This window comes from Quercus robur, chromosome 11 (assembly GCF_932294415.1).
Source record: "Quercus robur chromosome 11, dhQueRobu3.1, whole genome shotgun sequence".
In the NCBI taxonomy this organism is placed as follows: domain Eukaryota; kingdom Viridiplantae; phylum Streptophyta; class Magnoliopsida; order Fagales; family Fagaceae; genus Quercus; species Quercus robur.
The window spans coordinates 26,509,037-26,581,125 of NC_065544.1; the positions used below are offsets into that span (position 1 = coordinate 26,509,037).

A 72,089-nucleotide genomic window follows, 5' to 3' on the forward strand; every position below is an offset into this window, starting at 1 on the left:
CAAAGGCTTAAGGCAATTAGTAATCACCTAACTTACAATCTTATATAATAGCTACACATCGACATACGTAGCTAATAATAGCTAGGTACACTCTATATATATATATATATATATATATATATATATAAGAAAAGAAAGAAGAACACATTACTACAAAAGTTTGGGCTACAATGTATAAACGCATGCCAGTGTGTGTGGAGAAAATGCATTAGTTAGTTGAAATGCATCCAAATAAGTAACATTAGTTTTTATAGTTTATGCAGTATAATTAGTAATAATTTTAGTAATTTTTATTTTTTCTATTTTTTCTTTGATAAAAATTTTATTTTTTCTATTAACTAATATTTATGATTATATTAGTTAAAATTTGAAGTCTTTTTTCTACTTGAGGGCCCTAGGCCCTAGGCGATTGCTTAATTCGCATAGTGGTTGAGCTGGTCTTAATTGACAAAGGAAGAAGAAGGTGACAAATCATGAATTTTTCTTTCTAAATAAAATTTGTCGTGAAAGAAAAAACAAATTGTGTAACTAAACACTCAGTTAGTATGGTAACAACTTACACCCATACGTAGGTCTTATGTTCATTTTAAAAAAATTTATAAAATATATATATATATATATATATATATATATTTGGGGACTAGTCACATCTTATTTATATAAAATTTAATGGGAAAGATCTTACAAATTTCCACCTCATCAATATTTTTATTTTTTAAATTATAAAAAATAATTCCTATTGGGACTATTCATGGAATACTTGGAATTCCAATTAGAAAAGTTTTACTTTTCGCATATTTATGACTTCCTTTGTTAGTCACATTTTAATTGTTAGAGTTATTTGAAACCAATTAGAAGTTAGAACTGTTATTTCTTATAAATAAAACAAAAGGCGATACTAAATATGTTCTTAAATATTAACTTCAAGTATTTTTTTATTTATTTATAGATATACTCTTAAATATTAACTTCAAGTATTCAAGTTATACTTGGAATTTACTTTTTTTTAATTGATGACCTAATGTATGTACTACTCCATATATATAACCACAACACCAAAGCCCCTCTCTAGCATTTTTGCTGCCTCAAGCCTCCATCTACTTTGTAAGGTTGAATTTAATCAACCATCTTATTGGTTTTATTCCGTGCCAAATTTGTTTGTATTTCAGCATTTAGTAACCCTGTATTTAGGTGGGTTTGTTGTAAGGGTAGTGAGTGAGATAGAGTGTTGAATGCTCAAGAGTGTGCAAGAAAACAGAAACTCGCGGCTTGATCTCGAGGGTGACTCGCGGCTGCAAGCCGTCAGATGCAGCACACGTGCCAAGTATGCCAGAAGGTGAACAGTCATGCTAGCTGGAGCACTACATGGCAAAATAGGACAACTGGTCATACGGTTATCTCGCGACTGGATCTCACGACTCAGTCAAGTCGCGAGCCACCCCTGTTTTGAAAAACCTGACGTTTCACATTCTCTTCTCACTCCAGTATAAATACCCCTTATACCCACAAATGAAAGAGAGCTTCCAGAGAGAATTTTGAGAGAGAAACTCTAGAGTAAAACAAGATTGATTTATCTACAATCTATATATTAGAGTCTCTTCAAATTCCTCAACTCTTTTCCTCTCCATTGTCAAATCCTTGAGAGGCATTTTTACCAAAACCTTGTTCTCACCATATTCATTACTGTGAGAGGGCTGTTTGGTGTTCTGGGAAGCAGTTAGGAAGGAACCAATTTATATTGGTTGATGCTATGGTCAAGTAGCGGAATCCGAGAAGTTAGAAAAGAAAAAGATTCGGCGCAACCTCGTTAGAGCAAGAAGCTTGGAGGGCATAGGTACACTGGGTAGATTAGGCTTGGAGGGTCTATTACTGTCCATGTATCCCAACTACATTTTCTAGTGGATTGTTTACCGCTTGGAGGGCAGCAGAGAGGTTTTACGCTGAGGGTTTCAATTTCCTCTTCGATAACATATCGCGTGTTGTCCTTGTATTTGCATCTTCCTTCCCTTTTATCTTTGCCTTTTATTATTTGCTGTGGGTTGTGATTTTTATTTGGCTTAGATAGTTTTCCAATTCTATATTGTAGCTTTTGTTCATTTTTCGCACACTAGTTGTTTGACATAAAACTTGAATTGATTAATTTGTGAATTGGGAGTCTAAACGTTCAAGGGTGTTTTTACACTATTTGAACTTTCATACTTCAAAGATTCACTCAACTGCAACAACATATATATAAACAAGTACAAAGGTTAGAATAGCATGATTAACTTTCTTTCTTTCAAATACTCTTTATGCCTTAAATCATATTGTCGTTCACTGTTTGCTTATAATGATTGATTCTTTTAAATCAACTGTTATTTTCTTCTTCAAATACCTTTAGGTTTTCCTTTAGTTTGTTTGGTAGTCTATTTTCCAACTTAATTTGTATTTTAATTTTCATCAAAGATGTTTAACTATTAGTTGGTCTTCTAATATTTGATACCTCACTTTCAAGATCTCACAAATTTCCACATCACCAATATTTTTTTTTCTTTTCTCTTTTATTAAAAAAAAAAAAAAAGACTTATTTCTACTGTTGTGTGTGGCTATTAATTTGGTCATAATGTCGACCAAATCCTATTAGGACTCAAGATAATTGCCAACTTAAGGTATCCAGCTATCAAAGTTATACTTCGACAATTGTGGTGCAAGCAGATATGGCAGAAAGTTGTTTTTTACGTTTTTGTTTCATTTTTCTTTTGGGCTCTGTTTTTATTTATTTATTTTTTTCCCATGACATGGCTCTATACCAACATAATATTGTAGAAATCAGGATCAAAAGTCTTACGTAACTAAAACGCATACAATGGCTACTTTTTACAAAACAAGAGTTTCATCGTACATCATGGACTCCTAATAACCTGAACCAACTAAATCACAAGAGAAACCTTTATTTTGGGTATTGGGTATTTTGTCATCTAATTTTTTCAGTCCAAGTAAGAAATAGAAAACCTAGGTATAAATAGTTGATTTGTTATTTGTTATTTCATACTTCTAAATTGCTTCTGTAACAGACATGTAAGGTTTTCATCTCTAATGCTTTTGTTAAGCATGGTTTTATATTTAATTTATAAAATATATTATATCAGGTAGTATTGCACTATTTTTTTTAACTTGCGTTAAAAGAAAATATATGGGAAAGGTTTTAGTCGTCACAAGTAAGAAAAGATCTGAGTAATTGGATGTGTTGGTCCGAATAAGTGATTTGGGTTTGGAAAGATTGAATCTTGAGGGCAAAGAGTGGCTGAAAGATATCTTTGACTTGCAAGATTTTTAATTGTCTAGCAGTAGGTGAATGAAAGGCAAGGTTATTTGGAGTGTGGATTTTGGTAGATAAGGCTAGAAAAACATGTAGATGTAAGGTTTAATTATGGAATAATAAGTGAGAAACATAAGATTATCATCTAAAAATTGTGCTTAAGATTGCAAAATATAAAGTAATGTATAGATTCTATGAAGTTAGATATGCATCTATTATGCTCCTTTTTACAAGGAAATATATGAACTTAATGAAATTTTACATGATTATTATTATTATAATATGGATTGCGGCAACATGGTTGAGACTCTTCTATGCAAATTGGAAACGCATTTTGCTAGCCTACTTTTCTTTTCTTCTCGTTCCAAATGGATAAAAAGCAAGAATTAGCTAAAGTGATTACTATGCAAAATATGGTATCTTAGTAACCACAAAAGGTTATAAGATTTTTTTTTTTTTTTTTTTTTTGGGGGGGAAAAGAAGGTTTATGAATTTTAAATACACATCCATAACAAAACCAGTTGTTATTTTGTTTGGTAAGGAAAAATATTTTTTTCCTAAAAAAATACAAATATATATTCAGGTACGAACACATCAATAAAGTCATAATTCCAATTACATCGGCAAAACATTACCCCAATTTTTTTTTTTTTATATTTTTTTTATGAACATCATCCCAAAATTATATTTTGTAATCTCAAAAGCTTTTATCCTTTTAACCATGTTTGAGACCCCTAATGAAGTTCTAAATTTAATTTCCTATAAATCATAAATACAAGCCTTAGATGACATTGTCCTTTTTTTGACATAACCATACACTAGGCATGTCCCCTGGGTGCGTAGGGGTTGCCACCCTTCCCTCTAGCACATTTTTACTTTGAAAAAAAAAAAAAACACCAGACATGCACCTACTTTGGAGAAAGGGGAGCCTTAATTTAAGAGAGGTTACAAATTTCAAACCATAATAAGTTAATGCTTTGAGCTTTATAGTTGAGGTGCATCTACATGAGTCTCATCACAAGATTACAATGGATAACTTATAAACAACTATCTTGGCAAGGATTATTAATTAAGTCAAAATTTAGGATAAAATTTAACTCCAAATCAGTTTGAAGCTATTTTCTCCAACTCATAACTACGTAGTGATTTATAAAACTATTCATATATATTATTAAAACAAGTCACATAACCCAGATAACAAAGCAACTTTTTCACCCACTGCCACTAAATCAATACCCTCCATCCCCCAAAAAAATATTATAATGGTTCTTGTAATTGCATCAAGGATCGTTACATCAGGTGCTAAAACAACATATCTCTAAACTTGATTCATCTTGCTTATTTAATGTGTATTAATAATAACCATCTAAGTAAGCTGACTCAAGCTAATTCAAGCTTTACTCAACCTTTGAGTTTGAAATATGAGTTCAAGCTTCTCTCGTAAAAGTAGGTCAAGTGGAGCCAAACTAAGTCAAATTTTAATATGTTCATGAATTCGCACTTAAGCCAAAATTAATCATAATTATTTTTCAAATTGGTTGAACTTAGAAGTGCATAAACTGTTTTGACTTGTTTTTTTTAATAGAGCAAGTTGTCATTACTGTTTTTCTTTTTTGGGAATTCTTTTTTTTTGTTTAATTGAAGAGACTGTAGAGAGGAACAAAAGTGGCTCAAATGTAAGTTGTAACCTTCCTTAATCAATAAATAAAGTTGTGGGAGAGAGAATTCCTCAAATGCAACCTTCCTTAGAGAGTATATGTATGTGTTAAATATGGAAAGATATGGGCAAATATTGCTTTCTAAGTTTCTCTATCCAATAATAAAGCTAAACGCCAATGGCAAATGCCTCCCCCAAAATGGAAGAAAGGCGCCCTCGGTTTACGTAAACACGTGTTACTGATCCATAGGATAAGAGGCGCGTTCACACTATGCTTTATTTCTTTTTACATACGCCCAAGAATCCAGGGCCCTTAAAAGTACGAGGAATCCCACTACACCCAAAACTTTCTCGACTGTAATGAGTTTAACAGTCGCTCTCCTTGCTTGACATTTGTCCACTGCAAGCTGTCTCCATCTCTCCAATGCCAGTGAATGGCGAGTACTACTGTTTAAGGTACTCGCATTAGTGTGTGTAACAACTATTGTCCGATCTGTACCGAGAAAAAACCTTAACGGTTTTGGGTTGAACAGTGAAACCACTTACCAGACAAGGAGTAATTGTTTCCTTAAATAAAAGGTTTTACTTGATTTCTTAAAGTTACCACTTTCAGGTTTCCATATAAAGAATGATATTTGCATCACATATCACATCGATAGCACATCGCAGGCGAATTTGAGCTTCTCTCTCAGTCTCTCTCTCTCTCTCTCTCTCTCTCTCTCTCTCTCCTCCATTTAAGATCAAATTAAGTAAGCTTTTTTCTACTTCTAGTTCTAGTTTCTTTTTTGGGTTTGATCTTTCATATTCTTGTCGCTGTGTTTTGTTGTTGTTATTCCTTTCTTGTATGGAAATTTTGGGTTTGACCTTGATTTTTGTTGGGTGGTTTCAAAATTTCTAGCCGATTGGGGTATCATTTTGATCATATTTTGACCTATTTGTAAACCCTATACAGATATCCAGTGATCTAGGTGAGTGAGAAACGCTTTGATTGAAGAATATGGGGAGAGGAAAAATAGTGATCCGAAGAATTGACAATTCCACCAGCAGGCAAGTGACTTTTTCAAAACGAAGAAATGGGTTGCTTAAGAAGGCCAGGGAGCTCTCGATCCTTTGTGATGCAGAAGTTGGAGTCGTTATTTTCTCCAGCACCAGCAAGCTCTACGAATATGCCAGTACAAGGTTGGAATCCCTTTCTTTCTATTTCTTTTTTGGCTGAGAATCCCTTTATTTCTATCTCACTTGCTCTAAATAAATAAAGTTCCACGTGTCTTTATGAATGGTTCATGTGGAGTATGCATGTGATTGAAGTTTAATTATGTATATGTTTCTTGTATTCCATCTCTTTCTTTTCTTTTTCTCTTTGCTTTTAAGCAAATAATAATATTTCTAATCAAAATAGTTTCATTTAGATTTACATTGGAATACATCTATTTACAGTTGATGATCATATATAGGATAATGACAAATGATTACGCTAACATGAAATTATCCTTTGCCTCTTGAAGGTCCTTGAATATTGATCATGCATTTCTTCTATGCTAGTTATTCCATAAAATCTTTGGTCTTGTTTCAAAAAAGAAAGTAAATGTTTGAATTTTTATGATACTTAATTTGTTCAAGTTCATTGATGAGTCATCTTAGAGTTAGATTTAAGATGTACTGTAACTTAGTGTATATTGGAATTTAATTAGAAAGTAAATGTTCAACTAAGTTTAGCTGGTTGAGCCTTAACTTTTCTAAGGAGTTAATTAATTTGAAGTGTCCACCCTTTCGGTTTTGGTGTTAGATTATGCTCGATTACTCATTGATTTAAAGTCACAAATTGTTAAATATGAAGAACTAAATGCAGATTGTGGTGAAGATGGTGGATGTATTTGGTTCTGTGAAGTTTTAATTTTCTAACAAGATTTAAAAGAAAATTTGCGAAAAGAAGAAATTTTCTTTCAATATAGTCAAGTGTCTTATTGATTCAAATGCAGATAACAATTAATTCCATGCAATATGCTCTCTCTTTTGTATTAATTAACACATTGCTATTAAATTGGTAAAGGAAGAATTTTCAGTGCTCACCATAGAATTCTTCAAACAAAAAACTGATAAAACAGTTAGCTTTCTACATTCTTGGCCAAGTGATAGAAGAGGACTTAAATGCTACAATTTCTCTTTGAATCCTTTCCATTACTCTCTCAATGAAAGTTTTGGTCAGACCATTACTCATTGCCATCAATATCACATCAATTTATATTGGTCTTTTATCTCATAATTATTGCCATTGTCCAAAACAATCACCATCACTATTAATTTTGAAGCACCAACACAATAAGAATTGCCGACACACTTCCCTCCTTCAGTATCAGCTCTCACCTACTCTATCATCTGATGATCAATTGTCTTTGCCAACATATGCCTACCAAAGCTTGTCATCAATATCATCAGCACTACTTCCACCTCTGAATCATCATCTCACTATTATCAAACTTCTCTTAAACTTCGTTATCCTAGTATAAACAGGAATTAATCTTAGTTTTCTTCTCTCTTGTTCCAAAAATTCATAATGAGTTAAATCAATGGACATCCACAATAGTTTTTAGATATTAGAAAAGCTCCCCATATTACTTTTTATTTTATTTTATAAAGAAATAGCTTGAGCTGCTTTAAAATCTTGCTCTAACGCATAGTTGTTGTCACTACACCTACCACAATTGTCCAACCATTGTTTTCATAACTTCCCATATCAATCCATCACCTCATTCCAATCTCTGAAATACAATTATATATCTATATCATCATCGACGCTGTTACCTGTCACAATTCACCACATGTAGCTCCATAGTACTCTAGTTCAATTGGAATCGATGATGATGAATGAATGAATCATTAAACAGTAATAGTCATTCCTTTCGTTTAATACCTATTCTTTTGAATTTTTCAGGTAGATTCCAATTTTATCATCATACTCGCCTGTGTACTTAAGAAGATTTTACATGTTTCATTAATGCATACGTAAACTGTTTTTGGTTAAGAAAGGTGTTATATAGTCACACAATATGGTACGGTTTTAGACTGAAAAAATTGTTTATATATTGTTAATGAAATGATAGATTATACCATACGTGTGTCAAATCAATTGACATAAATCAAAATTTATAATTAATACATTAGAAAAAGAAATTTTCATTTTTTTTATTTCATTACTTATTTATCTAACATTTAGATATAAAAGGTATATGAATTATGTGGTGCCTTCATATGCTATTAGCCTTTCTATAATATGGCTACGTAAAGAGAAAAGTTATTACTTTCGCAAAAATGGGGGTGGAAAATGGAAAAAATGGACATGTTATTTTTGTGGTGAAAAATAAGAGAACGTAAAAGAATTGAAGTAAAACACCACACATACATATAGGATGCGAGAAATGAAATAATCCCAAATTCTTTCTGTATGAAGCCATTATTCCTGAAATGTAATGATCTCCTCGGAGTTGCTAAATTAATTTAGTTGCATTTGTTCAAAAATAGTGTTATTTTTTAAAGAATGCATAATCATGAAAATTCCGTATGCATGGTTGATAGTTAATTTCAGGCCAAAATTTAAATTATACTCTTTAAGTTTGAGAAAATGATCATTTTCTTCTCTAAATTTTTTTTTAGTTGCTGTGTTATAGTCCTTAATTTTGATATTTATGTCAAGTTAATCTTTCCGTCAATTTTCATATATAAAACTGCTATTAAGTACAATAAAACAATGCCGCATCACGTATGTGAAGGGTGATAGTTTTATAGATGACAATGGATACCCTATTGCCATTTAAGGGAATGTATATACACACACACAAAATGGCAATTCAAAGTTAGTAAATACCTACTTATACATAAAGAAAAAGCACAAACTAAGAGTTTAGTGAGAGAAGAGAGAGATAGTTTCACGATTATGGATGCTAAGAGCATCCGCCTTGGGCTTGTTATATGCCAAATGTAAGGCACATTTGGCATACAAGCCCAAAAAACACCAGCAATGGGAAGGCCATATGCTAAAATGCTAAAATAATTTTGACATATAGCTACAGTACCATCTTAAATGTAAGATGGTACTGTAGCTGAATGGTATAAAAAAAAATATTTTTTAATACTTTTTAACCGGGACTTTCTCTCTCCTCTTTCATTATTTCTCTTCTTTTCTCTCTCTTCATCCTCTCGTTCTGCTCTCTCCTCTTCAAACCCGAAACCCATACAATTTCAATACTTCCTTCCTCTCTATCTCAGATCAGTTTGTTTCCATCAAAAAAAAAAAAAATCTCAGATCAGTTTGCTATGGATTCCGATGGGTTTGTTATGGATTCCTTCCTCACTCTTTCTCTCATCTCACATCTCTCTTTCTCGTTCAAGGCTTGCACTATAGCTGGGTTTGGTTCGTGGTCACAGCATGGAGATCGGTGGATTGGTGTGTCGGTGAATCATGGGTCAGGTGGTGGCGTGGGTTTGGATCGGTGGAGATTGGTGGGTTGCCAATGTCGCCGATGATGGGTCGCTTAAGATCGCTGATGATGGGCTAGATGTGGTGTGATGTTGGCGGCGTTGGTGGCGGTGTTGATCTAGTGGCGCCGTGGGTCAAATGGTTTCTCCGATCTGGGTTTTGTGCTTTCGCCGATCTGGGTTTTGTGCTTTTGCCGATCTGGGTTTTGTGTGGGTTTTGTGTGTGTTTTGCAGTGAGGCATGGATTGATTTTTATCTTTTGGGCTCAGATGGGTTGGATGTGGCAGTGATCTGGTGGTTTTTTTTTTTCGTTAATTTGGGTTTTTGGTTCCGGTGGGATTTTGGTGGGCAGTGGGCATGGTGGCGTGGTAGGCATAGTGGTGGTGGTGTGGTGATAGTCGGAAATAGTTGGAAATAAATTGAAAAAAAAAATTGGTAGGTTCGTGAAACAGTTGGAAATAAATTGAAATTGAAAAGAAATTGAAAAGAAAAAAAAACTGGCAGACCATTGGAAATGCAAGCAGGAATAGTTGATTTTGAAAACAAAAAAGGTGACGGTTGGAAAAGTAATAATAAAAAAAGATTAAAAAAATAATATTTTAATAAGATGGTAAAATAATAGAATTTTGGGATGGTGGGTGTATTGTAAAATGGTATGGTATAATTGATAAAGTAGCTTTTTGGGATGGTAAAATAAGATGAGATTTAAGATCCGGATGTGGATGCTCTAAGAACTTGGCTCTAACCCCCAAGACCAAAGGTTTATCAAAAGAAATCATAATTTGCAAGGCTTGAAATTGACCAAAAGACAGCCATTAGACAAAACTCAATAGTGAGTAAGGCTCTTCTCAGACTTGAAAGAAATCTCATAGGTGAGTGGGTTTTATGGTAGAGACTAGGTTTGAATTAGGGTTGTCCACGAATTAAGTTTGTGCCTAACCTGGACTCAACCCGACCACTTCAAGTGGGAAAAATCATGATCTGTAACTGACCTGAATGGAGCTTCAAATCGGCGAAATTGGGCAATATTGGTTTTGAGTGATTATTGGTCGATTTCGGGTTAGCTACAAGGATCGAAATCTTGCTAGATTTTGGTCGAAATCTTGTCGAATCTCATCAGATGTGGCTAGATCTATCAAGATTTGGCTGATATTCCTCCAATCTGGCCAAGATCTGGTTGGATCTTCTGAGATCTCCTTATATCGAAGGAGTTTGAGTTTTGGCTTACCTGATTTTTGGCTGAAACTCACGATCTTTGACAGAGAGAGAACAAGTCATCGAGTGGGTCAGGTTTGTTGGTTTCTTAGACAGCCAAACTGCAACTCAAACCGATAGTATTGGGTCTTGGTGCCAGCGACCCATGTCCGACTGAACCACCACTTGGATCGGGCAGGTATCGGGTCAGAGAGCTTCGAGTTCAGGCGGGTGGTGGACAAGCCTAGTTTGAATTATGGATGCCATTTGACTACCAAGTTCAGATGGTTTTATAAGCTTGATGGGTGCTTAGTCAAAGTGGTTTTAAGCTTTGATGGAGGATGAGATGTTGCTTATTATGGGTCATTGTTGATGATCTTAGATTGGAGCTTGAAGCTTTTAGGGGTTGTCCTTCCGATTGAGTTGTGCCTTTTTTTTATAGCAGTTGTAGGTGCTCATTCATTGCCATGGTATACACTTTTCTAGATTTGATTTTACTTGCTTGGGATAGCAAGCTCTCAATCAGTCCTTGCAGAGGTAAGTTTTATGCTCTAGGCCATTTGCTCGGCTTCCCTTGGATTTTAAGGTCTTTTATGGTATGGGTCTTGAAACTCATTAAAAAAAAAAAAATTTTAAAATTTTTTTATTTATTTATTATAAAAAAATAAAATAAAATAAAAAACACCACGAAGCTGAACACAACCTTTAACAATTAAAGGGTGTAATTTGGATTTTTGACATTAATCTCTTTCTATGAAATATCTTCTCTACAAAGGGTGTGATTTATATATAGGATACAATTATTATTATATCAAATTTTCCCATAACAGTACTTTTGCACTCCTTAACTATTTTCATATTCTTCTTTCTTGTCCTTCCCTCCATTGTAAGTAAACCACATATTGATCAAAATTGACTTTTAACGAAATAATTTTTTTTCTAACTTTCTATTCCATTGCTTAATTTGATTAGTGCCATTTCTACGGTTGTATCAATTTGGTATTAGACCTTGTTGAAAAATTTAGACCTCGGTTGATAGGATTAACAAGTTTTAAATCCAAGTTATTAATTAGATTTATTATGAATAAACCTTGTTAAAACAGACAAACATCAATATCATGTTAATATCATGCACAGCGGAATAGTAAATAAGACAATATATGATGACGTAGGAAAACTAATGAAACAAACTAGTTTCACAGTAAAAAACCTGGGGGAAAACCTTCCGGAAAAGAAATTCACTATAATAAAGAAAAGTTTCAGATCTAGTACAAAACTTTTCTCCATAAACTCTACAATCTCCGTAGATGAACTTACAGCAGAAACCTTCTACCGCTTCAGAACCTCTGAACTCTTCAATATATGAACGCCACCCTTTTGCATGGATCTCAGTACGTAACTAACTTAAGCAACTTGAAGATATTGTTGGCTGCAAAGTTCTTTACTTCATCAACAATGAAGATCAAAAAGTACTTGGTTACAAAACCCTAAAGCGTAAAAAATATAGTAACTTCTTACAGAGAGAGTAAGGCACTAGGTCACTTTCTGCATGTGTTCTCCATGTGTTCTGCATGTATAACGGCCTTTAAAATAAGCCATATATATGTTTAGGATTGTGAGAAAAATGTCTAGGGTTGTGAGAAAAGAAACCCTACACACACATGTTGGCTAAGGCCAAAAATCAAATTTGGAAATTCTGATTTCATAGACCTCAACAGATTCAACTTCTATCGAGCTTCGTTCTTAAATCTCGATAGATACTGTTTCTGTCGAGGTATTTGTCAAGTTTTAATTTACAACTTTTCTTCACTTGTTTCTTGATCCAATCTTCATGGCTTTAATACTTGGTTTGAACAACATGTTTCTTGAAGTACTAAACTTATCCTAGATTTACCCAATTATAAGTGCATTTTGTCAAAGGATTAGCCAATTACATAAAATATGTCCTTAACAATCTTCCCCTTTGAAAATCTATGACAAAACCACAACAAAACAAATAATCATGAGAGAAGTCTTAAATCACTTAACTCATAACCACTTGTTGTATTACAAAATAAATTTATCCCTACTACAAACTCTTGAAAAACTTTGCAAAAAAAGAGTTCATGACGAGATAAACTTTCACAACCTGTCTTTTTGAAATACTTAAACAAAACTCATCAAGGCATCATGTGTGAAACAGAAATAAAGATTGTGTACATAAAGAAACATGTGTATAAAGATAGAAAATAAACAACACATGTGAAGATAGGTGAAGAAAGCATACATCATATATATATATATATATATATCAAAGATAAGCACAATGTATGTAAAAATTGTCACAAGACTAGTGTACAAAAAGCTAAAAGAAGCTACTAAAACAACAAGGAGGTAAACACTCCCCCTAACAAGATGAGACACAACTTCCCCTTACAAAGGCATGTATTTCTCCCCCTAACATGTCAAATCTTAAAAAGAAACCACATTTTCTCCCTCTTTTTGTCATGATTGACAAAGGGTACAAGAAGCTATAAAAACATGTGAAAAACAATGCATGCCAGAGGGTCTCGATAGATCGAGAAGCTGTCAAGCTGCTATCAAACAGAAGCCAACCTCAATGGATTGAGAATCTATCAAGGATATGTCGAGTAGACAGAAAGCAATAGATTTTAACTTGATGGATCGACCTATCTGTCAAGAAACTATCAAGGTCAACCCAAAAATCTTGATAAAAGAGGTATCTGTCCAGATTCTGTTGAGAAGCTATTAAGGATGTAGAAAAGAAGTTTTTCATGAGAGAAAAACGCATAAGATGAGAAAGCAACAATATGGCTACTTAATCATAGATCCAATCAACATATTAAGCTCTCAAAACATCTCTCAACATATATGCAAAGCATTCATAGATCTAAAACACACTAAAAAAATCTAACCAATTTTATATTTCAAAACAAGTTAAGACAGTTTTGCAAATATATATTAACACATGTATCTCTTGTGATGGCCAAATCACATTGTACTTGCACATGTATCAAGAGTAGCAAAGAATTTTCTTGTTGTGTGTGAAAACATAGTAAGAGTGCATAAGCATCTCATATTATGAAGATTTGAGACTAGAGAGAATCAAATACACTCGCACACAATTATAACTGTTTAATGAGGATTTTCACCTTCAAGGTACATCCTATAACTCCCACATCTCTTAGAAACACGCTTGCAACCATATTAAAATCATTTTGATCTTTTTGCTTTTATTCTTTGCATATATTTCTATTTGAGCATAGCACGCATAGGCATATAAGAGAGAGAGGGAAGAAAATACCCAATTATGTAAGTTTAAACATCCCAATTTTGCTATGTTGAAGCATACAGATGTTATACGTGATTGGCAGGCTTTAGTAGTGAGATAGTTATTTATGCATTTCTCTTAGAATTTTCTAGTCCTTCCCATTAAAAAGAGTGATATGAGTATGAGATATAAAAGACAAACTTAATCGTACTCATTACAACCATGAGCCACAAAACTTACTTGCTTAGTTGTACATTGAGATGCTTATCTAAGCTACAAAAGATACAAAGTTTAGAAACTTTGTTTCAATGGCCATCAAAGGTACATAAGTACTAACATATACAAACACACATTGTTTTATAATTTTTTCTGATTTTTCTCTTTTTATTTGAAAAACAAACAAAATAAAGACTAAACAACCAAACAAAAACAGATAAATAAAATGAAAGCATGAACGAAAGATGCAGATGCATGAAAGTATGATTCCAAAAGCAAATAAGAAATCAAGTAAGAAAGTCCTACTTTAGATAGAAAGAATTAAAGTAAAAGACAACATAAAAGACAATTAAGTCTTAGGCTCTTTTCTCACCCACACTGTGCGAGTCTTTGGCCATAAAGATGAAAAAACACATGTCCTAGTATGTCTACTAAAGGACATAGAAGAATTAGAATTCTCCTGAAATTGAGTTAAAAAGTTTAAGACTTTTAATAACTCTCCAAAAAAAGGTATAGTTCTTTGAGAAGAAACCTGTGACCGTTTGGACACTTGCTTTTGAGAATACAACTTGAAGTAATTAGGACGAATGTGTCCAAAAACACTACAATTGTGACAAACGTGAGCAATTTTAGGACTACTAGACTTCCTAGAGTGAGGACTAACAAAGGATTTAGAATTAGACAAATCAATTATGGATTTCATACCTTTATCACCTTTCTCAGATTGGGGCACAAAAATAGTCTTTGATCTAGAAGCCGTGGAAAAGGAGGGTTCGGAGGAAACAACATATCCTTAGCTAGTCTTTTCAGAACTAGGCTTTTGAGCACTCAATACCTTATCAAGCTTTGTAGTAAACATCCTTTCTATTTGAGTTCTAGCTTGACTAAGCTCAACCTCGAGATTCTTGATCTTCTCTTCTAATGAGGTGTTCTTCATAACAAGAGTCTCAACTAACCTTGTAATCTCATCTAGTTTGACTAACAATTTAGCTTTTTCAGTTTTTACCTCATTAAGCTCTTTTTTACAAAGATGAGAAGTCTTTTCAGATTTTATAAATTCAATACATAGCTTATCATCGGCTTCCTGAAAAGTCAACTTCTTGGGTACTTTATCATCAGAAGAATCCTCACTATCACTAGCACTCTCCACAATCATCTTATCGGTTATGGCAACAAATGCCATAAAGTGACCACATTCATCCACATATTCATTAGAAGAGTCATTCTCAATATCACTCAAGGTAGCAACCAACCCTTTACCTTTTGAATTCTTGGTCTTTTCCTTCATATGATAGTTTGGGTACTCTATCCTCATATGACCAAAACCTTTGCACTCATGGCATTAGATGAGGGGTTTCTCACTCTTACCCTTCCTAAAGGATTTAGATTTCCTAAGAGCTTTGTCCTTATCCCTTTTCCTATATTGAAGAAGCTTGATAATCTCATTAGCTATGAAGGTTAAATCCTCATCCTCATCCTCATCTTCATCTTCATCTTTGCTTTCATCTTCATCTTTAGAGTCATCAATCTCTTCCTCTATACCCTTAAGAGCCAAGTTTCTACTTTTCCACATTTTCCCATTAAACCTAATCCTATCTCATAGGTTTGAAGGTTCCCTACAAGCTCAATCAAAAGAATTTAATCAATGTCCTTCACTTCTTCAATGGCAATGATCTTGTCATGGAATCTTTCAGGTAAGGACCTAAGGATTTTCCTAACAATTTTGGATTCTGCTATAAATTCTCCAAGGTTGAAGGCGGAATTCACAATATCATTGAGTTTAGCATAGAACTCATCAAAGGTTTCATCCTTATTTTTTCAAAACTACTAGTGAGTTTTTGAAGTTTCACAGTCTTTACTGCCTTGGTACCTTTATAGGTGGTCTCAAGAATGGTCCATGCTTCCTTGGCAACTTTCGTTGATGATATTTTCTTGAATTCCTCACTGGTTACCCCACAAAACAAAGCATTCAAGGCCCTACTGTTGAAATTTGCCGCTTTGATTATTGCTTCATCCCAATCCACTAGTGCTTCATTTGGCTTAATCCAACCAATTTCAACAGCTTGCCATACATTTTCACTTAGAGCCTACAAAAAAAAATTTCATACGAACTTTCTAGTATGCATAATTAGTACCATCAAATAAAGGAGGAATCAAAAGAGATTACCCACGATCCATGACAACGGGGGTCAAGGATCACATCAGGAAATTAATCTAATCAGAGTGTACTCGCTCTGATACCACTTGTTGGGAAATTTAGACACCAATTGATAGAATTAACAAGTTTTAAACCCAATAAGCCTTGTTAAAACAAACAAACATCAATATCATGTCAATATCATCCACAGTGGAATAGTAAATAAGATAAGATATGATGACTTAAGAAAACCAATGAAATAAACTAGTTTCACAATAAAAAATCTAGGGGAAAATCTTCATGAAAAGAAATTCACTATAGTAAAGAGAAGTTTTAGATCTAATACAAAACCTTTATCCCTAGAGTCTACAATCCACGTAGATGAACTTATAGCAGAAACTTTCTACCGCTTCAAAACATCTGAACTCTTTATTATATAAACGCCATCATTTTGCACGAATCCCAGTATATGACTAACTTCAGCAACTTGAAGTTAGTCAATCAACTTCGATATCAATCAACTTCCACCCACAAAACACTATTATTGGCACATTTTAGACTAGATCCATCCATAAACCCATCAGTTCGATATCAATCAACTTCCACTCACAAACCCATTGGATCTCATAACAATCTGAGCCCATGTTGAACAAAATGCCACTGTGCTTACCAGCGTCAATCACAAACAAACATTGATAGACGAAGATGACGACAATGACTAATTTGAGGCAGTGGTTGAAATCTCTCACCCTTTAAGGCTTTTACGAGAGAGAGAGAGAGAGAGAGAGAGAGAGAGAGAGAGAGAGAGAGAGAGAGAGAGAGAGAGAGATGTTTGAGACTCAGTCGAATCGAGTAGAGATAGGAGGTGACATGAGCTATGAATGGTGGCTCAAGGTGGAGCCTAGGCTAAATCAGCCATGGATGGTTTTGACTCAATAGGGGAGAGAGAGAGAGAGAGAGAGAGAGAGAGACTATGTGAATTGGTCCAAAAAGAAGTTAGTGTGGCTGATGAGGAGCCACTAGTGGAGGCGAGTGGCAGTGGTGGTACTTGAGCATTTCAGCCATGATAGCTAAGGTGTGTGAAGAAAGAAAGGAGAGAAACTAGTGTAAGAGAAACATTAGGTTGCTTTTCTATTTTTGTAAAATGTTTTCTAAAAAAAAATTGGTAAAACATTTTACTAGTTTTTGCAAAGAGTCTTCCTATTAATAGAACTCATTTTCATGTTTGCCCAGGATTTTACAATTAAAAAAATACTTGAAAATGCTGAAAATGTTTTATGGAAAACATTTTACAATGACACAAAGTGTGAAAGTCTATATAGCAATTAGGAAGTTAATAAAACGACTTTTATTGCTTATATGGACCTATTAAGGTCAAAACTTATTATAAGACTAAACTTGTAGGATGTAGTTTAAATTTACTTGCAAGACAAGTAACCTAATCCTACTACGCTTAGAATTGATTTAGTGTATGGTTGTTTTTTGATAAATACCTTATGTTGTCCATTATTACAAATAAAATCCAATTAAGTACTTCTATATTCTTACATGATACGAGAGCCACCTCTCCAAGTGTCACAGGGTCAATTTTTCTCTTTAAATTTTCTGCATGTGATGGCACTAAGTCCACTGACTTAGTCTCAGCCAACACTCTACACTCACACAGTGCAGGAACACTTAGAACAGTTTTATCAAGGGAATGCGCACACACATAGCACACATAGTATTTACAGGGCACCAACCCCAACCTTTATTACTCAATATCAAGTACAAAGGAAGCCTGGAGAATACACATGAAATTCTCTAAGCAAATAATACACACTCTGCTGTTGATAGCCCTAACAGCCTAGGATAAATATATAGAATAAACTGTCACAGTAGTTACTACCAAGTAACTGCCTCTTGTCCAGGACTTGCTGCCACATGTAGTTTGACTAAGGACACCTTCACTTGATGCTGTCTTGGCCTACCTTCCATGTTTCCAACCCCTACACAATATGTTTGAACATCCACAAAGCCAGGAAATGTTTGGTAACTGCCGATAACTACTGCTGCACACTCTGCACATGCCAGCCCATTACTCAGCACATCATCATAGGGCTTCTGCCCATGTTCCAGCAGCCCACACATAATAGTTTTACCATGTTTTAGAAGCCTTGGCCCTCTGCCCAAGCCCTTTTCATCAGCATCACAGCCCACATAACATGTCCATCAGCAGCACACCAAGTAACTGCCATCAGCCCACTCATACAAGTCCATGCATTTAGCCAACACCAACCAGCCCAATGTCTTGCACAACATATCATCATCACAGCAGCCCAGCACTGCCTTGCACCCAAGCCACCAAGCCCACATACAAAGTAACCCCTAACCAAGCCATCATGCCATGCATTACCACGTAGGGTCAGCACCACCTGCTGCTGCCCATCATCAACAATCTGTCTTTGCCCACCATGGCCCTCCTCTGCCATGGTATTGGGGTATCATGTGGAGTAAGGTGCCTCTACATGCTGCCCCTCATCATGCTCATCAATCTGAATCCAGCAGGGAGACCGGGCTTGTCCCCCTCAAAGAGCAACTAGGAGCTTCACTAGATAGGCATGAGGAGCCATTAGTGTCTTGAGAAAACATTGAGCCATGTGACTGGCCTGATGTTACCCAAGCACTCCAATTCCTCATACCATCATCAACAACTTGTAAAGCTCCTAACAAACCACCCCCACCAGAAGAAGCCGACGTCCACTTCGGGAGGGTATCCTCAAATGCCTTCACCTCTTTCTCAAACTGCCACTGTGTAGATGCTTTCTCCCAACTTGCCTCTGATTCAGCCACCCCCTTCCACTTCATTAAGTAGTAAGTTATCATATTTCCTCCCTTTCGATAACCTGTCACCTTCTTATCAAGGATTTTGTCCACTTCTTTATCAAAATAAACCATGACAGTAGGTAGGGCACGCCTTCCCTCATTCCTTGCAGGCTCTTCTGCATCACCATGATAAGGCTTCAAGAAGCTAACATGTATTGTTGGGTGAATCTGCAACCTTTCTGGCAACTTCAATTTGTAAGCCACAGCACCAACTCTTTTTACTATCTCTAATGGACCATCATACTTAGGAATTAAACCTCTGTGAATTTGCTCGCTTTGAAACTTCCTCCATATCTGTGGTGTCATTTTTAGCAGCACCTTATCCCCCACTTGGAACTCAAGCGGCCTTCTTCTTTTATCAACATACTTCTTCATTCTCTTATGTGCTTTCAACAAGCTGTCTTGTGCCTCCTGCATCAGCTCTTGCTTGTTAATAGCAAATCTGTACACTGCAGGACATTTGCCCCCTGAACGCTATTTGGCAATCTCATGAGGTGTGAGAGGCCGCTGCCCCATTGCCAACTCAAAGGGACTCATCCCAGTTGATGAAGACTTATGTAGATTGTAGGCAAACTGTGCCGAATCTAATAAGTCTAGCCAATTCTTTTGGCTGGCAGTCACATAGTGCCTCAAATACTTCTTCAACACAGCATTAATTCTTTCTGTTCGCCCATCTGTTTGTGGGTGATTAGCAGTAGAAAACTTCAACTCAAAACCCATCAAACCAAACAGAACAGTCCAAAATCGACTAGTAAATCTAGAGTCTCAACCAAACAGAACAGTCCAAAATCGACTAGTAAATCTAGAGTCTCAATCACTTACAATATCTTCAGGCAACCCAAAGTATTCCACCACATTTTTATAGAACAAATCAGCAGCTACCTCTGCTGTACATGTACTCGGTGCAGCCATAAGAACAGCATACTTTGAGAATCTATCAACCACCACAAATACTGAACTCATCCCCTTAGATTTTGGCAAACCAATAATAAAATCCATTGAAATCGAAACCCATGGACTTTTTGGTATAGGAAGAGGTTGTAGCAAACCTGCTTCCTTTTGAGTTAATCCCTTGTCTTGTTGGCAAACTAGACAAGATTTCACATATAACTTAATATCTAACTCCATTTTAGGCCAAAAGTAAGAACGGGACAATAAGGCATACATCTTATCCTTACCTGGATGTCCTGACCACTGTGGATCATGAGTTTCTTTTAGTAACTCCCTTCAGATCTTCCCACTTAATACAAACAGCTTGCCACCCTTGGCATATAGCAACCCATCCTCCAGCTAATAACGCCTCACAAGGCTTGCAGTCACATCCTGCACCAGCTTCTGATAGGTAGCATCAAGCTTCGCACTCTCCCTGATCCTATCCACAAAATCTGACTCCACTCTAGTTAAGGCAGCCACATACTCTTGCACTTGTTTACGACTAAGTGCATCTGCTACTTCATTGTGCTTGCCTGGTTTGTGCTCCCACACAAAATCATATTCTTGCAGTAACTCTTGCCACCTAGCTTGCTTGAGTGACAGCTTCTTTTGTGTGTTAAAGAAGGTATTAGCCACATTGTCTGTTTTCACCACGAACTTTGGCCCTAGCAGATACACACGCCATGCCAACAAACAATGTACTACTGCAATCATTTCTTTTTCATGAGCTGAACACTTCTGCTCTGCTTCATTTAACTTCCTGCTCTCATAGGCAACAGGATGTTTTTCTTGCACTAGAACACCACGAATTATTTTGTCAGAAGCATAAGTATGGACTTCAAAGGGTAACCCAAAATCTGGCAGACGTAGCACAGGCTCACTCGATACAGCAACCTTCAACTTGTCAAAAGCTTCTTGACATGCATCTGTCCACACCCATTTCTTGTCCTTTTTCAGCAAATCTGTAAGAGGAGCAACCTTCTTGGAATATCCTTAGATAAACTTCCTGTAGTAGTTAGCCAAACCAAAGAAGAATCTCAATTCCGTCACTTTACTTGGTGGAGGCCAATCAAGGATAGCCTGCACCTTCCCCTCATCCATCATCACCATACCTTTGCTGACTCTATGCCCTAGAAACATAATCTCTTGCTGGGCAAACTCACACTTCTCTTTCTTAACAAACAACTGATGTTCCCTCAATTTGGACAGCACCTTCCTACGGTGTTCCAAGTGATCCTCCAAGGATTCACTATAAATCACTATGTCATCTAGATAAATCACAACAAAGCGATTTACATACTCATAAAAGACATCATTCATCAAATTATAGAATGTAGCAAGGGCATTCGTTAAACCAAAAGGCATAACTAAAAACTCATAAGAACCATATCGGGCCACACAAGTAGTCTTAGGCTCATCCCCTTCAGCAATCCTCACTCGCCAATATCCTGATCTCAAGTCCAGCTTTGTGAAGTAAACAGCCTTGCTCAATCTGTCAAAGAGGTCTTGAATCAAAGGGACTAGATACTTTTCTTCACAATCACTTTGTTCAAGGCTCTATAATCCACACACATCCGCAATGAGCCATCATGCTTCTTCTGGAACAGCACTGGAGCACCATAAGGAGCCTTGGAGGGCTGAATGCAGTTTGAATCAAGCAATTCTGTCAACTGCTTCCTCATCTCAGCCAACTCCATTGGGGATATTCTATATGGAGCCTTCGAAGTAGGCTTTGATCCAGGAATCAATTCGATTTAATGATCAACAGCACGCCTTGGTGGAAGGGTCTTAGGCAATTTTGGAGACATCACATCAACAAACTCCCCCCAGCAGTCCAGCCACAGCATCTGGAACTTCAACATACTTGTCCTGTTTCATCTCAACCAATGCAGCCAAGTAAGTCATCTCACCCTTCTTCAGCCCATGCTCAACCTGCATGGCTGAAACCATTGGTCCTTTCCCCTTGTTAGTCTTACTATTTCCTGCCCCACGCCTCATAGGAACATAGCATAGCTGCTTCTCATCAAGGATTAACAATACTCCAATGAAAGGCAGCAAGGCAGCCTTTGCAGCCACCAGAAATTCATCACCCAGAATTACATCAAAATCATCTAATTCCATGACTAGGAAATTCACCTTTCCTATCCATTCGCCCACCTTAAACTTCACTCCATATGCAATTCCCAACAAAGGTTTTGCCTCTGAGTTTACTGCCTTGATCTTGCTTGGGCTCTTGCTCACTTTCAGACCAAGACTTTGGACCATCCAATCAGCAACAAAATTGTGGGTAGCACCAGAATCAAGCATACCCTTAGCCCCATTCTCGTTCATCTCCACCTGAACATAAGACAAACCCTTAGAAGTGCCTCCTGCACGTAGTGCATTCAGCAATTGCAAAGGGTTCACTCTGTTGGGAACTTCTTCATCAGACTGCCTACTACCATCTTCAGCAATTATGGCATTAAGCTTCTCACACTTTAGACAGTCTCTTGCACGATGAGGGCCATTGCAAATGAAGCAGCCAGCGTTAAACTTAGGCTGTTCTTTGCTTGGTTGAGAGGTAGAACTCTCTCCCTTGTTCTTGTTACCCCACGTTTTCTTCTGCTTATCCTTCTTCTTGCCATCCTTTTTCTGCTTGTCTTTGCCTTTGTCCTTGGACTTACGTTTCTCCTCATCCCCATTGGGCTTACTGAACTTATAGTCCACTGAGGCATCTGCAGCAGACATAGCAGTAGGCAGATCACGCACTGCCTGCCTTTTTAACTCCATCTGTGCCCAAGGCTGCAAGCCAGACATAAAATTGAACAGTTTGTCCTCCTCTAACATGTTCTTGATATCTAGCATAAAAAAACTAAACTTCTTGATATATTCTCTCACTGTACCAGTCTATTTCAATTTCTTCAAGGCGTCTCTTGCAACCCAGGCAGTGTTGGTAGGCAAGAACTGGTCCTTCAATTCCTTCTTTAAGGCTTCCCACGAGTCACTTTTCCCTCTACCAGCATCTGCATCATCTTCCACACGGGTTCTCCACCATAACTTGGCATCCCCTGAAAGATACATGCTAGTAATCATAACCATCTCTTGGCTAGGCACCCTAGCAGCCTTAAAATACTGCTCCATATCCCATAGGAAATTCTCCAAATCCTTGGCATTCTTGGACCATTAAAGGGCTTCGGTTCAGGCACCTTCACTTTGGTGGCCAGTTCCCCCTCCTTAGGCAAGCCACTTATTACTCTCTTCAACAGAGCAATCTCTGTTTCAAGTTGGCGTTGGGTCTCTCTTGTTGCCTGGTTTTGGGCGTCCATTGCAGTAGCCAACTCTTTAACACGATTTAACACCAATTCCCTCTGTTCTGCAAGATCATTCCTCACTACAGCAGTTTCTGCAGAGACAGCACCCAGTCTGTCACACACAAATAGTTGTTCCCCATCTGCAGGAACTCCAAGTATGGTCTCCACGACTGTTAATCTCGCCTTCATGTCCGAAGACATCGCAACTTAGGACAAACCTGGCTCTGATACCAATTGTCACAAGGTCAATTTTTCTCTTTAAATTTTCTACCTGTGATGGCACTAAGCCCACTAACTTAGTCTTAGCCAACACTCCACACTCACACAATGCAGGAACACTTAGAACAGTTTTATCAAGGGAATGCGCACACACACAGTACACATAGTATTTACAGGGCACCAACCCCAGCCTTTATTACTCAATATCAAGTATAAAGGAAGCCTAGATAATACACACGAAATTCTCTAAGCAAATAATACACACTCTGCTGTTGACAGCCCCAACAGTCTAGGATAAATATACAGAATAAACTGTCATAGCAGTTACTACCATGTAACTGTCCCTTGTCCAGGACTTGCTGCCACATGTGGTCTAACTTAGGACACCTTCACCTGATACTGTCTTGGCCTACCTTCCACGTTTCCAACCCCTACACAGCATGTCTGAACATCCACAAAGCCAGGAAACGTTTGGTAACTGCCGATAACTGCTGCTGCACACTCTGCACATGCCAGCCCATTACTCAGCACATCATCATGGGGCTTCTGCCCATGTTCCAGCAGCCCACACATAATAGTTTTACCACGTTTTAGAAGCCTTGGCCCTCTGCCCAAGCCCTTCTCATCAACATCACAACCCACATAACATGTCCATCAGCAGCACACCAAGTAACTGCCATCAGCCCACTCATACAAGTCCATGCATTTAGCCAGCACCAACCAACACAATGTCTTACATAGCATATCATCATCACAACAGCCCAGCACTACCTTGCACCCAAGTCGCCAAGCCCACATATAAAAAAACCACTAACCAAGCCATCATGCCATGCACTACCACGTAGGGTCAGCACCACCTGCTGCTGCCCATCATCAACAATCCGTCTCTGCCCACCATGGCCCTCCTCTGCCATGGCCTTGGGGCATCATGTGGAGCAAGGTGCCTCCACATGCTGCCCCTCATCATGCTCATCAATCTGAATCCAGCATGGAGACCGGGCTTGTCCCCCTCAAAGAGTAACTAGGAGCTTCACTAGATAGGCATGAGGAGCCATTAGTGTCTTGAGAAAACATTGAGCCATATGACTGGCCTGATGTTATCCAAGCACTCCAATTCCTCATGCCATTATCAGCAACTTGTAAAGCTCCTAACACCAAGCACTTCCCTCACTATTCACAGTGTCTCTATAGCATCTTGTGTTTTTAAGATTCACTTCACTAGCATTGTCTCTCTTATCTATAATGTTGACCCTGCTACTTCCACATACAAAATCCCTTGGCATCAGTGTCACTAAACCACTACAAAACTTAATCAACCTCTGCCATCATATATCTTCTCCAATCATTTTTCAACAAAATCAACCAGACAACAAATCCTCAATCTCTAGAGTGTTGACCCCCTTTTTTTGGCGCCCATTTCTCATCAAATCAAATACATTCCCACTCGATTTTTCAAGTTGAATCTGAATTTACAGTCCGTTACATCTAAAAACTTGACATGCATCAAAACAACGTAAGACACCCAATTTCATCGATTCACGACATATACCATTATAGTTAATGGATCTATGCTACGAGAAGTTTCATCAAAAGGTATCCCGTATGGATAATTGTCACTGTGAAAGTTACTAAAACAGTCATATTAGATGGTAAAACACAAATTGGGTTAAACAAATGTTATGATATTGGCATAGTGACACTCATAAGATTATCAGCTGATTTCTTAACACATGCACTCCATCAATTAAAGGGTTGCTTTAATAATTCAAGACTACACATGAAACATGGAACTTCTTGGTACAACACTAACAGACAACTTGTCTTGCTAATCAACATCAGTACATGACCACTCATTATCATATGTGAAAACAAAAAGATTAATTTATTGTTTAGATTCATTCACAAATGTCTGATGTTTGGGACCATTTTACTGCCAAGATTCTTATATTTAAACTAGCACATCTTGATGTTTCCAATAGCGATGTCTAGGGCTTAAATCCCCCCACCCCCAACTATAAAATTATCCCAAAAAAAAACATTTGTTTGGAATGAATTCACTTATCTGAGCTAGAATGGGATAGTTCCAAGGATAGCAAGAGATTTCTCCAATATCGTGATGCTTACTGTCTAACATGGTGCTACGCTTTCCACACTTGATAGTGCAATTAAGAAGTTGCATTCGAAGAAAAAAGCAAAAAAATAAAAATAAAAATAAAATCAATACACATCACTATTACTTTGTTTTAATTGTTCCATCCTCATTGTTTTCTACAGCAAAGGTTTTTTTTGGCACATTCTTAGCTGATCGAATTCCTACCTGTGACAGATACCTTGATCTTAGCAATTCTGCTATCTACCATCATTACTATAAAAGAAGGGACATATTATTCAAAATTGTTGGAAGCAGACCTATGTTAATTCCTGATGCTCTAAAGCCACTACTACACCTTCTCCTACTTCATCCTCTGGCTATTGTCCCTTTATGCCTTATAGATACATTTGTTACATTCATTACTACTGATCTAGAGGCACTCTTCCTTGTTGTATCTTTCCATAATATTCATTATTTTTCCATTCTTTCAACCAGACTAGATAATTCCCTTTAGTTCATTAATTTTGCGTGTCGTAACCATATGACTTGAAATCTTTTTTCTTTTTCTCACAAAAATATGTTGCCTCTTATATTCATTAAAATCACACTACCAACAATTACCATGTCTATCACTCATTCTAAATCCATCACTACGCCTCAAATGCCACTTCTTGACACTTTTCTTGCTCTTAATCTTATTCATAACTTATTATATGTAGGTTAATTATGTGAACTTTTGACTTAATCTCTTCTTTTATCAATATAGTTGTAGGATTCTCACACAAGGAAAACCGTTGGGGTAAGCCTTAAAGCAGAATGTTTGTTTGAACTTTTTCTTCTCATCTACTCTTTGCTTCTAATACTACACCTATTGTTTTTTGAGTCCCTATATCTATGAAACTCTAGATTAGGTCACACCTTATTATTTTGTCTTTAGCCTTTAATTTCTCACGGCCGTTTAGAGTCAGCCAACTTCAAATCTTTTCATTGTATTAAATATCAACTTCGAAACTTAACCTTATAATAATAATGAATCTTTTTCATCTATTCCATTTGATCTTATCAATTCTGATATTTAGAGTCCTCCTAATCTATTATAAAGAATGATTTTATCATCATGCACTTATCAAGCTTAATTTTCATTATTTAGTCAAATACATCTTGCTTGTACTCAAAAAGAAAAATATTGCTTTCAAAATTGAAATAAGCAAATAAACTCTAGCTAAAATGACAATTCCTTACTTTGTAGGATCAAAACATATTAGATGCATGTGTAATTTATCAATAAGAAACATAATAATCAAACATTCAATATTATCAACTCTATCTACACCTATGACAATCACTCATTGTTTGTAGAGTCTAGAAATAGGTTAAAATTTAACCCAAACTCATGTGGCTAAATCAAAATACATTATACCTAGAATCTTCTTTGTTCTCATTTACTTTTTTTGGTTTTGATGTTATTTACCCTTTTTCGGTTCACCATAGTTGAGTAACTAAAAGCACCCAAATTAATGTTAATAACAATACTTACTAAACTAGTTTGCATTAACTACAGTGTCAAACCATTCCCACCCCACCCCCCACCCAAAAAAACCTCTTTTTTTTTTTTTCATCATTAAGAATGACAATGAGTACAGACTTATATAACCCAGTCCACATTTTAAATAAAATATCGATACCTATTTAATGGTTGGTATGGTATAAACCGCCAATACCAGTACGATATATACCATACAAGTCTTCTTTTTTTCATTATTAATTATAATGAAGAGTGCATGCCTATGCAACCCATATTTTATCTAGTACCTTTTTTAGGATTACCAATACCAATTTAATGGCTGGTATAACATACACTGTCAATACCAGTACAATATTGACCCTCTCTCTCCATTTTAAAATTACCAATGCGGTATTATCAAAAATAAAATAAAATAAAAACATTACCCATGTTTTATGTATCTCACCAAAAAAAAAAAATATTGTTAGTAAACCAATAAGCAATGAGAGAATTGAGAGCTATATACGTAAAATATTAATGATTTTTTCATTAAAAATATATAACATAATGATGGTGCCTATTTTTGTCAGCTTAAAATCTGTTATTGGGCGTTACAGCAAAGCAAAAGAGGATCAACACCAGCCATCCAATCCTGCTTCGGACGTCAAGGTAACTGTCTATGAACCACTCTTTTCCTCCACAAGTTTTCCTGCATTAAATGAGGCATCATATATTATATATACTGGATTTTTTTCACGGTCTGTTGCAAGAGTTCACAAGAGCAACAAAACCAACAATAAGAAAACTATATTTCAATGTTCTTATTTCTCTTCTATATCCACAATATGGCATGTATTTTGTTGGTTTCAAACATCCAAGGGATAATATAAAATTTGTTGATATGTGAAGAATAAAGGATAAATAGGAATTCATAAACAGATGCAAACAAAACAATTAAATTTAATACAATAGATGCAGATTAAACAGCCAATAAAAATCCTCGTTATGTTGGCAAATATGTGAAACATTCAGATTAAAATTCAAATCCCCTAGACCAATACAAACATTTTTCAACATGGGCAAGAACAGCCACTCTCAAGAATATATTCCATGGGCTCCAGCTTTTGTCTTCATCAACATAGCTTATGGGCTATGACCAATTTCTGTCATAGCCTTCACTTGTTTGCAGGGCTTTTTCATGTTGATATTGTTGAATATAAACATTGTGCACACAAGTAGTATCTTTCCTTCTCAAAAATTTTTTTGCTTAGGTATCCACGTAATTCAACTTGGGTGAACTCTCCAATCTTATCACTTTGAGTTAAACTTGAGATGAGAATTGAGATGTTATTGGCACCATTTAGAGTTCTAGAGTGTAGGCCAGTCATCTCACCAAGCTTATGGGCTATGACCAATTTCTGTCATAGCCTTCACTTGTTTGCAGGGCTTTTTCATGTTGATATTGTTGAATATAAACATTGTGCACACAAGTAGTATCTTTCCTTCTCAAAAAATTTTTTGCTTAGGTATCCACGTAATTCAACTTGGGTGAACTCTCCAATCTTATCACTTTGAGTTAAACTTGAGATGAGAATTGAGATGTTATTGGCACCATTTAGAGTTCTAGAGTGTAGGCCAGTCATCTCACCATTTCAAATGGAAAAGTTCACTACCTTGGGTTGGATGGAGCGGCACCTAACATATATGGTGGTTAATGTCATCCTTTTTTTTTTTGAGAAAGTGGTTAATGTCATCCTAGTGTTTAGAAATAAGTGTTGATGATAATAATTTGTTTCAAAGGAAAAGCAAATAATGCTTCACCATGCACTTGCCAATAAAGTTCAATCTGGTGGTCCATTTCCTGTAGAATAAAGCTAGTTTTAAAAATATGAAGAAGCTAGGGAGACTTCATTTTAGGTAAGCAGGGGAGGAGGAGGTGGGTTCGAACCATAGACAGAATACCGCAAAGGCTACCATTCCCACTGAACCATCACTTGACTCAAGCTAAGGAGATACTAGCCAATCTAATCTTCTGAATTCATTTATGACAATGAAAATATTTAATCACCATATCAAGAGGTTGTGAAACATTATGTTTAATGACTGTTCCTTTTGTTATTGTCCATTTAGTAGGAAAGATTTGGAGAGACTAGGAAAAGTTAATCAAAGTATTCCACTATTTGGTACAAGAGAAGATGGGAAGGGAAGAGGGAGGGGAAGGTTTACTTTCCACCTAGGCTCACACTATCTTATCCACCCAATAATGTATGGAAGATGGGAGGGACAAAAGGAAAGGGATATGTTGTGAGATGTGTTAACAAATGTGCTCCTTATTTCCTAATCCCAATGGGATGAAATTTCCACTGCATCACATTGATGAGAATTATTATAATTATAGTGATGCACTGCGACTCTTTAGATGACCTCGTTTGATTTTCACTAATATAAAAACAATTTTATTAATTCAAAATGAAATTTAAAAATTTCAGTACATCACAAACACTGTTATTGCAACCCTCATCTAATCTACTTGAGTTACAAATTTAATCACATTAGTATATCGTCAATACTGGTTTCTTCACCAAATCCAGGACTACATCCCAGTGTTTGTCAAGATCTTTTCTGTGAATGTATTGTTGTAAGAATTGTTTCAATCTGGTGATGCCTTCAAATCATTCGTAGTAATTACCTTGTGATCCACATAAACAACTGGTGTATATTCAACATCAGTGTAAATGGAAAACTAAATGATCTGAATAACAATGGTGAAGACCAAAATCCATGAAAACTTCATGAAACTTGCTTATGGAGGGACACTGGAGCGGTTGCCCATGGACATTTATATACTTGCAATTGAGTTGGGGCCATCTGATGCAACTTAGGGAAAGGTACATGAATAGGCGTGGAAGATAAGGAACTTGGAGTCATAAAAGGGATAGAAGGTGAAGGAGACTCAAATTGATGTTTAAACTAGCTCTGGAGTCATAAAAGGGATAGAGGGTGAAGGAAACTCAAATTGATGTTTAAACTAGCTCTAGAGAAATACGACAGTGGAAAAATATAACAAACACATTCAAAAACTTTAGGAAAACATGGAAGACTGTAGAAGAAGGAAATAAAATGGAGTGAGGAGACACTCCATCAAGAATGGTACAAAACATCCTATGGATGAGATAACAAGCAGTCAATATTTGTACTGCATTAATCTAGTCAATACAGTCATGTGGTTAAATTTAAATGAAGAACTTAAGGGTTTGTTTGTTTGAGGGTGAAATAGGATAGATGAAAAACTTTGGAGAGAAAGGCTGGGTTTTGATTCAGCTTTTGCGTTTAACGTTTGCGTTTTCAGCAGTTTTTTTTCTTTTTTTTGAGCCGGTTTTGTTGACTTTTCCACGGTGAACAGTGCATTTATGCACTGTTTATAGACCCACAAATTCCATTTTTCAGAAACTTTTTCATTAAAAATGGGTCCCACAACACTATTCACACATTTAAAAATTATTTTGCTACAGTGTTTTCAGTTTTCAGTTTCAGCAAAATAAGTTTTATCCAAACAGACTCAAAATAAGAAGGAAATTTTTTTTGAAATGTGTTTGGTTTTCTCCTCGGACCCACCAAAAAGTTTTCTCCCTTGAATGGGTAATGGCGAGAAAAACTTGGAGAGGAAGCAATGAGCTTCCAAAAATACCCCTCGTGTTGGAATTCACCTTCCAAGTCTCCAACGTGTTAGCCTCTTTTTTCTTTTTCTTTTTTCCTATTACTAACATACTAGTTTCATTTTATCTTTTTCTTTTTTTCTCTTCTTTTTTTTTTCCTTTGATTTTTTCTTTCTCTGTTACTAACGTGCTGGCTTCCTTTTTTCTTTTTTTTTCCTTTGATTTTTTCTTTCTCTATTATTAACATGTTGGCTTCTTTTCTTTTTTTTTCCTTTTATTTTTTCTAGACGTGTAGCTTTCTACTTCTTTTTGTTTTGTTTTTTTTTTTAAGAAAACTGCTTTGGGTTAATTTTCTTATGCTATTTCTTTTTCTTCTTTTTTTTTTTTTTTACTTTAATAAAGTGTCCATCTATACACAATTTTTTTAAAAGTATAATGTATTACTTTTTGTTTTATTTAATAAAAACATAATGGTAAATTTATACAAACTTTAATTTCAACTAAACAAAAAAAAATTTCATCCCTCCACTTTTCCACCCTCTCAACCAAACACAAATGAGGGAAACTAAAATCTTTTTTTTTTTTTTTTTTGAACAACTAAAATCTTTCCTATCTTCCTACTTTTCAATCATTTCTCCATTTTCTATTCTCCCACTTTTCCATCCTCCCAACCAAACGGACTTTTGGTTCCCTAAAGTAAGATATCTCAAAAATAGTATCTAAATTTTATCCCCTTTGGTTTGTATCGGTTGAAAACCAATCAAATCAGGTCAACCTGAAAGGGAACTAGGTTTTGGCTTTGGGTTAACCTGGACCTAGGTTGACTCAAGTCAATGCCCGTCAAAATTAGGTTTTGGGGCATGGATCTAGGGTGTCTCAAGTTGGAACTAGTCGTAGTGTTGGATTGGAAGTGGGGTTTTGGTTCTTGAAATGCTAAGCCCAAAACCCAAAAAGAGAACTTTGAGCCCAAGCCCAAATAGTTTAGCTCAAGCCCAAACAACTGCAAAACACTCCAGATACCCAAACAAAAGGTTGTGCTATCCTTATTTATGATAGAGAAAAACCAACACCAAAAACCAAACAAGGGTCTTTCCTGCTAACTCTAGGAAGCAATGACACCACTGACACCAGTGACTCAAACTTCTGACAACCACCGTGCCAACATAGAAATGGGTCATTTACGACCAAAACACAGAGACGTGCACCCAGTCTCATAATGAATTACCAGAACAGTGCCGAAAACCACCATAAACCTCCACAAATAATAGTAACTGTTTATAGTTTACCAGGACATATTGATTTCATGCCTAAGGCCTTGTAACTAAATTGGCACCTCCTATGTACAAAGTACTTGGGAGTTTAGGGGGGAAGGGATTCGAATTGCAGGGTCAACAGCATGTTGTAATTATTTCTCAAAAAAGGATATATTGATTTCATAGACAGTTTATCTTTCCTAGTATAATTTTCAACGTAACCCTAACAGCATGATAACCTAGTCCCTCTTCATTAGTTATTAATTCCAAATCCTGTATTATTCTGTCAGCGTCAACAGCAATTCTTTCTCAAAAATCATGTCTAGAATTTCTCCATAATGAGGATCATTTCACCATTATAGAAAGGCTAAGAGTTATGATACAACGCAAAAGTGTAGGCCTAAAAGGGCAGACTAATTAATTTGCAATACAGCACCACTGTGGGTTCTTACCCTGTAATATGCTCTCAACCCTATTTCCAGCCATTATCACTACTAATTTACAAGTAACAGATCAGCATATAGATGATCAATATACTTTTGGAATTTAGAATATTAGACTGTATATTACAGTAATATATTTATACAGTATTCTTAGTTTTTTTTTTTAATCATGCAGTCCCACATAACTTGGATTATATTCCATAGACTAATATTGGTTTTCTACTTGCTAGTTTTGGCAAAGGGAGGCGGCAAACTTGAGTCAACAACTGAAGTACTTGCAAGAATGCCACAGGTACAATCACTCAATGCTTATATTAAACCATACATAGCAACTGGCATTTGGAACATGGAATGCACAGGATTAAGGTTTAAATTAAATTTGATTAAAAGAGTGTTAGTTAAGCAAAAAATAAAAAGATAAACCAAAGGCAAAATATGAAATGATAATGGCACTACTGCTACTGCTATACCAGATTATGAAGGATTGGGTTGGGCAAGCAGATGTAAAATCATGCTCAAACCGAGGAATTACATTCTCAATCCTAGCCTAACCCCAACAATTCATCCAAACTCAGCTCACGCTTAAACTAGCTTTGCTTTTTGTAGTCAACCAGTAGTTCCTCCCTTCATTTGCTTCTCCTAGCAACTTAGAATGCTTGGCATTCTGTGCAAGTCAATCTTTTAGGCTTGATTTTTCTTAAAAGGAAATCTTCTAGGACAAGTCACTACTCTCCTCTACTCTCTCTAAGGTTGTGTTAAGAAGGGGTTGACCGGAGTTGGGCCAGAAACCATGGGTTTAGCTCAGGTTGGGCTGAGTTAGTCAACAAATTTATATTCCAAAATGTTAACACAGGTGTTGCAAGGATGACTAGAATACTCTTCAAAGGCACTCATAGTTCAAACTACAAGATCATTTCTACATTTCATTGAACACATTTTTAACTGGAATGAATGTATTACCATAAACATGCATTGGTATAATGACATTAATATGAGCTCAGGCTGCAGAGACCATAGCCATTTGCAAAACGACTGTGTCAGGTTGAGGAATCATAACAAAACACAACACATGCTAGAACCACCACCCAAATAAACCAGGACCTAAAGAATGACTTCTGTGGCTAGCAAGACTAGGAATGAGTTATGGAACAGGCTGCTGTATCTTGTTCAGCTCATACAAATGTATATACTTCAATGTCATTTTATGCTCCTCACAACACCTTGCCGCCCATTACATTACTGCCAAAATACTTTTTATTATAGCACTTGAAAGGCACATTTAATTGAGCAGAAACCAACAAGATTTTCAACCCTCTGAAAGAAAAAGCATAGAATCTGACTGACAAAGAATATAAAGTTCTCATACATTCATAAATAAACCACTAATACTATATTTTACAGACATTAGCTATATGTTGAAGTCCATGGCTTCTAAAACACGTCTAACAATGCCTTTGACAGAAAAAGATGATGCAATGACGGAAAATTAAAATATGGTCTCTCCAGCACAACATAGTATAATATATCTAATTTAAGAAAACATACAATGAGTTTCATGGTACCTGCACTTAATCTACGATACATGCAGGCAATTGATGGGTGAAGAACTCTCTGGTTTGAGTGTCAAGGATCTACAAAATCTGGAAAACCAGCTGGAAATGAGTTTGAAGGGTGTCCGAGCAATGAAGGTATAAGAAACTTAGCTTTACCTAAATTTTATCCAGCAATCCTATGTTCCCAAATAAATACTGCATCCATGAATTTTTACACAGCTATTCTTTTTTTGCAGGAACAACTATTAACTGATGAAATTAAGGAACTAAACCAGAAGGTTTTCAAGCAATAAATGGCTCAATTTCTTCTAATTTATTTTTAGGGTCTAATTCCACTTTAATCAGCTAACCTTCTTTCATTTCATTGAAGGGACATCTGATTCATCAAGAAAATACAGAACTCTACACAAAGATAGAACATTTTCGTAAAGAAAATGCAGAATTGAAAAAGAAGGTATTGATCTAGACAACCGTAAATATACATTTTCCAACTTTTTTTCCCAATATTTGAGAGCATGGCTTCGGTGGAGGAAAGAACAAACCAAATTGAATAACATTAAGCTAGCCATAAGGCACATGGCAGTCATATTGAAACTAGTGAACGTAAAGATTATTGTTCTAGCCCAGTTTAAAAGAAGTTTTGCATCTTAGGTTTATCGAGCAAGGAATGTGAATGAAGCAAGCTGTTCTAGTTCTCCATACACTATCAGCAATGAATACGATCTGCATGCAAACATCCGTCTCCAGCTAAGCCAGCCTCAACCTCAAAATGATGAAGCACCAGAAAAAGCAATGGAACTCGGGTATCTCCTCAATTTATTGACATGCTATATACAATTTAAGAGTTTTAAAGAAATTATTTCTTATATAAATTCTACTGTGTGACTGTCTTCTCAAAACTGCAACAGATTACAATTGCATTAGTAAATCCGTTTGACAGCTATGGGTGGTTCCATCTGAATCCCATCAACAAGGTGACTAAAATCTTCAAAACTCTGGGATTTTATTATTCAGCATTTTTAGACACGACTTGTAATGAAAACTTGGAATAGAAACTTCCTTGGAATTTGCCACAACTTATAATCCAAACCAGCTATATATGTAAATTTACACAACAATGGTAAAGCATTACAAATGGCATGTTTCATATTAACAGTCTAAAAGTTTGTGTGATCTTCAACTAGACTATTGTTGATAATTGTGGAACCTGTATCTATTTGGTCAAGATTATTCCGCATCTCAAACTAGAAACTCATATTGGCCATGACATTTCTAGTAGCATTAGTTTTTAACCCTTTATTGAAAATTTTGGGAAAAAATCAAGTAAAAAGGAAAAATTAAAGCAAGCACATGATTTAAATTTATGGAGCACGCTCTTTAACTGATAACAAGTAACTGAAAAATGTCAGAAAGGTTGTGTTTTCTGAATTTGTCAAGCTTCATTTATAAAGCTGTAACCAAATCAATGCAGTTAAAAGGATGTCCAAGCATACAGAAGCATGCAGGGATAGGCAGCCCTTCAGACACAGGCATATGCCTAACGCAGAAGGAAAATTATAAGCATATAAATTATTGGTGGTATACCAAAAAAGCAGGGAACTGTGCGCATTCAACCATTAGTCTTAAGAATTCTTGGCTGAAACATGCTTTTTGTCCCTGAAATATGGTCCAAGATAGATTTTCATCCCCCAAATTTAAAAGTTAAAATTTCATCCTTCAAAATTTTAAAAGGTATCAGCTTCATCATTCTGTCCATTTGTCATTAAAGGAAATGCGTACACCACAGATGAAGTGTTAACATGACACATTTAAAAGCTGATGTGAACTTGAATAAATTTCATGACAGATGGAAAAAATAATGAAATTGATAACCTTTCAAACTTTTTAGGAATGAAATTATAACTTGTTAAAGCTTTGTTTTGGGGGGGGGGGGGGCACAAAAATTGAACTTCAACCAAATTTTCTTTATTCATAAATTTCACATTAAAGTGTGCCCTCTCAAAGCATTATATTGACATGAAATGTCAGCCATAGTAAAAATGGATTAGACAACAGCATTTATTCATCATAACTTGTGGAAACATGAACGATGGATAAGACAATAGCATGTAGTCATCATAACTTGTGCTAACACTGTGTCAAGAATAACACTACTAGATTATTTTTCTCAAAGGGGGAGAGGGTGGGGAGGAAAAAAAGATTAGAAGAGAAAAACCAACCTTTATCGCTGGAAGAAACACTATCAGGTGCATTGCATCTAATTTTATAGCATTGAGAACCATCCAAGTAATCTCATGCAATCTGCCACTGCATACTCAGCAATTTAACTGTACACTTACTTATTACCATTAGTGTCCCAATATTATAGAATATTAATGAAATAAAATACCCAAGAAGTGCAAGATTCCCCATGACTGTCATACCTTACTGCCCATGGCCTGGTCCATCAAAGACCACAGCATTTTAGTGCTTTGTGCAAAGAAGCTTAGGAAGTCCTTTTGCACGTGAAGTGGATGGAGGCCAGCATTTCTAGCCTTGGGACTCTGAAAAGATTCTTTACAGTATCCACACTGTTTGTATTTGTTACCGGCTGGTCAGGAGATCCCTTGGCGTGTGTGTTGAACAAAGGCCAGGGTTCATGTGTTTGGCATCTTTTTCAGATTCGTTTAAATTCCTCTTTCACTGTCAAGGTTCATCGAAAAAGTCACCAGTTAAACTTTGTCTGCCAATAAAAATCAGATGACAAGGAAAAAATTACACTTTCAACTATTTGTGAGTATGCAATCACAGAGGTGTCAATAGAGAAGCAATTTGCATCATCGTAAGTCAACTTAAAGAATGCATGCTCCCATAATGCACATTGCATCTGTATAATGAAATCATACACACTACAGGATGTCAATGAGAAACAGCATTGAACGTTATGTGTTATTTGGCAGTTTCTTTCTCACACGCTGGGGCTAGAAATATGTTATCTGGAAACACTGGCTAGTACATATAACCGAGACATTCTACTTGGTTTGATCCTATGACAAATCAGTTGGAATTTTTTTGTTTATGATGCATTTGGCACTCATCGAAACAAACCGCTTGTTTCGTTCTGGTCTCAAAGGACATCTGAAGTGCCAATGGCTGATGATTTTACAATAAACTCTTTAAAGAAATCTGGTATAAGCTTTTAAGGGAAAGTTTGAGGAAGCGAAGCTCTTAAATGAATGAAGTAAACTATAACAAAAGTTACTTTATATCTAAAGTAATGTGCCCCCAGCACAATAACAAATTGCAGGGCAATCTACTGTTGCAACCAGTCATGCAAGTTTGTTGTCAAAAAATCATAGCCAAAAGATCAAATATTGCCCTTCATGCCATTATTCAATGCACCCACAAAGTTGATAGGTTTTCAAAGTGTGTTACTAGAGTGGATTTAGGAAGGCTAACAGCTTAGAGCATTCACAGCAGTAGAGCTAAATAACTATATAGCTATTTTAGTTCCACCAAAACACAAAAATTTACACTATAGCGGTGGAGCTAAAGGTAAAATTTTTACCTTCATTGCTACAGTGCACATCTATAAATAAATGTGCACTGTAGCTGAAAGCTAAAAAAAAAAAAAAAAAAAAAAAAATTATTTTGCGTTCACACTACTTTTTTTATTTTTTATTCTTTCTGCCTTTCATTCTACTTTCTCCGTGTCTCTCTCCTCACTGCCTCTCCATCTCTTCTTTCTTCCTCCACAAACCCTTCTTTCTTCCTCCACAGTCCCTTTTGTTGCTTCTCTTCAGTTTCAGCTTAGACCTAGATAACTTTTTACAGTGCAAAACAAAAACAAAAACAAAAAGTTTAATTCCGATCTGGGTTCTCAAAAAAAATCAAAAATTTACATAAAAAATAAGAGCTTTAAGTTATCAAAATTGAGTTTTTTTTTTTTTTTTTAACTGTATTTATTGCAATCTAGATTATAGATTTGTTGGGTTTTTGAGGAAAAACGCAATAAATAGTTTTTCTTGATCTGGGTTGTTCTTATTTTGAGATTTTGGATGAGGGAGATGGGGAAAAAGCTTGGGCTTTTGGTGCGGGTATGGTTTATGCTATGTGGGTTTTGTGTGGGAAGGTTTGTGGTAGAGAAGAACAGCTTGAAAGTGACTTCACCAAGCTCTCTGAGCAGTGTCCATGAATGTGCACTGTGCTTGTGTTTCGGCGTTGATTTTTCTGCTTTTTTTTTTTTTTTTCTTCACTGGTTTTGATGGGCACGGCAGGGTTGTGGTTGTGCAGTGATTTTTATGTGTTTTATGGTGATTGTGGTTGCGTGTTGGTGGTTGAATGAAATATTATTTTATTGTAGTGTTTATATTATTTTATTATGTAAAAAGTTAAAATAGCTCCACTACTGTAGGATGTGAGAAGGTAAAATAAATAAAGTGACTTTTTGTGTAGCTAAAAAGCTAAAATTTTAGCTCCACTGCTGTGGATGCTCTTAGCCAATTGAAATTGTCTTCCAGAATCTTGGAAACTAAGAAATGCTTGCTGCAATGACCATCTGGAGTACATCTTGCATCACCCACTCAGTTAATCGATTAAAGTGAATTGACAGGGAAAAACTATATATTGGTAGTACTGAATATGACAAACTAGCATCCTGTGTGCCTTCTGCTATAACTTTAGAGGAAGGATATTCTGGGAAGTCATTTTGTGTAAGGATAGCAGAATCGTTGATAGAAGTTGCTCAAGTACAGATACAAAGATTCTCAGGATTTGAGAGGTCATATCCCTACCACTGTTAGGGATAAAGTAATATGGCATCCTAACACCTAGGACTTGAATGTTAAATAGTTTGGGAATCCATTGGAGATCTTCTAACAAGGCAAAGGTGGTGTAGTTTCACTTAGTGCTCTAGACATGCTCAGAAACTCTCATTCATATGCTGGGTAGCTATTAAAAAAGGCATACTAACTGCAAAACTTATTCTTTAATGCTTAAACCAGTAGTAGATTCTGTGTTTTGCGTAAACTGCATACTACGTGTCTATTTGATAAAGATTATTTTCGCCAACTTATTTTATTATTTAGCTTATTTTTGCTCCTATTCATGGGTCCCCACTACACTTTTTGGTACTATTCATAAGTCCCCCTATACTATTTCAGCTAGCTTTTACCTTTATCTACGGTACTTTCAGTAAAAAGTTTTTTGTTTCAGCAAAATAAGCGGATCCAAAACAGACCCTACAAATATGAATCACTTCTAAACTGCGGGATCTCCATATATGAAGTGTTTTGGCATGAATCTAGTTGCTTGGTTTTCCTCTAACAAAAATGGAACATGAATGGGCTACAAGTCCTTATGGTATCCCCAACTCAGTAGCTCCTAAGTAATAATGCAGTTGCTTGCACTTCTTCCTACTTATAATAAGACTCCACACTAGCTAAAAATGTAAGGTAGTGTTTGTGGCCATGGTTTTCCAAGAGTCAAGATACAAAACTTTTTCTACCATTTCTTCTGGTCAAGGTGATAATAGATCAGATAGAGATTTTGAATGTGACACTAATTAAGGAGCTGTTGGAGTGGATGAAGTCTGGTGTAACTGGAGAATGGTAGTTCAGTGAAGCATTCCTGTTTGGAACCTTTTTTTTTTCTTTCCTTTGATTTTTGTTTGCTACGTAGTTTGGTTCTTTTTTGTTTTCTCGGTTATCTAGTTGGGTTCCTGGAGTCCTTCGTGGGTGGGCCTTGGGCTTGAACAGTGTACTTGTTTTCCTTTGGCTATAGTAAATGTATTTTTACTCAACAATGAAAAATTAAAGGTGAATCACACTATTGTTTGGGAGGCAGGAGACCATTTTGGCACCAGAAATATGCTTGTTCTTTGCCTCAATATATAAATATTTGGAGAACCATCAATCACAAAAGCATATTCTGTCATGAAGTGGTTCAACAGTGCATATAAAGCACACATGACAAACTGATATTAATCCTATCATTCAACCAATCTCAACCGGTTCAATAAGATTGCCACTAGCAGGCAGCACACATCACCATCTATATTTGCAAGAAAACAGTTGTCAAAGTTTGCATTCTAAAAGTAAAGCTTAAAATTGGAATATAAAGCTAGCCCAATAGATAATTTTTAATCAATATGATGTGATAACTCTACTGAGAATTTCCCACTTTCAAACTGTAATGTCAAATTATTAAGTGCATCTTCCAAAACAAATGAAAAACCAAAAGAGCACATGGAACTTCCAGCAAAAAAGACCAAACATGTAAAGCAGCAGCCAACAACTCAACAACATTTAGGGTCCCATCAGATAATCAATAGCAAAATTTAGGCAGTCCAATCAACAATAAAATACTCAAAAATAACAAATTGACCCAGTTTGTTTAAGAGCATTTTCCAAAGAAACAACTCTTCAACGTGAAAATTCACTGCTCATCTATGTGTAGACACATGCAATTATAGATTTATATATGTTGTTTACCTGACAATGGTGAAAAGGCCTCATTGAAAAATAAATAGGTCACGTCCGAATTAGAAGCTCTCCATCAACAAAGCCACTCTATCCGGGCAGTTATAGGTACAGTCTGAAAAGAAAAAAGAAATTTGCTATGAGGACCCATACAAATAATAAGCAAATTGCATAATAATAAAATAAAGTCTGGAAATTCCCACTATTTTTTTCTCCCTCAAAAAAATAAGTGACAAAACTATCAACTTACCTCCCCCCCCCCCAAAAAAAAAAATAAATAAATAACAAAAATCCAGTTGAAGACATATGATGATAATTTTGATCCAAAATAAAATAAATTTAAAATAGAAAAATGAAAAAAGAAGGTGGTGACCTCTAGCTCAAATGGCAATTAATATTTCCATAATAATGGGATGTAAGGTCTATATGGTTTAAAAATTATATACAAGCGTTCAGGTGGAATGAAAGTACCACATGGCATTATGGCCACAATGATGACTTACTATTGTCATGGATATTGAGGTAGAATAAAAAAAAATAGGTTAAGATTTTCTATTTTCTATACTTGAATTTGCTGAATAATTCTCTATTCCATGTGTTGGTTGAGGATAAATGTTGGGAAAATACAAGGACGTAAAAAAGTGGGGTGGGTGGGGGTGGGACCAAATTGGAAAATGAGGCAAACTTTACAAACCAATGGTGGTGTTTTCCCCCATAAGTATCTGTTATGAAGTATGAATTGAATATAATTATTCTCCATTTAAAAGAATAAATAACACAAAACTACAAGATTATTGTTGTCAAAATAATATTCCATTTAAAACAAGCCACGTTGAACTATATGGTATATTGATTTATATTATTATTCTTTTTTTTATAAGTGCTTTATATTCTTATTCCTGCAAAATAATCTTTTATGAATAATATTTAACTGGTAAAAATAAATATAAAAAATAAAATGTACGTACCTATTTTCTAATGATACACCACGCATTTTACTATTGTTTTAAGTAGGATCATGAGATTAACAGAATTTTTGGGGGAGAAACTGTCTAGATCTCATGTATGGAGAAAAATTGATGAGTTGTTTATCTCACATATCTTGTTTGTGGATGATAAGCATATTTTTTGTGGGGTGACCACTGAAGGGTGATATTGTCCAGAGCTATTGAAAGTGTGGATAATTTGGTTCATTTTATGGGTTGTAAGGTAGGAGCTCTTCCAATGAATTTAGTTTACCATTAGGGTGCCTGTACAAGGCTAGGGCTAGCTACTTGGGATGTTATCGAGGAATGGATGGAAAGAAGGTGAAAGAGTCACTTTGATTAAAAGTTCTCTTTCTAGTTTGCCAACCTATTATACGTAGCACTTTCATATACTAGCTGGCATTGTAAAAAGGTTAGAGAAGTTTCAGAGAAATTTTTCTTATGGGTAGAACAAAGGAAGCAAGAAATTTCATCTTGTGATTAGGATTTAGTTTGTTCCCAAATTTAATTGGCCACTTAAGCATTCTAAAGCTTTGTATTTTCAATCAAACTCTTTTAAGGAAAAGTCTTTGGCATTATGCTACAAAAAGGGATGCTTTTTGGGAAAGTTTGGAGTGATGGAGAGTCATTGGCATTTAGCAAAGGTTTGAGGTGTTCATGAGGCTAGGAAGCACAAACATGAACAAAGGACACGGCACAATACGGATACAACTAGGGGTGTCAATGGGTTGGGTCAGGTTTGGAGTCGACCCAACACCTTACCCAACTGGATCAGGTGAATGGACAATAGACCCGTTGTCGACCAAATGCTCAGGTCAGAGCCAGTTGTTTGGCTCATTGATTAAGCAAGTTGAAATCGTTAATTGATTTCTGGTTTGAAGCACAACACAAAAAAATCAAAGAACACAACACACAAACTCAAAGAAGTGAAGAACACAGAGACAGAGTGAGAACTGAAATGACACACAACAACAATCCAAAGACCCATGAGATTGAAACAACAAAGTGAAATCAAATTGCACAGAGACCACAAACCCAAAGATCTATGAAACAAAAATGAAGAGCACAGAAAGACAGAGAGAAGAGAGACTGAAAATCAAACTTGAGAGAGAGAGATCAACTTGCGAAAGAGGTGAGACGACGACCTTGCAACAGTAGACCTTAAATGAAGAGCGAAGAGTTTGAAAGGGTTTGACAAATCTGAACTAACCAAGTGGCAAGACAACGGCCACTGAATTGAAGGCTGAAACATAAAGGTTTGACAGCTCTGGAGTTAAAAATAAATAAAACTTAGTGTTTACATAATGGGAGGGTCAGGTTCTACATAAACCCCAAGGCCCAAGACTCAACCCAAAACATGGTTTTTCAAGACCCATGAACTGCCACTCAACCGCCTTTGCCACTGAAGCCATCCACAAGCCACCAAGTCAACCGAGTGGATTAGGTTTTCTGAGTCCATGGACACCCCTAGATACAACAAAATAGCAATTCCTAAAAAAATTATGACATGATACAGTGGGGACATGATGATTCAAGATTGGAGTTGAGAAAAGAGATCCTTGAATTGACAATTCAACAAAACAAATTGAAATTTGCACACAAGTGAGAGAAAATTATACAAAGAAGAGAATCAAACATAACGAACAAGAAAGAAAGTGGGAGAGGAAGTGATAGTTGAGAAGTGGGGATCACCAATGAGCAGGGACGAGAATTGACGAGCTTTGAGAGCAACACCAATAAATTTCAAGTGGCGTCAATCTAACTGGGTGACAATCAATCTGAGTGGCCAGAGTGCACCTCAAGTGAGAGAGAGGACTGAGAAAGTTCAAAGGTGAAAAAGAGGACCGGATTTTTTTTTTTTTTTTTTTTGGGGGTAAATTACAACAACCTCCCTCAAGATTTTAGGGAATGACATTGTCCCCCCTTCCAAAAAAATGCTGAAGAAATGACAGCCAATCCCAAAACATAAAATTTGAACTAACAACGTTAACAGCTGTTTAAATTTTTCTATGGATGAACCTGCCCCTTGTTTAAACACAACATTCCTATGTTATACATGATTTATTGATGAAATTAGCATTTTGTCCTTGGTTTAGATATTTCTCTCACTTTCTCTCCCAGTCTTCCACATTTTTTGGAGAAAGGGGAAAAAACTCATCTCTCTCTCTCTCTCTCTCTCTCTCTCTCTCTCTCTCTGCTGTTGAGTGCAATTTACTATTTCTGCACAACACATATCGGTTCTCATACAGATTTCTAGGTTCTCGTATTCCTCTTTTGTCTCTTGCCACTCAATTAAGCAAATATCAAAGGTTGTGTTGAAGGACTACTAAACCAAATCTTCTTTTTCTTCCAATTTCAAGGAAGTTTCAATTCCATTAAAACCGAGGCTTTGCTACTGCACCAAAAATTTTCAATAAAAAAAGTTCATCGCAAACAAAATTCAAACCACACCCTACCTGGCCAAAAAGCAGAGAACACATTTCAATAAATTATCAGCAACAACACCACAAGATTCTTGTGGCTCTCAAGATCTCATGAGACCCATAAGGTCTTGGGTTCAAAACTCCAAACCAACATCTTGGGACCACCTTCAAGTGATTCCTTCCTGTAGTTACCTGGTGGTATAGGACGATGGGACTACACACCTAAGAGAATAGCCAGGCTCTTAAAGAGCTCTAGAAACCCATATTAGGGGGAAAAAATATTATTTACCAGCAGCTACATGCACCACAAATCCACTTCACCATTAGATAAAACTACAAAATTTATGGAACCAACCAAAAGGGTAAAAATATATATTCATCTACAATGCATCAAGTAATGGCCCTACATTGTTATTTTTGTAATCTAAAGAGACAAAAAACTCAAATAAAGAGAAAGGGAGATTTGGATTAATTTTTTTTGATAAGTAAGAAAGAAGTATATTCAATAGGCTACCTCATGAAAACAGAGGCAGAACAGAAAATGCAGAGAAAGAAACAAACAGAAGAAAGAAAAGAGAATAAGAAAACAAATGGAAAACAACAAAGAACTAATTACAAAGGAGAGAGCAAAGGAACAAAGGGAGAGAATCACTAGAGGTGAGTCCCCAAGCCCTAGACCAATCAAAGAGAGAACCACTAAAATAAGCGAGCAACTGGTCATTAGATTTGTCCCTGTCCTCAAAAGTTCGCCAATTCCGCTTCCTCCAAATACACCACATAAGGCACAACGGAGCTAAATTCCAAATGCTAGAAGAGTGCTTTCCAAACCAGTTCCACCAACTGAAGAGTGTTTCTGCAACCGATCTTGGCAAGACCCATGAAATCCCAAAAGATCTGAAAATCAAGCTCCACAACTTATAAGCTTTTTCACAATGGAGAAGCAAATGATTCACTGTCTCCCCATTGCAACGACAAATAATACACCAGTCAACAAGATCAAAGCCTCTACACCGCAAAATGTCCCCTGTAAGAATCTTCTCCCAAGTTGCAGTCCAAACAAAGAAAGAGACGTGCGTAGGGGCCTTAACCTTCCAAATACCTTTCCAAGGAAAAGTAAGAGGCAAGGGACTTCGGAACTTGTCATAGAAAGAGCAAATGTCGAAATCCCCCTTCTTCGACAATTTCCAAATCATGCGGTCTCCTTGCTCAGAGTGAGATAAATAAGAACCCAAGGTATGAAGAAATTCATCCACATCTCCCATCTCCCAATCATTAGGATCCCTAAGTAAAAGAACCTTCCAGCTTCTCCGAGCCTCGGTCCCCAATCTTTCGAGAGACGAGGCCACAGAAGCCTCTCTATTAGTAGCAATCCCATACACTACCAGGAAGGATAGATGGAGTGGTGAGTCCCCACACCACTGATCTGTCCAAAACTTCACTCTATCCCCCACCCCTACCTCAAACCGGATAAACTTGCTAAAAACCTCCCAACCTTTTCGGATACTTCTCCATAAACCACACCCATGAACACCCCTACCCAGCTTGGAAGACCAACCCCCCCCCCCCCCCCCCACTCTTCCCCAAACTTCAAAGCTACAACCCTCCTCCAAAGACGAGTCTCCTCAACCCCAAACCGCCATAACCACTTTCCTAGTAAGGCTTTATTAAAAGTAGTTAATTTCCTAATACCCAAACCACCATTTGCCTTAGGAGCACACACCTTATCCCACCCCACCAAATGAACCTTCGACTCCCCCCACAGGAAGTCCCTCTGAATCTTCTCAATTTTATTAGCCACATGCAATGGGATGGTGAAAAGAGATAAATAGTAAGTAGAAAGGCTAGAAAGCGTACTCTTGAGCAGCGTCAGTCTTTCACCTTTTGACAAATACAACTTTTTACACCCGGCCAACCTCCGATTAATCTTCTCCAAGATAGGATTCCAAATAGAAGGAGACTTATGGGAAGCCCCCAACGGCATACCAAGATAGGTCATAGGCAAGGACCCAATCCGACAACCCAGAATCTCTGCCAAGGCATGAATATCATTAACCTCCCCTATTGGAACCATCTCACTCTTCAGGACATTAACCTTCAAACCTGTCACAACCTGAAAACAAAGGAGAAGCATTCGCCCATGAAAGATCTGCTCCACTTCCGCATCACAAAACAGAATAGTATCATCCGCAAATAGAAGATGCGAGACACATTCCCCTTCACCTCATCTTCCATCAGCCTTGAAACCCCTGATCAAGCCAACACCTTCAACTCTTTTCAACATCCTACTTAAGACCTCCATCATGACTAAAAACAACATTGGAGATAATGGATCCCCTTGTCTCAGACCCCTCGAGCTCCCAAAAAAATCAGCTAGAGCCCCATTAATCAAAATAGAAAACTGGACCGTTGAGATACAAGTGCAAATCCATCTACACCACTTCTCCCCGAAGCCCATTCTCTTCAAAAGATCTAGAAGAGCCTCCCAATTCACATGATCGTAAGCTTTCTCAATGTCTAGCTTACAAATAACCCCCGGGATCTTACTCTTCACTCGACTATCAACACACTCATTGGCAATAAGAACTGAGTCAAGAATTTGTCTTCCTCCCACAAAACTATTCTGAGACTCAGAAATCAGTTGATCTAAGACCAATTTCAAACGATTTGCCAAAACCTTAGACAGGATCTTGTACAAGCTCCCCACCAAGCTAATAGGCTTGAAATCTCAAATATTGGAAGCATCATTCTTCTTAGGAATTAGAGCTATAAAGGTGGCGTTCAAAGATTTCTCAAACTTACTATGTTGATAGAACTCCTCAAAAACTACTAGGATATCACTTTCCACCACTCTCCAACAATGGTGGAAAAAGGCCATAGAGAACCCGTCTAGACCTGGAGCTTTATCTCCAGCCAGCTCGTTAACAGCTAAAAGAATCTCCTCCTTCTCAAACCTCCTTTCAAGCCAACCCCTCTCCGACCCATCTATCTGATCAAACTCCAAACCTTCCACAAAAGGCCTCCACTCCTCTGTCTCCTGATACAAACTTTTATAAAAATTTACTACCTGGGCAACCACCTCAGATTCCTCCTCATAAATCACCCCATCCACCTCCAAAATACTCTGATTATTAAACCTTCTACGGGAATTAGCCACCCTATGGAAAAATTTAGTATTATTATCTCCTTCCTTAATCCATAACATCCTTGATTTCTGTCTCCATGAGATTTCTTCCAAAGAGAGAAGATTTTTTACTTCAGTTCTCACCACATCTCTCTCACAAGTCTCAGCATCAGAGAGGCCAAATTCCCCTTCCTTGGCATCAAAGGAATTCAAAGCCTATAATAATTGTGACTTTTTGCGCCCAACATGACCAAACTCCAAACGATTCCACTGAACGATATCTTCTTTCAAAGCCTTTAGCTTTTTGGCAAACACAAAACTAGGAGTACCAGAGAAAGAATGTCAATTCCACCAAGAATGAACTCTATCAGTAAACCCATCCGTCTTTAGCCACATATTCTCAAACCTAAACGGACTTTTACCCCTCGTCATTCCCCCTACCTCCACTAGGATTGGGAAATGGGCTGAAACAAGGCGAGGTAAAATCCGTTGGGTCACATTCGGAAAATGCTCCTCCCAATCATGAGACACCAAAACTCTGTCTATCCTAGACATCGAAGGATGATCTGACCCGCTAGACTAAGTATATCTCCCTCCCTCCAGAGGCAAGTCTATCAAATTAAGATCCCCAATGAACTCCAAAAAGAGTTCCATGGCCGGAGTAAGATGAGAATTACCCAACCGTTCACTAGGGAAACGAACAATATTAAAATCCCCGATGCAACACCAAGGGATGTTCCAGTAATGCTGAACACCAACCAACTTGTCCCACATTAGACCCCTCTCATTGTTATCAATTGGGCCATAAACCCCAGAACACGCCCAAGTGAAACCGTCCCCCACCCCTCGCCACCGAACAAACACAGAGAAAGAACCCACCAAAAACTCCGACCTCTCTAAAACCCTCCTATCCCACATCATCAAAACCCCACCGGCCGTCTGGACAGCATCTAAAGCCACCCAATCCATAAAAGGACAACTCCATAAGCTACCAACCATCTGTCTGTCCAAGCCAGTAAGCTTAGTTTCTAGAAGGCAGATTACATCACACTTCCATTCACGCAATAAATTTTTCACTATCAAACGTTTCCGACAGTCATTCAGGCCCCTAACATTCCAAGAAAGAATTTTCAAATTCATAAAGACAAGAAATCCCCAACTGATAAAAAGCTCAGCAGCCAACACACTACCTACCATCATAATTAACCGAAGATTGCAAATTCCTCAGTTCTCTCTTCCCTTTATCCTTATAGATGACAACTTTTCTAGAAACTGTAGCTTTCTTGTTCAACACTTTGGCAGCCTCCATCTCCCTTTCAATCTTTTGTAGCAAGGCAATACATAACTTCTCATGCCGGCTGAAAGGCAGCCCCACCAGTTTACTAAAACCAGGAAGTTTGTTCTTCACCCATCTAGTAATATCCAACGTGTTCACACTCTCCACTGTCTCGTTGCTACAATTCATCTCAGCTGACAAAGGTAACCCAAAGGGCGTGATAGACAATAGAGGTACTGATAAACTATCCTCTCCACCCAAACCCATATCTGAAATATTCAATTCTTCCTCCACCAAAGCACTCGCCCCAGAGACAACACACAAAGCCTTCATGGGTGACACCGCTAAACTGGGTTGCTCAAGTTCAAGGGCAGCTTTCGGCTTGAAGTTGGCACAACTGTCCCAGCCACCTTCAACCCCAACATTATCACTCAAAACCACAAGCCCAGCCCGCGATAAGCTCAAAAAGAATTCGGATAAAAAGCATTCGACCGATGACCTCAACGGCACCTTATCTGACTTACCCGGTGGCACCGTGGGTACATCGGAGCTAATTCCGTCGGAGGAGGGGCCGCCAGCCTTAATCGAAGGAATCGAAGGCTCAACGGAACAAGTACCGACGGTGCAGGGGTCGTCGGCCTTTCCCAGTGGCAACAAGAGCTCATCAGAGTTGGTTCCGGCGGAGAAAGGGCCGTCGGCCTCCACCAGATGCATCGGAGGCTCAACGGACCACGTACCGGCAGTGAAGAGACCATCGGCCTTTCCCGGTGGCACCAAGAGCTCGTCGGAGCTGGTTCCAACAGAGAGAGGGCCGTCGGCCTCCGCCAAAGGCTTAGCGCACCGGTCCGACGCTCTTGGCTCAAGATCAAATGATTGGTGAAGAGCCTTGGGGCACGCCTCTATCGACGAAACCTGGGCTGATATTCCTTCCCCAGCCAAAGAGCTCTCACCCACTTCAAATAAACTTGGGTCCGAATAAAAATGACCCATATCTGAGTCAGTCAGCACTGGGCTTGTTCCAAGGCCCAAAACTGGCTTAACTACAGCCTGTTTGGTTCCCCGTGGAACCCATTTAAGGGCCTTAGAAACATCTGAAATGCATTCCCATTCCACTTCACGTGCTTCCCCTCTGATCTTTGAAACTCCCCCTTTCTTTCTAACCCAAGAGACCCGTCTCCTCCCTTTCACATCAACCTCTACGATAAGACCTCTCCCTGACCAGCAAGATCTCCTAAAATCACACTTCTTCCCCTTTTCATCAGCTTTTGAATTCAAAATAAGGCTTGGGAAATGTATCCTAGTATCTACCAGATTTTGCTTACCCACCTCTGCCACCTCATTCAAACGTTGCTCTCTCCTAACCCCTCCCACCACCTCCATCTTATCAAACTTGCCCACTGGAATTTCCCCCACTTTTGCACCTGTAAGTCTCAGATTCACCCCCATTTTCTCCTCTCCTAACTGTGCTAACTTCCCCTTGGCTGTGAGTCCTAGTTGTTTCAGCTACTTTCTATCCTCTGTTCTTCCATGAAAGCCTTGCACAACTTCAGCAAAAGTTCTAGAGTTTTGATCCTCTAGGTTATACTTTCACACCTGAGGAATGAATTTAGGAAGACCATTTCCACCCACTACATATTGAGAAGGATTCAACAGTTTCCTTAGTTTTAGACCAAAAGCCCTCCAACCATATCTCTCTTTGCCTTCCGGTACAATAATCAGCCTCCTAGATCCACCAGCTTTGAGTTCAGTCAACAGCAAGAACTGACCAGAAGAGTTGGAACACCATTGGAGAGTAAAAGCAGTGTCACCCTCTCTAAAAGTAAAAGCTATTTGAAACTCTCCCCAACAACAAGGTGTTCAATGTTAAACATCAGCCATTGTGCTGCATTCTTGCCCATGAAAACTGATCTCATAACGAATTTGCCCCTCAAAAATCCTTAACAAGAAATAACGACCCCCTTCCTCTACAACTAATTGAAAAAATTTGGACTCAATGAAGAAACTACGAACCCCCCCATATCTCCTCTATCTTCAGCAGAAATAGTAGCTAGCTAGAAAGTCTCATCTCCCCTCTCAGCAATTTTAGGGCACAGTATTATTATGTAAGACCTTTGGCGATTTGAATTAAACCAATTCCATCGCATTCTATTTCTCAACAAAGAATCCAAAAGTCCTAAAAAACTTCTCCATAGATACCGGATATTGAGAACAAAAACCCACGTCCATCTAGACCACGTTTCTCAAAATCAACCTGCGTCTATCTCCTTGTTTTAGATCGAGGTTCCCTCGCTCAATTATGGAAGGAGGTGTTGATTAGAATTTCAAATGTTGTAAGGTGATTTAGGTTGCTCTCAGATGGGGCAAAGATTATTTTGTTCAAAAGCGTTGTAAATTGTGAAAAAGTGAGATGAAGGGTTATACAAAAGCTCATAAATATGAGAAAAGGAGCTTGAATGTTTAAAATTAACCCAAAAAGTTGCTTGATTGGCCATGGTTACGTCAAAGGGAATCTTCATTAAAAAAAAAAAAAAAAAATGAATAATTTGTTGACATTGTGACAAGACTGTATTTCTTTCTCACAGATCTCAAGGAGGGGAGTGCCACTTTGAGTTAAATTAGGGGAAGGGAGCATCATTCCTTGAAACCTTGAGGGAGATTAGTGTAATTTACCCTTTTTTCATTCAACCAAACATTTGAGTTACTTCCAACACCAACTTCCAAATATTTGTTTTTGTCAATCACTCGCACAAAACTTTCTAGATCAAACACCAAATCACCCTACAATTAAACATCGCAAGTGCCAAAAACCACAGTAAAACTCATTTCAAAGTAAATTTAAACCCAAGGGGTATAGATAAAAAGGCCAAATAATAAATTGTCATTGAACAAGAAATCACCTACGCCCAAATTGCAACCATCCAATCAACTACCACTATTTAGCGACTGTTGATAACCCTAAAGAAATGCTCAAGCCAAGAACACCACGACAAAACCAAAAATGATAATGAAAATAAAAAAAACAACCGCTAACACCACAACCATCCATCGCCCAAGCCCAGTCGGCCATTGAGTCCCATCACCAACCAAAAGTGCCGACCTACGTTGGCAGGCCCAACAAAGGCTGTTCATTCAACCTATCAAACCAAAAAACCTAACCAAACCCAACCGAAGGCGTTTTCGTTAGGTGGTGGATTGGGTTGGAATTTTCTTTTAACTCTCAGGCTGGGTTGAGTTTAGTTTGATAGTTTTTCAACCCATCTAATCTAATCTGACCACCATATATATATAAGTTTATTTTATTACTCATATAAGTTTATTTTGGTCTTTTTGAGAATTAGTCTTAATAAATTTTTAGATTTTGGAACATAATTTAGGCATTCTATGTGAAAATCTATTGGAAAACGTGCTTAAAAAGTTTATGAAAGTCAAAATTTTTACAAAGTATGAAACATGTAAGCACAACCCACCGATCCAATTCAAACCAACCCAATAAGTGTTGGGTCAAGTAGGTTTCTACAAATGTTTGGGTGGCAATTTCTAAACCTGACAAGATCAGGTTAGGTTGAAAAAAACCCTCTAACCCATGCATGCCCCTAGGCCCAATAGCCCGAGAGAGGAGATGAAGATCAAGTCATCATCCAATCAACTACCACTATTTAGCAACTATTGATAACCCTAAAGAAATGCTCAAGCCAGGAAAACCATGGCAAAACCAAAAATAGAAATGAAAATAAAAAAACAATTGCTAACACCACAACCATCCATCGCCCAAGCCCAATCGGCCATTGAGTCCCATCACCAACCAATAGTGCCAACCTACGTTGGCAGGCCCAACAAAGGCTGTTCATTCAACCTATCAACCCAAAAAATCTAACCCAACCCAACTAAAGGTGTTTTCATTAGTTGGTGGATTGGGTTGGAATTTTCGTTTAACTCTCGGGCTGCGTTGAGTTCAAGTTGATAGTTTTTCAACCCATCTAATCTAACCTGACCACCATATATATAAGTTTATATTATTACTCATATAAGTTTATTTTGGTCTTTTGAGAATTAGTCTTAATAAATTTTTAGATTTTGGAACATAATTTAGGCATTCTATGTGATAATAAATTGGAAAACGTGCTTAAAAAGTTTATGAAAGTCCAAATTTTTACAAAGTATGAAACATGTAAGCACAACCCACCGATCCAATTCAACCCAACCCAATACAGGTTGGGTCGAGTAGGTTTCTACAAATGTTTGGGTGGGAGTTTCTAAACCCAACAAGATCAAGTTAGGTTGAAAAAACCCTCTAACCCATGCACACCCCTAATTGGGCGCCCAATAGCCCGAGAGAGGAGATGAAGATCAAGTCATTCCATGTTGCCAGGCCCTATTCCACACCATCAGTAGCTGTTACACACCATGCCGAAATCACTCACACCCAAATTTCCCAAATCAAGTCAGGAATGAGAGTGAATGGGGGCACTACAATGTGTTTGATTTTTAAAGAGAAATGTGTTTTTTGATCAATTTCTTCTAATTCTATATTAGTTGAAAGTATAATTTTGGCTTTCTTTTAATATTTTAAAAGTGAATAAAAAAAAAAATTAAACCTGATGATAAGCTAGACGAAAGGATTATATTAAACATAAATGAAAGTTGAGGAAAAAAAAAAAGTAAACTTTAGTGACTCAATTGAAAACATGCCAAAGTTATAAAGTTTAATGTGTAATTTAACCTTAAAAAAATATTAAAACATAGTACAATGGAAAAATGCATTAGTATAAACACTTGGGTTATAATAATCTTTTTTGTTAAAATTTTATAGTAAAAATTACAAAAACCTCCTTTGATATTTGAGGGAATGACACTCTTGCCCAAAATTTAAGGGAAATGATGCTCCCCTCACTTGAGGTTCAAAGGAAATCAAAGCATTAGTCCCTCCATTAATAATATCGGTAAAAGAATATTCCTAATTTTGAGAAGATTCTTTTGACTAAATGAAATTTTTTTGAGTTAAATATTGTCATTCATTGTCACCAAGTTTCTAAAAAAACACTTTCAGCAGCAAATTTTCTAACCAAGTTGGAAGTGTTTTTTGGAAGTTTGGTGGCCAGGAATGATAATATTTAGCCCAAAAAACTTTCACTAATCATGGTCAAGGCTTAGTCAATGGAATCTTTTCAAAATTTGGAATATTATGTACAATTATTAACAAAAAGGCTAATATGTTAATTTTCTTCAAACCACAAGGGAGATGAGGGTCATTTCCCTTGAGTTTAGGTCAAACTACCATTCCCACAAACCTCAGGGGAGATTTTTGTAATTTACACAATTTTATAATTCATTGTAAAACCCAAAATAAGACAAAAATTTGAGCACTATTTATGCTTCAATTCTTTTCCAAAATCCATCCTTGCATCAGTTGCATCTCTTGTACATTTAATATGCTTTTCTATTTTAATTGTTAAGTTACAAATGCACTCGATAAATCTTGAACCCACAACTTCACCCTCCACCTTATTCTTACAAGGGGAGGAGATGCCATTTGAGCAAGAGCTCCTTGAATTGTACGTTTTAAATTTTCTTAAAGAGTAAGAATGGCAGAATGGGAAAGCATGGCTCTAGCAGATAGTAGATAGCCTTTTCTCCTTTGTAATTTTGAAATGTTATTATAAATTTAATTGTAAAATATCACTTGACCAAGACCTAGCAGCTAAAAAGAAGCAAGATAGTTATCCACTCTTCCCACCTCATAAAAGATCCTGTTAGAGCTTCTCCAACCTATGAGCCATATGAGTAGTAATCGTGTACACACACATAAATAAAAAATAAAAAATAAAGATCAAATGGCTGTACAATTTATAGTGAAAAGTATAACTTGACCAAGACTTACTGGCTAAAAGAAGGGAGATAGTTCTTCATTCATCCTGCCTTGTACAACAATCCCACTAGAGCTTCTCCAACCTATCAACCACATGAGTAGGTGATGTAGGACAAATTAGGGATTTGTCTACGTTTAGTTGTGGTGGGTTTAGGGTAGGAAAGAAGAAGAATTAGAGAGAAGTTAGAGCTGTTTAGGGGCTGTGTGAACAGTACCCGTGAACAGTAATCCTAGAAAGAAAGGAGAAAATAAAGAAAAGAGAGAGAGAAAGAAACAACAAAGGCCAACGTGCCTATTGCTCAAAACACTCAATTTTATTAATGAACTCATTCTACTCCTTCAATAAATTGAGCACCCTATATATATAAAGACTCTTACTTGTACTAGTAGTATTAGGATTCCTAATAGTACAAGGACTACTATTTAACCCTAATAAATTAAAAACCAAAGCCCATACATAAAGACCCATAATTAAATAAGACTCATTAATAAAACCTATGGCCTATAACTATGGCCCATACCCAACAATCATAAAATTACTAAAATATCCTTGACTAAAGAATAACCAAATAAAATATAAAAACTTAATTAGCAACCATGGACACTTATTCTTGGGCTTTGCCTTAGCCTTAGGCTTCCAAATAGAACATCCTTTCTTTAACCATGTTATGATTCCGCCATCGGTAGGAATGGTTAAAAGAGGCAGAAAGTAGGTGGAAAGGATAGACAAAGTACTCTTTAGGTAGTGTGAGCCTTCCACCTATATATAAATAAAATTGCTTCCATTCACCCAACCTCTTCTCCATCCTTTCTAAAACTGAATTCTACACTGCAGTAACAGAATACAATACTGAATCATTATATCTAAAAAAGATTTTCCAACTATCACAAATCAACAGAATTTCATCGGAAAATAAAAGGTACAAAAATTAATTGGTTGACATATATCTAGGTAATAGTTTTTTAAATAGTGTTGTGTCAAGATTTATCTATCATGCTTGTTCAACAACTTCTACTTCCTTTATTTTGTTTCAGGGAATTTCACTTTTCTACACTCCAATCCAAACTCAAGCCAAATTTTCTTTGAGCCCAAGAGGTCATAATTGGTAAAAAGTCTTCATGTTTGTTGCTCCTTCATTTTATTTTATTTTATTTTATTTTTGATAAGTAATGAAAATATTATTAAACTATCAAAAAAAAGTGTCACCCAAGTATACAGTATGTATACACTAGGGACGAGCAATCAAACCCACAAATTACAAGCATCTATCAAAGAATAAACCAAAAAATTGAATGACTGCCTACTATTGACAACCAATCCAATAAATATTGGACGAAATTTTTTAACAATTTACTTATTTGGCATGTAAGCATTACATAGTCAACATTATTCAATTTCCAAATTAAATAAGCATGACAAACAAGATCCAATCGCCTCAAATCAAATCAGAATTTTCAAAAGGTTAATCAATTGATTGCAACAGTATAAAATCATGAGAATGAGTTGAGAAATTATCAATAGCCAACTCAATGACATCACCAGCATGATTCTAAATAAAACTAGTTCAAAGGTGTTGATTCCTTCTCAGATTGTATAGGGAAACTCCCTAGGGAAAAAAAATGTTTTCTTTAACTTGGTTCCTTCCGTACAAACATCCACAAGCATTTCCATAGATACATTGTAATCACTCTAACCTCTTTCCTCAGTACCGCATATAAAGACATCATTGCAGGCTTATCATATATAAGACAAGTGAAAATATAGAGGACAATCCAGCCTGTGTCATCCACTTTTGACACAGGATTTTTTTCAAAATATATATAATATCAAGGTTTATAAATGTACCTCTTTTTCCTAGAGTAGATATGGATTTCATATTGCTCTCCTCTTTAACTCATCCACTGATATCCTAATTGGTTTATTTGAATATCTTAAACTTGAAAATTCTCATGCCTAACTCAGAATGCAAAAGGCTCCCAAGAAAACAAATTCCCTTGCATAACTTAGAAAGCAATAAAATCAAAAGAAATATCCCAGTGTCCAATCTGTCAAATTCCAAGACTAAATAAGACATGGAGAAATGAAAGAATTTATCACACAAACCTATCTTGCAAACTCTTCAACATCTTGAACGCCCTACAGAAAACAACTCATTTTTATCAAATTTTCCTTCAAGCTGGAGTCACCTGAAAAAGAGCAACATGCATCACAATATTTAAGACCATCAGTTTCTAGCCCATTAAACATTACAGTGTAATTTACAAATATATAATACGAAATACCATAACCCTTAGACAGTTATACCTATAGTTTAGACCCAACAGTCATATCAACATATCTCCATTCAGTGCTTTCACAATTAGCACACTACACAACTTGAGCACCAATACATTATAAAAAACAAAATAAAATAAAATAAATAAAAAAGAAAAGAAGAAGACAATAGAAAGGATTGATACTGTAGTCATCTGAAGTTGCTGAAAAATCCAATTGGGCCAGTTGATATGGAAATCTGATATTAGAGATTCGCTCTAAAACCCTAGGGTCAAACTTATCAACCAAAGTCTCCCAACTAACATAGTCATATGCTTTCTCTAATCTCTACGTCCTTACCAAATTATGCTTGACCCTCCAATCTCAGCCAACTATTCAAGTGCATACACATGCCATTACTTTCAAATCCCCATCTCTCCAATTTCGCATCTTTTACTCATGCATTTGAGAAACTATCACTCAAGCAGTCTCTTATAAAAATGAATTAGAAGCATTCACAAAGAGGGTTTAAAGACAAAACTATGAGTGATCACTTAGAAAAATGAATTAGAATCATTCACAAAGAGGGTTTAGAGACAAAACTAAGTTCAACCCTCCAAAGTAATGGAAGGAAACAACTAATAAAGTGGTCAAATAAATATGGATTCAAATTTGTTTTCAAGCATCAAGAAAACCAAATATTCGTTTCAATTTTGAACCTAGGGTTTCAGAAATTTGAAAAATAACAAAGTTTAAAAATTGGGGTACATTTCAGAAATACTCATTACCATGAAAATTTTTTAGTGAAATTCCCTTTTTTTAACTTATTCTGGGTCATAATATACACACGTATTAATACTCATTGCAATTCAACCAAAGTTCCTGTTTAAAAATATCCCTAATGACACAAGATTTTTTTATTTATTTTTTAATGTCCTAATAACATAAAAGAATTATAACAACATAAGAAGAAATCGGGTCTCAAAATGGGATACAAATCATTAAAATTTAACTAATTAGTCATATCAACTTCACAGAAATTGTGCATTACAACGAAGCCCTCAACATTTCATGATTATATCCAACAGAAAAAGTGAGGCTTCATAAGAAAACTGTAACATATAACTATAGCTAAACCCAAAAAATTACTATCTTTCTTGGAACCCAATATTTATTTTATTTATTTTATTTGTTTTATTTCAAAATAATTTAAGTGATTCATTAACCCAATATAAAAATATACTTAAAATGGTAAAACCAATCAGTGTTGAATGCAGAACTTTCTGGAAAAACATAATATGTGTAACATAAAAAGCAATAGTTAAACAAACAAACAAATAAGTAATGCAGCTTCCCATAAAATAAAAATCCGTACAAAGCAGACCAAACATTTGCATGCAACATCTTTTAAAAAAAACGTAATCTGAATCTATCTAGAAACAGTAGTTCTCAATTTTCCATGAAAACTAGCTATAACTATTCATAAAACGAAACCCAAAAACAAAAAACCACTAAATTTTGTACATAAAAAAAAAAAACACAAAATTTTGTACATAGAGCGAGAGAAAGAAATAAATAAATAAAACACAGAAAGAAAAAGAAAAAGATTTACCTGAGAAGAGAAAGAAGATCAAAGAGAAGTAATCGACGCGGGTTCTTCGTCAAAAAGTACTTGATCAAGTTCATGAATACGAGAGGAAAAAAAGTGCAGTAATATTGAAAGCTTAGCAGAAAAATATGAGACAGAGAGACAGAGAGAGAGACAATGAAAGTTCTAGGAAGGATCCGCTGTTATGAGAAGAGGAGCATAGAAAATTGTTTTTTTAATAAAACCGTGGCGTTGTGTTGTAGAGACAGGAGAGAGAAGAAAATATCTTAGCACTTTGCAAGGGTTAGAGTTATCACCTACTATGAAAACTTTGTGGTATTTTGTGGACTTCGCAGGTGTCAACAATCTAGGACTTTTTTAAGGTTTTTTTGGTCATTTTAATTAAATATTCCACGTGGTTGATGGTGATTGGGCCTATACAGGTTCTACGTGTGGGGGCTTGTTTATTCTGAGAATGTTAGAGGTTTTGATTCGCTGATGTCATGAATGATGTCAACTCTCAATTTTGAATTAAATATGTACAATAATAGTAATCGGTCCACTTTATGAAAAAACAGATTAGTAAAATTTTATTATTAAAAAAATATTGTAACTGTAATTAACAGTAATAATTAAACTTCTTTTGTACTGATTCATGATATGGATTATGAAAAAGTTTATTAAAATTTGTGTTAATAGTAGTATCTGTTGGGTATTAGAGGTTTTCAATAAAATCTGTCGTCACGCCATAGTTGGGTTTTTTTCCTTGAAGGGTAAACAGTAAACACTATAGATTGCTCCACGTTACGCATTCATGCTTTAACAAATACTATATGAGAAAGAGATATTGGTAAAATGGCTACAAGAGGAATGTCTTGTTTGGTAAGAATACAAGGACATGGGAACATGATTCGATACCACCTGCACTAGGAGCACAGGAAAAATGGCTTGGTATGCATGTTGGGGTTGGTCGATGATCCATGTATGTATCAATTGACTAATGGCTGGGCAGGAAATTCTCCTCAAGTACGTGGTTCTAGCAATTCTTACTTATGTCATGAGTTGCTTTCATTTACTAAAAAAATTGTGTCATATATGTATTAATCGACTAATGACTGGGAAGGAAATTCTCCTCAAGTGTGTGGTTCAAGCAATTCCTACTTATGTCATGAGTTGCTTTCATTTACTAAAAAGATTGTGTCAAGCAATGCAAGGGGTGATGAGCCCGTATTGATAGGACAGCAATGTAATTTGGATAAATATTGGTTTAGTTAGGGCAAATTGTGTCACTCAAAGGATAAGGGTGAACTAGGATTTAGAGATATAGGATTGTTGGGACAAATTGTGTCACTCAAAGGATGTTTGTCTAGGCTCGTGTATTTGACATCAACTGATTTAGTTTTTTTGCTGAAACTGTATTAAAGTATTCTTATATTTTGAAAAAAAAAAGAAGTGAAAAATGCGAAGTTTTAAAAAACTATATATAAAAGCTAAAAACTAAACAAAAAATCTAAAGGCAAATGAACTGGTGTTTAGTCAAACTCACATTTAATATGGGATTACCAGCCAAGTAAGGTGTTGTCTACTTCATCAAATTGACTCATTTATATATAAGGATTGGTAAACTAAGTATTTTTATCATAAATCTTTCTTAACAACAAAATTTAGGCAACTGCCCATTGTATACTTGGAGGGGTACAATGGAGGAGTATTCGATTAAATCTAATATACTTTCTGAAAACATAGCATATAAGATCAGTTAAACAATAAAACTCATATTTCCTTTCATTGATGTACTTGATTTGGTAGATGATAGTGGCTGCAAAATAAAGAAAGAGGCATGCATGTGTGTGAAGAGAAAAGAACTACCTTGTTGCCTTAAGACCACACAATTGAGAGAGAGAGAGATGATAGGCTACAAACTAAATGGCCCATTGTGATAGAAATTAATTAATTAATTAATTAGTCAAGTTATTAATTAATCAGTTTATCATGCAAACGCGTGGTAGCATAAACAAATCAACAATAAACTAATTATGTAGTAAAAAATAAATAACACGATGATTTGTTTATGAATGGAGAAAACCTAACGGCAAAAATCCCACTGGGTGATTTTCAGGTCACCAATCCTGAAACTCTACTATTATCACAACAAGTGGTTACAAGTAAAGGAATCTCAAATACCTTACCAATTTACAGTTGAACCCTTACCCCAATACTCAATTGGACTTGTTCTATAGTGACAGTTCCCCTTTCTGATGCACAACTCCCAAGTATGTGACTAACCAATTGCGCAGATTCCAGTACGCGATTTCAATCACCAACTAAGAAAGTTGTTGGTTACAAAGTTTTTCAGTTCATCTACACGATGAAGATCAAGAAGATGCTTGGTCACAAAACTCTACGATGCACATACACAGCAACTTCTTCAAGAGAAAGAGATGAATTAAGGTAAGAACTTCGTCTCTGGTCACAATTTGTTTGAACAAAGTTTGCTCAAAACTTGTGCAACTTGTGAACTGTTTGATGACCCTTAAAACAATCCTTTTATATATCTAGGGTTAGGAGAAAAAAAGGCCCAAAGACATATTCACAGATCCCAAGAAAATCATATTTGAATTCTGAAAATCTTAAACCTCAATAGATAGAAGGTGTCAAGCAGCTGTCGAGCACACCGAACGTTGAATAGCTTTCTTAAGCTCGATAGATGCAACTGTCGAGCCAACTGTTGAGTTTTAATGAATTTGCACTATCAACTTGTTTTCTTGGACAGACTTAAAGGTTTCAATACTTGATCTTGAAATATGGTTTCTTGAAGTATTTAAACACATCCTAAATCTACCCAAATACAAGTAAAGTGTGTTTTGTCAAAGGATAAGTCAATTACATAAAATCATAACATATGTTCTTAACATGTGAAACACATATGTCCTAATAATCTCCTCCTTTGGCAATCTGTGACAAAACCACAACAAATAAATTAACATATGAGAGAAGTCATAAATCACTCAACTCATATTCACTTGTTGAATACAATAAAATCTATCTTAACATAAACTCTTAAAAAACTTTGCAAGAAGAGAATTTTTGGCAAGTAGACTTTGACAACCTGTATTTCTGAAACACTTTGAAACAAAACTCATCAAGGCATCTTTGTGTGAAACAGAAATAATAAATTGCATACAAGTATAAGAAACATGTGTATAAAGGAAGAAAAGAAACAACAAAAAGGGTGAAAGAAAAACATACATCAATATAAAGAAAGAGATAAGTACAATGTATGTCTATAAATGGTCACAAGACCTCATGTACAAGAGTAATATATCTAAAAAGAAAGAAAAGAAGAGATACATACTGTGGGGCTAGGGAACTTATGATCCGGCCCATGCTCTATTAGGGCTCGGGCCCATGCCGAGGAGGGTGCGTGCCGAGAATAAATGGGGGGAGGCCGAAGTGTCAAGGGGAGCAGCCGAGGACGACCCTGTCCTCGGCACTCCAAAACTTCAAGGGGAAAAGCAGCATCTCGATGAAGGCTGCCCCCAAAAAGCCCCCCGAAGGAAATGCGAGTAGAATAGGACCCACGTGGGGGTACGGTGCACCCACCAGCATCCTGACCATGTTAATGAGAAAAGACGCCTGAATAGGGTGACTTCGATCATCGCAACTAACAGAAAGTAAGGAGGGACAGCTGATGGGACGTGTACAGAAGTGGGCACCTGCCTGACCAACAAGTGGAGGGCCAAGATTGATCGAGAAGGGCTATATAATGTAAAGATTAGTGCACCAAAAGGCTGGCTGGGAAAAATGGCCAAAAACTAGAGCCTCCTAGCCCGCCTTCAGGAGAAAGACTCCCAGGGCGAACACGACTTAAACCATGTATGAACGCCACAAAAAAAACCCGCCGTCTGATGACTAAGGCCTAGCCTTTCAAACCCACGCTCTACAAATCATATTGTTTGGGCCTTTTTACGTGCAAACCCAACCCTGTTACGAGTCGTTACAAATCGTGTCCTCACAATTGGCACCGTCTGTGGGAAAGGCTTATGTGTTGGCACAGGCGGTAGGTCAAGAGAGTCCCTTTATCATTTCCAACAACCGATTGTAGTGTTCTAGCGTAAAGTTCCACCAGGGGCTATGTTTTCTTTACTAGGGGCTGCGCTTCGTAGCATCAACAGCACGGATGGTTCTAAGGGCTTGGCCGAGGAGTTAATTCTCCGTAAACCAAGATCTCATGTCGTAGCCGAGGGGTTAATTCCCCCAACTACTTATCAAAATCAAGTTTTGGACAGAACCAAGGTATTGCATGATCCTCGAACTCAAACCTATGGGGAAACCAACTACTTATCAAAATCAAGTTTTGGACAGAACCAGGGTATTGCATGGTCCTCGGACTCAAACCTATGGGGAAACCAACTACTTATCAAAATTAAGTTTTGGACAGAACTAAGGTATTGCATGGTCCTCGGACTCAAACCTATGGGGAAACCAACTACTTATCAAAATCAAGTTTTGGACAGAACCAGGATATTGCATGGTCCTCGGACTCAAACCTATGGGGAAACCAACTACTTATCAAAATCAAGTTTTGGACAGAACCAGGGTATTGCATGGTCCTCGGACTCAAACCTATGAGGAAACCAACTACTTATCAAAATCAGGTTTTGGACAGAACCAAGGTATTGCATGGTTCTCGGACTCAAACCTATGGGGAAACCAACTACTTTAAAGAAACCTGGGCACTAAGCAGGACTTAGCAACTACACGTGACATCTAAAATGATGCCTATATCTTCGTTGAATGAGGGTTAGAAATGAGTTCAAGGCTCTGCAGGTGCAGGTAAGTTAAGGTTTTGAAACATGATGTTAAATGTATCGCATGCACAAATATTCATACATGTTAAGATAAATTAGTTCAAAATTCATAAATAATAGTAAGTATCGACAAGGGCAACTAACAAGTAACCAAAAGGAAAAGGGAAGAAAAGGATTTCATATATACATGTTCAACAGGTTCAAACTACTAATGGATTACAAAGTTTTCAAAATGAAAAAGAAATAAGTTAATCGTTAAACTAAAAACAAATACGGAGCCTAGTCAGGGTTTCTACTTCTTTAGTTTTGCGTCGGCCATGTCCTGGGAAGGCGGAACGGAATCAGCTTCGACGCCTTGGAGGATAGTCCCTTCTGGGGAAGGCTGAACAAGGTCAGTATCGGTACTCTTGGGGACCACAGCAAGGGGAATTGCCTGTGGGAGATGGGCAAGTATGGCTGGTTCCTCAGCATTAGGCATCTGAGTGCCAACCACGGGCTTAGTAACCTCTTTGGGTACCTCAGGATCCGTATGCTGAGATATTTCTATCACATCCTGAAGTTCTCCCTCTTTGAGCGTCTTGCCAGGAGAGCCGCCGACCTGTAAGTTTTCCGACTGAGTGACCCCTTCCTCGAGTTGGTCGCTCATAGCCACGAAACTGGAGGAAGTGGCCTCACGGATGGCTATAGGGTAGAATATGTTCTCCGCTTTTCACAAATTGGATGAAGAATTCACCCCAGCTTGCTTCAATGCCTTTTCCCAAACCTGGGAGCAGTAAAGCCTGCATACTCCAGGAATCTAGGCTTTAAGGATGGCTTGGGTTTCAACTACCCCCGCATTATAACCATCATCCTCGGCCGTTTCCTTGGCAGCCTCAACCTCATTTCTGGCAAACTCGGCCTCCTGCTTGGCCCTTATGGTTTCGTCATGGGCATACTCCGCCACACCTTTGTCATGCTCTGCCGCGGCCAGTTTTTTACTTAAATCCTTGATCAGCTCTTTAACTATTTGCAACTGATCCTCGACTTCTAATAGACGTTTTGTTTGGTCCTCGGCCTATTTTTGGGCGCTAGCTAAGCCCGCCGAGGCGCTATCCCTTTCACGGATAGCGACTATTAGGTCAGCCTTGGCCTTGGAGAGGTCCTCCTCAGAAGCTTGGAGAGTCCTCGCGGCCGTTAAGCGCTTGGTGCGTTCATTCTCGACCGCCTTACTCTTATTATTCACCTCTTCCTCCATTCTATAGGTGGCCTGGAGAGCCTGGTGCGTTCATTCTCGACTGCCTTACTCTTATTATTCACCTCTTCCTCCATTCTATAGGTGACCTGGAGAGCCTGGCAAGGGAGATAAATGCATAGTTAATGACAAACCAGGAGTGAGAGTTAATAAAGTTTTAGGTTTCAAGAAACCTTACCATGCCCAAGTACCTCTTAGTACTGAGGAAGACCTCCTGCATCCTCATTTTCCTCAGTCCATCCACGTCAGTGGGAAGTAGCATGGTTCTCCCTATTGCGTCTGCCACGTAGCCACCCTCGCCATCTCCAAGGTCCCTCATGGATGCAGTTTCCAGTAGTGGACCCCCGTGAAGCATTGGGGCAGGAAGCCAGGCACTTGGCGAGGACTGGGCCTTGATCCCCTTTCCCTTGCCTTGAGAGGATTGGACTTCAATCTCTTTACCCTTGCTTTGGTGCCCAATCTTTAGTTGTTTTGTACGCGAAGCCTCCTCCTTCTCCTCAGAAGGTTGGGATTTTCCCCCGTCCATGGTTTCCTTACCCTTGGGGCTCCTTTTTCTCTTTGAATCAGTGCCTTCCGGCCGAGGAGGCAGAGCTGGTTGGGAGGAAGCAAGAAGTTTGGGACGAGGGGATTGTGGCTGTGACTTGGTGGAAGATGACCTAGTCTGGACAATCTGGGGCTGAGGTGGTGGGGAAGGAGCATGGGGTTGTGGTGTTCCCTGCGTATCCTTCCCAGGTTGACCCTCGAGGAGTTTGAATAGGGGGGTTGGGGGCTTTCTCTTGAGTCCCATCTCGGCTTGGGAAGAGGTGCCTATTGACGACAATTCCGCCTCGGACAAGGCTGGGTCACCTATATCACCAGAAGGATCCTCGAATTGGTTGGCTAGGTCAAATACCCCAAAACCTTCCTCGGGCTGGTCTAGCTCACCTTGTCCTTTGCTACTTGATGAGACGAGGAGGGGCCCACCGGTGGGATGTTCTCGGGGACAGATGGTTCCTAGGAGATTAAAAATCCTGTCTCGACCACGGTAATTTTTGGAAGCCGAGGACGGCTGGCGCTGATCACGTGCCTTGCGTCCGCAAATGACTTCTGAACAGGAGGGTACCATAGTATTTTGTGAGCGGCTCGGACTTGACCATCTCCATCATTTATGAAAACTGCCGCTTGTAAAACAGTCTCCAAGTCTGCCCGGTTGACTAAGTGAAAATGCCATTGATAGGCGTGTGGATCTACAAAAAGAAAAACTCGTATGCATGGTTAGTTTCCGAACAACATCAGATTAGAATGGCGTAAAGGGTCATCACCCTTCCATTCCTAGTACCCCACCTGGTTCTCCTTCTACTATGTGGCACGGATCGCCATCGTGCCATTCACCAGAGACGATAAGGAAATCCTTATTTAATCCCTTGTTAGAATCAGGGAGGCACTGGATTAGTCGAACCCTCTCGTCTCTCGTCTTCATGTAGTAAGATTTCCCCTTCAAATTTTGGAGATTATAACACCAATTCACGTCATGGTGGGTCAGTCTTAGCCCCATCTTTTCGTTTAAAACATCCATGCAACCCAGAATCCTAAACACGTTGCCAGCGCACTTGGTGGGGGCTAATTGGAAGTGCCTGAGGTAATCCCTCGTTACCGGCCCCATAGGGATTCTCATACCCCCATCTACAAAGGCGAGGACGGGAATTACTACCTCGCCCGTTTCCCTCTTATAGTGTCACTCCCCCATCTTACAATGCATCAGACTTACGTTGGGAGGAATTTTGTAATCGGCAATGAACTTGTTCATCGCCTCCTCAGTATCGACTAATTTCCTTAGTTTCGATTTAACCATTTCTACGATTTACTCAACAAACTCAACTAGCAACGGGAGAAGGAAGGGAACCAGAGAAAAATAAACCCAGAAAAGAAAAAGCACGAGTTAATGGAGGTAGGGAACTTACATAAAAGAGGAAAGGTGCTTCGGATAGGCTTTTTATGCTGGAGATAGACTTGAGTTTGGACGAAAGTTCAGATGAACCCAGGGTGTACGTGCTAGAGCTCTTAAGTGCAAAACTGAAGAGGCGGATCCGTTCTAAAAAGTCATTTATACTTTCTAGGGTAACTGCACAAATTTTCCCACCCATAAAGACCAAGGAATCACCATCGTTTGATCTTCATCATGCCGTAGAACGTGGGAAACACAGAGCCGCCCATATTTAATAAGGCCACGTTTCACCTTCCAAGGACTCCAGGAACGTGTCTCGGGCAGATGAAAATTCTCGGGAACCGATAGGTGACAAGGATTGACAAGCATCGGCAGATGTTTGATGTCATCAAAACCCTCATATCCGTTCGAGGAGCCGGATAGCAGGATTTTGAGGGGCTATTGTGGGGCCAGGGAACTTATGATCTGGCCCACGCTCTATTAGGGCTCCGACCCATGCCGAGGAGGGTGCGTGCCAAGGATAAATGGGGGGAGGCCGAAGTGTCAAGGGGAGCAACCGAGGACGACCCTGTCCTCAGCACTCCAGAACTTCAGGGGGAAAAGCAGCATCTCGATGAAGGCTGCCCCCAAAAAGCCCCCCGAAGAAAGTGCGAGTAGAATGGGACCCACGTGGGGGTACGGTGCACAACTGGTTCAGAGTAAATACATCCCCTCCGCATTAAATGCACCCACCAGCATCCTGACCATGTTAATGAGAAAAGACGCCTGGATAGGGTGACTTCGATCATCGCAACTAACAGAAAGTAAGGAGGGACAGCTAATGGGACGTGTACAGAAGTGGGCACCTGCCTGGCCAACAAGTGGAGGGCCAAGATTGACTGAGAAGGGCTATATAATGTAAAGATTAGTGCACCAAAAGGCTGGCTAGGAAAAATGGCCAAAAACCAAAGCCTCCCAGCCCGCCTCCAGGAGAAAGACTCCTAGGGCGAACACGACTTAAACCATGTATGAATGCCACAAAAAAACCCGCCATCTGGTGACTAAGGCCTAGTCTTTCAAACCCACGCTCTACAAATCATATTGTTTAGGCCTTTTTACGTGCGAACCCAACCCTGTTACGGGTCGTTACAAATCGTGTCCTCACACATACTATCCTCACTACATCCCTCAAAATGTGTCAACACTCCTCCTAACAAAAATGGTCCTATACTAACTCTCCCTTTAACTACATACTCTCATATCAAAACTATTCCCCCTTTTTGTCATGAGTGACAAAGGGTAAGAGTGTTAAGTAGACATTTCATTGGTAGAGCTAACATCTTCATCGGTATCATCCGAAGTATCATCGTCATCACCATCATCATCATCCTCATCCTCAGAATCAGAAGCCATGGGAAAAGGTGGTGAAGGAGTAGCCTCAGGAGCAAAACCACTCATGGATGCCTGTCGTCATGCAATACGACCAACACGAATGTTCACCTAATACAACTCCATAGAGAGTGTATCTAGGCGAGCATCCATACGCTACAATTGCGCCATGATGTCTCCTAAAGTCACAACGCCCGAAGTAGAGGGAGGAGCAAATGAGGATGGAGCAGAACGGGATGGAGCTGAACGAGAGGGAGGAGCTATTGAATCCGACTACTGCAACCGAAGCTAGGCCTTACTACGTTTAACGGTAGCGTAATCTATGACACACATGATGGTAAAATGGTCAGAAGAGGGAAAAGGAACGAAAAAATGGCGTAAGATCCTCGTGATAGCAGAAGGAAAGATGAGCTTATCATGAGACGCTGAATCTAGATGAACATCTATAATAGACAGAATGAAATGAGAAGGGAAATCTATAGTAAAATGCTCAAGAAGCGACAACAAAAATCGAGCACGAGGCTCTGTAATGGAGTTATAGTGAGAGAGTGGATGCAAAATAAAGGTTATTACCATGTTCATGAATCTAGGACCTTTAGCAAAAAGTCGACATGGTGTAAACAGACGCTCACCCTAAGCAAAAGGGCGCTCACAAAAAGCAGACATAAGCTCATCCTTGGACGCAGTCCTCAAACGCTCACAACTAGGATAGTTAGGAAACTCTATCCTAGAGACCCGAAGCACATCCGCAACAAGTTGCGGTGTGATAGAAATGCATGTACCTAGAACACGAGTGAAGAAAAGAGGTACTGAACGATCAATCCAGTGCATGTTGGAGTAAAACTCCTAGATAAGCACGAGAGGACAGGTGGCCGAGATGTCACACAGTGACTCCCATCCCTTATTGTGAATGACAGAGGGAAGGTCAGTGTTGACAAAGTCTGACAGAATGACTTGGCATTCTAAATGAATGCCTCATCTAGAAAAGTTCTCCGAAAATGCCTTAAAGGCATCATCATCACAGAACCGGATATGAGATAGAGTAGGATCAAATGATGAAGAAGCACCGGAATGAAGAGGGTTCCATGCAGGAGTGGATTTACGCTTGGGTACCATAGACACGACTAATGTAAACAAAAAGAGAGGGAGAGAAAGAATGACAATCAGAAAAGTCCCAAGCAAATTCAAATATAACAAGTATATTGAAAAAGAGTATGTATGCATGGAAAATGCATGAACATGTGACATGCAAATGAAATTGCATCATGGGCTCAGCCCAATCCAAACCTATCAGCACACAAATAGATAGCACACATCTAAATGCATGAAAATACCATTATAATGCTAATGTGATGCAATGTATGAGGTTTTAAACTTATTTAAGTGAAAACTCATCCCACAATTTCAATAAATTTTTCAAAAATCCCAAAACCTAGGTTTCAAAACATGAAATGCATGAATATGAAAGGATTTAAAGCTTACCAAGTAAAGAAGATCTTGAAAAAGCTTAAAGAATCCTTGAAGAACAAAGTTTGGAGTGAGATGAGAAAGTTTTGGGAGAGAAAACAGAGAAGTATCGAGAGAGAGATCAAATGAAATGAAAACCGGATCGCACAGGGAGCTTAAATAGTACCAGCAGTAAATCTTGACAAATGCATGTGTCGAGAAAATGATCGTCGATAGCTGAGATATCGAGGAGGTGTCGAGGAACAACTCAACATAATCAAGAACAGAAGCTCGATTGATCCACCAGGTGTTGAGAAGCTATTGAAGATGCAAACCCATTCTCAATCAATCCACCAGGTATCGAGAAGCTGTCGGAATTGCAATTAGAAAAAGCTGAAGTAGCTCGACAGATAGCTAGGTATCGAGGAGGTGTCAAGCCAGCATTTAAAACCAATTTTTCGAGATAAGAAAAACACAGACATGAATGCAATCCAACATGCAACTCAACCAACGATCCAATCAATATATTAAGCTCTCAAAATCATCTCTCAATTAAAAAATTAAGCACATGGATCCTCAAGAACACACACACACACACACACACGCACAAAATAAGTCTAACCAATTTTATATTTCAAAAACAAGTCAAGACAGTTTAGTGATTATACATTAACACATGTAAAACCTTGTGATAGCCAAATCACATTTTACCTGCATATGTATTAAGAATAGTAAAGAATATTACGTATTGTGTGTGAAAAACATCGCAAGATTGCATAAGTGTATACATGTTATGACGATTTGAGATATGAGAAAATCACTTTAACTCACACACAATCATAACTGCTTAATGGGGACTATCACCTTTAAGATACATCCTATAACTCTCACATCTCCTAGAATATACGCTTGCAATCATATTTAAAGCATTTTTTATCTTTTTGCTTTTAATTTTTCTTTTGCATATTTTTCTTTTAAGCATATCATGCATGGACATATAAAAGAGAGAAAAGAAATACCCAATGATATTTAACATTCCAATTTTGCTATGCCTAAGCACACAAATGTCATTGACACTGCACTTTTGCTATGTTGAAGCATACAAATGTCATATTATGATTGGCAGGCAATAGTAGTGAGATGGTTATTTATGTCTTTCTCTTAGGATTTTCTAGTCCTTCCCATCAAAAAGAGTGATATAAGTGTTAAGTATAAGAGACAATTTAATTTTACTCATCACAAACACAAGCTACAAAGCTCACTTATTTAGTTGTGCATAGTGATGCTCATCTAAGATACAAAATTTAGAAGACTTTGTTTCAATGGCCATCTAAGGTACACAAGTACCAATGTACACAAAACATACACTATTTTTGTATTTTTCTGATTTTTCAATTTATTTTTATATGAAAAAAAAAAAAAAAAACAAAATAAAGCAAAACCGAAAAAAACAACAAAAACATGTTAAACAACCAAAGCATAAAAACTAGATTGACTCAAAACATAAAAGCAAAATACAAAAGTAATGCACACACAAAAACAAAAAGAGAGAGAGAAAAGTGACAGAATCACTTGGAGTCCTTTTCCTTCCACACCTTAGAAGAACATTTCCGTATAGCAAACCCTTAAACTGGCGATAAAGGGGAAGAATTAAAACCGTTCAAATTCGAAAGGAACATAAGGGCTTTGAGAAGATCTCCAAGCGAAGCAAGAGAGGATTGAAGCTGATTCTGGTTCCCAGATGCTATCATGTCAGTGCTCTGTTGAGTGGCAAGTCACTTGTAGCAATTTGGTCGAGTATGACCGGCAATTCTACAATGATGATAGAGATGCTGCTTCTTTTGTTTAGGCTTTTGAGAGTTAGCTTTTTTAGCCCTAGGGTTTTTAACATTTTTCTTCTCAAGCTTATGGGGTGCTCCTAAGATAGATTACCCTTGTCTATGTTCTCACTAGCTAATTCAGTTTTAATCTCATTATTTTCAATTTTAATATTACTAGTAGGAGGAATAAAAACAGAAGTACTAGTAGAAGCAATATTAGAGGAAGAAAGACCATATCTTAAACATGTTCGATTTGAAGCAGATTTCTAAATGCTGAGCATCTCATCAAGCTTTGCATTTAAAGTCCTCTTCAATTGAGCTTTGACTTGAAATAGCTCCGCTTTAAGCTTCTTGGTCTTCTCAGCCAAGAAATTGTTCTCAAACTTCAGTACTCCAATATTCTGATTCACTTCATCAAATTTCATGGAAAGCTCCTCACAATCAAGTTCCACATCACTGAGCTTCTTAGTGGTTAGCCTATACAGTTTCTCATGCTTCTCAGAAAGCTTGTACAACTTCTCATAGGCTGTATGGATGTCATCTTGATCATCCATCTTCTCAAAATTTGATTCCACCAATTCCTCCTTTTCAACCACATCTTCAACAATCCCATCAATAGAATCAACAATGGTCGTGAAGGCATTTAAGATTTCCTCATCCTCATTGTCGAAATCATTCTCAGGCTTGGTGTCACTAAGGATAACAGCAAGTGCCTTGCTTTTCCCAATACTCTTGAGATATGTAGGACACTCATGCTTTCATGTGACCGAAACCTTGACACCCAAAGCACTTAGGTTCTGTGGGAACAGTATACTGACCGCCTTCCTTATCATCCTTCTTCCCTTTGTCTTGGCCTTTAAACTGAGAAAAGCTGGATTGCCTACGGTCCTTGTCAAAACCCTTTCCATTGGCGTTCTTTATAAACTTCTTGAACTGTCTGGTGATGTAGGACTTCATCTTGGAATCTTCATCATCAAAAGATTCATATGTTTCACTGCTTTTGGCCTTCAGTGCCATATTTTTGCCTCTACCTGTCTTGCCAATCCTAGTCAACCCTAGCTTGTAGGTCTGCAAGTTTCCAACTAGCTCAGTCAAAGGAATCTTATCAATATCCTTTGATTCCTCTATTGCCATCTTGGCATGAAATCTCTCAAGTAGAGATCTGAGCACCTTCCTTACAATCTTAGGTTAAAGAATGGTTTCCCCAAGATTGAAGGCTGAATTCACTATGTCCTTTAGCTTGGCATAGAACTCATTGAAAGACTCATCCTCCTCCATTTTTATCTCTTCAAAGCTTGTAGTGAGCCTCTGAAGTTTTGAGTCCTTGACAGCCTTAGTACCCTCATAGGTTGTTTGGAGGATGGTCCACACCTCCTTGGCAGTTTCAATTGAGAATATCTTCTTGAACTCTTCATTGGTGACTGCACTGAACAATGAATTCAGTACTTTGCTGTTGAAGTTTG

The 72,089-nt window shown here is 37.4% G+C and overlaps 1 protein-coding gene and 1 long non-coding RNA gene across 14 annotated transcripts; one reads left to right on the forward strand and one right to left on the reverse strand.

Annotated features, from left to right (window-relative positions):
• The first annotated feature begins 5,556 nt into the window (after positions 1 to 5,556).
• LOC126707426 (MADS-box transcription factor 23-like) lies at positions 5,557 to 35,217 on the forward strand. Of its 3 annotated transcripts, XM_050407054.1 has the most exons (10): positions 5,557 to 5,704; positions 5,908 to 6,134; positions 26,412 to 26,444; positions 27,740 to 27,818; positions 32,732 to 32,793; positions 34,090 to 34,189; positions 34,291 to 34,332; positions 34,425 to 34,508; positions 34,706 to 34,857; positions 34,963 to 35,217. In XM_050407054.1, the coding sequence occupies exons 2-10, from the start codon at positions 5,953 to 5,955 to the stop codon at positions 34,976 to 34,978; spliced, it is 750 nt and encodes a 249-aa protein (XP_050263011.1). In that variant the 5' UTR covers positions 5,557 to 5,704; positions 5,908 to 5,952; the 3' UTR covers positions 34,979 to 35,217. The 3 variants fall into 3 exon arrangements, with proteins under 3 accessions (XP_050263011.1, XP_050263009.1, XP_050263010.1); XM_050407052.1 differs by having other exon boundaries at positions 34,706 to 35,217; XM_050407053.1 differs by lacking the exon at positions 26,412 to 26,444 and having other exon boundaries at positions 34,706 to 35,217.
• On the reverse strand, positions 27,673 to 58,290 carry LOC126707427 (uncharacterized). 11 transcript variants are annotated; one of them, XR_007648953.1, is made up of 7 exons: positions 58,051 to 58,238; positions 56,289 to 56,371; positions 40,525 to 40,627; positions 36,478 to 36,736; positions 36,274 to 36,381; positions 34,047 to 34,141; positions 27,673 to 27,858 (listed from the first exon to the last, which is right to left on the reverse strand). It is a non-coding gene; the product is annotated as an uncharacterized LOC126707427 (long non-coding RNA). The 11 variants fall into 11 exon arrangements; XR_007648951.1 differs by having other exon boundaries at positions 34,064 to 34,141; positions 58,051 to 58,237; XR_007648945.1 differs by lacking the exon at positions 27,673 to 27,858 and adding exons at positions 31,118 to 33,740; positions 37,700 to 37,857 and having other exon boundaries at positions 34,064 to 36,381; positions 58,051 to 58,290.
• Positions 58,291 to 72,089: the final 13,799 nt, after the last annotated feature.

Coding starts and splice junctions, on each gene's coding strand:
- LOC126707426 (XM_050407052.1), top strand. CDS start 5,953: ATGGGGAGAGGAAAAATAGTGATCCGAAGAATTGACAATTCCACCAGC. Junction 6,135..26,411: donor TACGAATATGCCAGTACAAG/GTTGGAATCCCT, acceptor TTATCAATATAG/TTGTAGGATTCTCACACAAG. Junction 26,445..27,739: donor ACACAAGGAAAACCGTTGGG/GTAAGCCTTAAA, acceptor TATTTTTGTCAG/CTTAAAATCTGTTATTGGGC.